Source organism: Pelophylax lessonae (assembly GCF_965119305.1).
Source record: "Pelophylax lessonae genome assembly, chromosome: 3".
NCBI lineage: Eukaryota > Metazoa > Chordata > Amphibia > Anura > Ranidae > Pelophylax > Pelophylax lessonae.
The window spans coordinates 668883612-668955700 of NC_138770.1; positions in this window are offsets into that span (position 1 = coordinate 668883612).

Sequence of the window (72089 nt, forward strand, 5' to 3'; positions counted from 1 at the left end):
TTCAAGAGCAGATGCAGGTAACAGGGAACAGGACAATCACAGAATGCTGTAGCCGAGACAGCACTGATCCTGGGTACTGATCCAGCTTAAATAGCCTATTTGCACCCTCATCTGTCACGGGATGATTAATTTGCATTCCGGCGCATATTGGTTCGCCAATGCGTGCGCATGTTAGCACGCGCTAACGCGCCTCTTCTTCAGGAGGTTCAGGGAAGAGGGACTTGCCTACAGGAATTAACCTGTCTTCTGACGGAGCCTTCCTGACATCCACAGGTGCAAAGAAATACCAAACATAATATGCAAAACCTAAGTGAGAGATTCCCTTTAATGTGCTGTAGGATGATTTATTCGTGTGGAGGAGTCATTGAAGCATAGGTGTCCAAGATCTTCCGCTAGCTATCAATGACCCCAATGATATTGCTGTGCATTGGCAACTAGCAAAGGTGAGTAAAATAAGCAAGATGTTTCCCAATGAATGGCCTTTGGTGGAGAAAAGGGTAGGGTAAAGGTGTTTGCATGCAGTATCTCTGAGTGCAATGTCATGGGTGGGCTTCTGCCCACTCACCAATCCTGGAGATACCAAGACTCCTGAAGAAAGGCTATCCAGGGCAGGCTCTTGAAGGACCTGCAGTCAGATGAAAGATGCCCGACTTGAAACCTGACGACCCAGGGATTCAGAGGCGCCTGCATGGGCGTAGGTAAAAGAGACCCTGGATAGCCACTCTACCGATGGGAGGCCAGAGGCTGTGGAACTGCCTCCAGGGATAAGGCTTACTTTAGGCCACTGTGCCCAATCTCACCGACCAGGGGTATCCTACCCTTTCTCTCCTGCAGCTGTAGGTCCCGTGTCCCAAGAGAGCAAACCCCTTTCTAGACTATTCTATTTATCTGCTCACCCAGAATTATCTCTCTCTCCAGCCAGCTGGAACTTGTAGTTTGCAGCAGCATTAGATCCTTTGAAATTGCAGCCTTCGGGACTATATGTCCCATGATCCCCTGCTGTAGGAGACGCCATTATTACACCGCTACTACAGTGAATTCCACTTGCTTTCTGGTCCTCTGCCGAGCAGCAAATTGAGTGGACTACAGTTTGGAGCCTAGGAGCCAGAGCTGCGACCTGCTTCACATCTGCATGGTGCCGTAAAATAAAAGGCCTGCTTGCTGCATCTTTGATGTGGTTCCCATGTTGAATAGCGTTTCAAATGTAACACTTCTAAAACACACATAAAGTGAATGTAAAAGCACAGTTTGCATGCAATGCAATACTCATATGTGAATGGCACCACCTTACTACATAGCTTGAAAAAATTCCATCTAGTCCAACCAATTAAAAATAAATACATTAAAGAATTTCAGGTATGGATATTGTATACATAGTTACACTGGTCCAGCTTTAAACAATGTAACTATGCATATATTATACCTTTGGAATCCCTCTAGAACAGGGGTCTCCAAATTGTGGCCCATGAGCCAAATGTGGCCCTTTGCTTGCCTGTACTCTGCCTTTGGGGCACTAATCCTCCCATTGACACCAACAAGGGGGCACCATTCCTTCCACTGACGCCAACAGTGGACCAACACCAGCAGATGACATGGCTCCCCAAATCGTCACGGACTGTGGAAAATTTTGCATTTCATTTGGAAATCAAGGTCCCAGACTCTGGAGGAAGAGTGGAGAGGCACAGAATCCAAGTTGCATGAGGTCCAGTGTGAAGTTTCAACAGTCAGTGATGATTTGGGGAGCCATGTCATCTGCTGGTGTTGGTCCACTGTGTTTTATCAAGTCCAAAGTCAACGCAACCCTCTACCAGGAAATTTTAGAGCACTTCACGCTTCTCTCTGCTGACCGGCTTTATGGAAATGCTGATTTCATTTTCCAGCAGGATTTGGGACCTGCCCACATTGCCAAAACGACCAATACTGTACCTGGTTTAATGATCATGGTATAACTGTGCTTGATTGGCCAGCAAACTCGCCTGACCTAAACCCCATAGAGAATCTGTGAGGTATTGTCAAGAGGAAGATATAAGACACCACACCCAACAATGCAAATGAGCTGAAGGTCTCTATCAAAGCAACCTGGGCTTCCATAACACCTCAGCAGCGCCACAGGCTGATCGCCTCCATGCCGTGCCGCATTGATGCAGTAATTCATGCAAAAGGAGCCCCGACCAAGTACTGAGTGCATCCTATACTGTACATGGACAGACTTTTCACTAAGCCAAAATTTCTGTATTAAAAATCATTTTTTCTTTTTTTTATATTGGTCTTATGTAATATTCTAATTTTCTGAGATACCGAATTTTGGGTTGTCACTCGCTGTAAGCCATAATCATCAAAATTAAATGAAAGAAATGCCTAAAATATATCACTCTGCGCGTAATGTATCTCTATAAAATATACAAGTTTCACTTTTTGAATTGAATTACTGAAATAAATTAACTTTTTGTTGATATTCTAATTTTATGAGATGCACCTGTAAGTGTATTTTTAGAAGTGTTACAGTTGAAACTCTATGTAACATGGGAACCACTTTAACCACTTGGCGACCGTCGCCCGACTACATACAGCGGCGGTCAGCCCCTCCCAGGCAAAGTGACGTATATATACGTCACTGGCTTGGGAGCCAACAGGGGGTGAGCGCGCGCCGCCGGAGGCGCGCTCCTGCCCCTGCTCGTTCACTGGGAAGCTGGCGCGTGTGACCGGCGGACCCGATGTCCGCCGGTCACTCATGATCGTCGGGTGGAGAGGGAGAAAGGCAGGCGGCTAATGTAAACAAAGCCGCCTGTCAGTCTTCCCTCTGTAGAAACAGTGATCATACGGTTCTACTATGTAGGACCGTTGATCTGTGCTGTTACACACACAGCCACATCCCTGCACAGTTAGAATCACGCCCCTAGGGACACACTTAACCCCTCCCTCTCCAATAAAGTTAACCCCTTCCCTGCCAGTGTCATTTTTACAGTAACAGTGCATATGTATAGCACTGATTACTGTAGTAATGTCACTGGTACCCCCAAAAGTGTTAAAAATGTCAGTCAAGGGTCCAATCTGTCCGCTGCAATGTCGCAGTCCCGCAAAAAAAAAAATCACAGATCGCTGCCATTGCTCGTTAAAAAAAAAAACAACAAAAATGACAAAAATCTTTCCCTTAGTTAGTAAATGCAATAACTTTTGCGCAAACCAATCAAAATACGCTTATTGTGATTTTTTTTACCAAACATATGTAGCAGAAAACAAATTGGCCAAAAATTTAAAAAAATTTTGATTTTTACATTTTTTTTTGGGAATTTCATATAAAAAAAATGTGAAAAATATTGTTATTTTTGCAAAATTGGCGCTTTTTTTTGATTATAGCGCATGATCAAAAAATCGCACAGGTGATCAAATACCACCAAAAGAAAGCTCTGTTTGTGGGAAAAAAAGGACGTCAAATTAGTTTAGGTACAGCGTCGCACGACCGCGCAATTGTCTGTTAAAGTCACGCAGTGCCGAATCACAAAATACCTCCTGGTCAGGAAGGGGGTAAAATCTTCCGGGGCTTAAGTGGTTAAAGATGCAGCAAGCAGGTCTTTGTATGGCACCATGCAGATGTGCATGCACCCGCTGTGGGCTGCCAGGAGTAGTGATGTCACACATTGCTGAAGGTCAGCGTGGCAGAATGGTGGCACTGTGCTTATTCCTCCTCTACCTTTTTTCTGCCATGAAGTGTTTGGTTTAAGGGTAAAAAGTGGTACTGCTATGCCCTTCAGCCCTTCATAGGGGTAATTAGAGAAGGTGGAGGGAGATTGCCACAACTGCCAGTGAATTGTCACAGTAGCCCATATATTGCCACCAGAGGGGTCTTGACCCTGCTAAAGTGGGTCAAGTCTGAGAGCACAAGTTAGAGAAGACCATCTGCAGTATTACTGAATGTTCAGCGCACTGTATGCACTGCATGGGGTTTATGTCCAGACTGAGCGACATTCTATTAATTATGTGGACCTGAATGACTATTCTCAGAGATCAAAGGGATCGGAGGGATTAGTATATCTCACCTAATTGCTGTTGTTATGTTACTGGTGGTATGACCACCTTCATTTCTCTCCTCCCTCATTCCGCAAATGCCCTAAACAAGAATGTTCATGTGACCAGACCATCTGATTTTAGGGCCGACCCTGGCAGAAACAGACATCATGAGATTTTTTTTGGTATTGCTGAGGGAGTTAAATATTACCAGCAGTAGCTACACTATATTGCCAAAAGTATTGGGACGCCTGCCTTTACACGCACATGAAGTTTAATGGCATCCCAGTCTTAGTCCATAGGGTTCAATATTGAGTTGGCCCACCCTTTGCAGCTATAAGAGCTTCAACTCTTCTGGGAAGGCCGTCCACAAGGTTTAGGAGTGTCTATGGGAATGTTTGACCGTACTGTATTTGTGAGGTCAGGCACTGATATTGGACGAGAAGGCCTGGCTCGAATTAATCCCAAAGGTGTCCTATGGGGTTGAGGTCAGGACCAGTGGCGGCTGGTGCTCAAAATTTTTTTTTGGGGGGGGGGGGGGGGGCGCAAACAGAAAATTGTAATAGGCATTGCTTTGCGGCAAAAAACGCTGTAAAAAATTGCGTGACTTTGAGGTCACAAAAGTGTGAAAGGGGCCTTCAGTAATTAAGGCATAGCGTGCCCCCTTTCAATGCAGAGAGACCAGTGTGCCCCCTTTCAATGCACAGGGACCAGCATGCCCCCTTTCAATGCACAGGGACCTGCGTGCCCCCTTTCAATACAGAGATGCCAGCGTGCTCCATTCAATGCAGAGATACCAGCGTGCCCCCTTTCAATGCAGAGATACCAGCGTGCTCCATTCAATGCAGAGATACCAGCGTGCCCCCTTTCAATGCAGAGATACCAGCGTGCCCCCTTTCAATGCAGAGATACCAGCGTGCCCCCTTTCAATGCAGAGAGGCCAGCGTGCCCCCTTTCAATGCAGAGATACCAGCGTGCCCCCTTTCAATGCAGAGATGCCAGCGTGCCCCCTTTCAATGCAGAGATGCCAGTGTGCCCCTTTCAATGCAGAGATGCCATTGTGCCCCCTTTCAATGCAGAGATGCCAGCGTGCCCCCTTTCAATGCAGAGATGCCATCGTGCCCCCTTTCAATGCATAGATGCCACGTGCCCCCTTTCAATGCAGAGATGCCAGCGTGCCCCCTTTCAATGCAGAGATCCAATCGGATCCGATCCAATGTATCGGATCCGCTTCCTGATTGGCCAGGAGGAGGATCCGTGTGACAATAGCGAATTTTCATTCGCTATTGTCACACAATGGGTGGGCTCGGAGGTTGGGCCCGGGTCCACCCTTTGCTGACACTAATCAGGTGACAAAAAAAAAGCCCCATTGAACTCCACGCGTCCAGTGCCCCGCGCCCCACATGTAGATTAGGGGGCTGGACGCATGGATAGGTGGGGGCGGCGCCCCTGCGCCTTTAACGCACTGGCCGCCACTGGTCAGGACTCTGTGCAGGCCAATCAAGTTCCTCCACCCCAAACTCGCTCATCTGTATCTTTATGGACCTTGCTTTGTGCACTGGTCCAAATCATTTGGTGGAGGGGGGGGGGGGGTGGGGTGGGGGTTATGGTGTGGGGTTGTTTTTCAGGGGTTGGGCTTGGCCCCTTAGTTCCAGTGAAGGTAACTAAGGCGTCAGCGTACCAAGATGTTTTGGACAATCTCACGCTCCCAACTTTGTGGGAACTGTTTGTGGATGGCCCCTTCCTATTCCAACATAACTGCGCACCAGTGCACAAAGCAAGGTCCATAAATACATGGAATTTAGGGTGGAGGAACTTGACTGGTCTGCACAGAGTCCTGACCTCAACACGATAGAACACCTTTGGGATGAATTAGAGTGGAGACTGCGAGCCAGGCCTTCTCGTCCAACATGAGGACAGTGCCTGACCTCACAAATGCGCTTCTGGAAGAATGGTCCAACATTCCCATAGACACACTCCTAAACCTTGTGGACAGCCTTCCCAGAAGAGTTGAAGCTGTTATAGCTGCAAAGGGTGGGCCAACACAACATTGAACCCTACGGACTAAGACTGGGATGCCATTAAAATTCATGTGTGTGTAAAGGCAAGCGTCCCAATACTTTCGGTAATATGGTGTATATTTGATAGGCTGGACATGCAGAGAAATGGGGGAGGCCAGGATATAGGATATTGTTGGAGGGTGCTATATTGGAAGGTTAGTAGTATACTGCTATTGGGCCATACCGGTAAATGAAAAGGTGGATTAGGCAACCAGTTATAGGGGGTTGAAATGTGGGTCACTCCCAATACAACGTAAAACCAGGCTAAACCGCTGACAATTTAGGACAATGACCTCCTGAACAATGGCCTGAGTAAGGATCAGATTCAGGTAATCCAGGAATATCTAGGAGGGTCTCCTTCCTTCGGTCACCAACAAAGAGCCATTGTCTCAATAAGACCGTTACCACTAGACATGTGCGAGTCATTATGTTACGAATCGAAATGCAGACAAAATTTTCCTTATTCGGAGATTTGGATGTATACAAATTTCCAAATCACAATAGTAACAAATTTCAACTAATCTAAAATAAATTATAACGAAAAAAATCATCCGAATTTGAAAAAGAATTTAAATTTGAAAATAAATTTGAATTCGAAAATGAAACACATTGCAATATAATTAGTTAGGTATAAAAGTGAAATAAGATGATGATTCCTACTTAGGCTGCTTTAAAGAATAGAAAAGAATAGAAAATAAAGGAATAGAAAAAACAAAAGGAATAGAATAGAGCAAAAATAGAATAGGAAATAAAATAATAGAACAGAATAGAAAATAAAAGAAAATAATGGAATAAAACAGAATAGAATAGAATAGAAAATAAAGGCATAGAATAGAAAGGAATATAATTAAACAGAATAGAACAGAATATAAAATAACAGAATATAAAAGAAAATAAAAAGAATAGAATAGGAAATAAAATAACAGAATAGAATAGAATATAATAGAAAACAAAAGAATAGAAAGGATAAAAAATAATGGAATAGAATAGAGCAAAAAAGAATAGTAAAAAAAAATAGAACAGACTAGAAAATGAAAGAAAATAATGGAATAAAATATAATAGAATAGAATAGAAAATAAAGGCATAGAATAGAAAGGAATATAATTAAACAGAATAAAACAGAATATAAAATAACAGAATATAAAAGAAAATAAAAAGAATAGAATAGGAAATAAAATAACAAAATAGAATAGGATATAATAGAAAACAAAATAATAGAAAGGATAAAAATAATGGAATAGAATAGAGCAAAAAAGAATAGTAAAAAAAATAGAACAGACTAGAAAATGAAAGAAAATAATGGAATAAAACAGAATAGAATAGAATAGAAAATAAAGGCATAGAATAGAAAGGAATATAATTAAACAGAATAAAACAGAATATAAAATAACAGAATATAAAAGAAAATAAAAAGAATAGAATAGGAAATAAAATAACAGAATAGAATATAATAGAAAACAAAAGAATAGAAAGGATAAAAATAATGGAATAGAATAGAGCAAAAAAGAATAGTAAAAAAAATAGAACAGACTAGAAAATGAAAGAAAATAATGGAATAAAACAGAATAGAATAGAATAGAAAATAAAGGCATAGAATAGAAAGGAATATAATTAAACAGAATAAAACAGAATATAAAATAACAGAATATAAAAGAAAATAAAAAGAATAGAATAGGAAATAAAATAACAGAATAGAATATAATAGAAAACAAAAGAATAGAAAGGATAAAAATAATGGAATAGAATAGAGCAAAAAAGAATAGTAAAAAAATAGAACAGACTAGAAAATGAAAGAAAATAATGGAATAAAATATAATAGAATAGAATAGAATAGAATAGAATAGAATAGAAAATAAAGGAATAGAATAGAAAAGAATATGACTAAACAGAATAGCACAGAATATAAAATAATAGAATATGAAAGAAAAATGTAAAGAATAGAATAGGAAATAAAATAATAGAATTCAACAGAATAGAATAGAATAGAGAATAAAAGTATAGAAATTATTAAAGATAAAGGAATAGAGTAGAGCAAAATAGAATAGGAAATAAAATAATAGAATAGAACAGAATAGAAAATGGAAGAAAAGAATGGAGTAAAACCGAATAGAATAGAAAATAAAGGAATAGAATAGAAAATAATATCACTAAACAGAATAGAGCAGAATATAAAAGAACAGAATATAAAATAAAATAAAAAGAATAGAATAGGAAATATAATAATAGAAAAGAGCAGAATATAAAATAAAATAAAATAAATTAATGGAATAAAACAGAATAGAATAGAATAGAAAATAAAGGCATAGAATAGAAAGGAATATAATTAAACAGAATAGAACAGAATATAAAATAACAGAATATAAAAGAAAATAAAAAGAATAGAATAGGAAATAAAATAACAGAATAGAATAGAATATAATAGAAAACAAAAGAATAGAAAGGATAAAATATAATGGAATAGAATAGAGCAAAAAAGAATAGATAAAAAAAAATAGAACAGACTAGAAAATGAAAGAAAATAATGGAATAAAATATAATAGAATAGAATAGAAAATAAAGGAATAGCATAGAAAAGAATATGACTAAACAGAATAGCACAGCATATAAAATAATATAATATGAAAGAAACATTTAAAGAATAGAATAGGAAATAAAATAATAGAATTCAACAGAATAGAATAGAATAGAGAATAAAAGTATAGAAATTATTAAAGATAAAGGAATAGAGTAGAGCAAAATAGAATAGGAAATAAAATAATAGAATAGAATAGAACAGAATAGAAAATGAAAGAAAAGAATGGAATAAAACAGAATAGAATAGAAAATAAAGGAATAGAATAGAAAATAATATCACTAAACAGAATAGAACAGAATATAAAAGAACAGAATATAAAATAAAATAAAAAGAATAGAATAGGAAATATAATAATAGAAAAGAGCAGAATATAAAAGAAAATAAAAGAAAATAATGGAATAAAACAGAATAGAATAGAATAGAAAATAAAGGCATAGAATAGAAAGGAATATAATTAAACAGAATAGAACAGAATATAAAATAACAGAATATAAAAGAAAATAAAAAGAATAGAATAGGAAATAAAATAACAGAATAGAATAGAATATAATATAAAACAAAAGAATAGAAAGGATAAAAAATAATGGAATAGAATAGAGCAAAAAAGAATAGGAAAAAAAATAGAACAGACTAGAAAATGAAAGAAAATAATGGAATAAAATATAATAGAATAGAATAGAAAAATAAAGGAATAGCATAGAAAAGAATATGACTAAACAGAATAGCACAGAATATAAAGTAATAGAATATGAAAGAAACATTTAAAGAATAGAATAGTAAATAAAATAATAGAATTCAACAGAATAGAATAGAATAGAGAATAAAAGTATAGAAATTATTAAAGATAAAGGAATAGAGTAGAGCAAAATAGAATAGGAAATAAAATAATAGAAAAGAACAGAATAGAAAATGAAAGAAAAGAATGGAATAAAACAGAATAGAATAGAAAATAAAGGAATAGAATAGAAAATAATATCACTAAACAGAATAGAACAGAATATAAAAGAACAGAATATAAAATAAAATAAAAAGAATAGAATAGGAAATATAACAATAGAAAAGAGCAGAATTTAAAAGAAAATAAAAGAATAGAATAAAACAGAATAGAAGAGAAAAGAATAGAATAGAAAACAATATAATAAAGCAGAATAGAATGAAAAATAAAGGCATTGAATAGAATAAAACAGAATAGAATAGAAAAGAAATTAATGTAATAGAGAAAAATAGAATAAAACAGAATAAAATAAAACAGAATAAAACAAAATATAAAATAAAAGATTAGACTAGAAAAGAATAGAATAGAATAGAAAAAATAGAATAGAACAGAAAAGACTAGAATAGAAAAAAAAATTAAAATACTGTAGAATAAAATAGAATGAATATAGCCGTCTTTTGAAATTTGAATTTGGAATCATTCTAACATAAAGAATACGATGAAATAAAATTCAAACAAATCCGAAACTAAACAAAACAAATGTTTCCGTTGTGCACATCTCTAGATACCACCTTGGGGACATTACAGATCTCCTCCAGGGGTGTTAGAGGGGACATAAAAAGAGTGCCCCCTTCAGGCAGGCAGGTCTGGTGTTATCATGGACACAGAGGTCCTGGTGGTCCCCACCAACCTCACTCATAGTCACTCAATGGCAGGGCACCTCAGTCACTGATACAGGTGACCTGCAGGGATGGGGACATCGCTCAGGGAAGTGGGGAAGATGTCATAGATAAGTTTGATGAAGGGATGTGTATGATATTGATCTATAGATAGTGACCCAGACACAGGATCCCCCCTAGCCAGTAAGGTGAGAATTGGGTGACAATGATGGAACCAGGATGTGACTTGCACAGCAGCGACAGTCCTGATGAATGGATAATATATTGTGTGTGAGACTCCTGAGTCACCTATGAGTCAGTCCAGGACACACACAGGACCGGTGGCAGGTGTGAGCAGGACGTGACAGCTGCAGATTGTGGGGCAATGCCGGTGATCAGGCAGGTGGAGGACCTTATCTGTCTCCTCATATCATAGAAGGAAGTGAGAACATAGAACAGCCTATACGAGGACAATGACAAGGTGACATAACATAAAGGTGAGCAGCTGACCGGTCCCTATGAAGCTAGCTATAGACACTAGATAGATATAGAGAATATGCAAACTCCAGGCAGGCAGTGCCGTGGTTGGGATTTGAACAGGGGTGTACCTAGGGCATTTGGCACCCGGGACAGATCCTATATCTGGAACCCCCCGGTGACGTCATGTGTAGCGCCCCTGGGCACTGCAGTCAGGAACCTGGAATAATCCTCCTCCCTCTGCTCCCCTGGGCAGCCAGGCTCTTCCTCTTCCTCTGCAAAAACAATGCTGACCGACCCGAGGATTGTCATTGGATGGCCAGCGCCAGACAGAAATACATGTAACTGGCAGTGGCACACTTACTATGTGGTACTTCCAGTGGCGTCACTAGGGTTGGTGCCATCTGGTGCAGTGAAACATGGTGTCACCCCCCCCCCCCCTTAAAAAGAAAAACAAAACATATTTTAATGTGCCCCACAGATGCAGCATGCGGGACTTTTGATGCGCTTTTCAGAAAATGCGGAAAAAACGTGCAAGGTAATAGAAATCTATAGGACTACAGGTCTAACTGCGGGTAAAATGTACGAAGACCCCCTTTACATTACACAGCCTTCGTACCTCTGGACCCCTTTACATTACACAGCACCCATACCTCTGGACCCCTTTACATTACACAGCCCCCATACCTCTCGACCCCTTTACATTACACACCCCCCATACCTCTGGACCCCTTTACATTACACAGCCCCCATACCTCTCGACCCCTTTACATTACACAACCCCCGCACCTCTGGACCCCTTTACATTACAAAGCCCCCACACCTCTGGACCCCTATACATTACACAGCCCCCACACCTCTGGACCCCTTTACATTACAAAGCCCCCACACCTCTGGACCCCTTTACATTACAAAGCCCCCACACCTCTAGACCCCTTTACATTACACAGCTCCACTTCTCTGGACCCCTTTACATTACACAGCCCCCATACCTCTGGACCCCTTTACTTTACACAGCCCCCGCACTTCTGGACCCCTTCACATTACACAGCCCCCATACCTCTGGACCCCTTTACTTTACACAGCCCCTGCACTTCTGGACCCCTTTACATTACACAGCCCCACTTCTATAGACCCTTTTACATTATACAGCCCCCACACCTCTGGACCCTTTTACATTATACAGCCCCCGCACCTCTGGACCCCTTTACATTACACAGCCCCCACACCTCTGTACCTCTTTACATTATACAGCCCCCACACCCCTGGACTCCTTTACATTACCCAGCTCCGCACCTCTGGACCATTTTACATTACACAGCCCCCACACCTTTGGACCCCTTCACATTACATAGCCCCCACACCTCGTGACCCCTTTACATTACACCGCCCCCACGCCTCTGGCCCCTTTTACATTACACAGCCCCCCCCCCACACCTCCTAGCAACCAATTACCTGCTGGTTAACTTAGAAAGTTAACTCTGGCAGCTCTTGATGTCTATTCAGTGCTGCTGTCTATCTCCCATTCTGCCTCCTGCTCCTCTCTCCTGTGTTGGTGAGCGGCGGAAGCAATCCAGCGGCTGGCCCTGGGTGTTACCCCTATAGCGGGTGTCACCCCCCCATGTCTGGCATCCACGGCAGACTGACTTCAACCAACAACCCTAGTGCTGCCAGGCCAGGGCTGCTGATAAGGCTGTACTGTGCTGCCAACTCCTATGGCTCCCCCTGCAGCGGCTTCCGGCTTCTCCTTTTTCTCCCTCTGCAGGGGGATCAGTATGTGTGTCCCCCGCCCTCCTGCTGTCCAGCCCCCTGTGTGCCCACTCCCTGGCAGTGATTCCAGTTTCCCTCCTCTCCTCTCCTCTCCCGCTGGCAGCTGCTGCAGGCACACAGGGGGGTTGCCTCAGGATGGAGAGCAGGGGGGCCGGTAAATATTTTAAAGGGCACTTGCAGAGCAGTGCTATTCACCTGAATGGGTCATGTTTGAGGGGGGTATCATTTCTGCCATAGCTGTGAAGCATAGCATCGTGGCCGTGGCATTTTAGTGAAAATATAATTCGATTTTTTTGAGGAGGGGCCAGTGGCGGCCCGTCCATTGGGGGAGCAGGGGCACCGCCCCCCCCATCCATTCATCCGGCCCCCAAATCTACATGCAGGGTGCCGGACGCATGGATTCCAATGGGTTTTTTTTTTTTTTTTTTGAAGCACGTGATTAGAGCCAGAGTCTTTAATAGGCTTCAAAAAAGGGTGGGCTTGGGGCGCAGAGCACTGTGCCCTGAGCCCTCCCAGTTGTGTGACAATAGCGAATGAATATTCATTATTATCAACTGATTCTCCTCCCAGCCAATCAGGAAGCGGGTCCTGAGACCCATTTCCAGATTGGGCGAAAGGAGAAGCCATGCTATTGGTCAAGGAGGAGGAAGAGGGAGGGGATGCAGAGAAAGCCACGGCCGCCACCGCTGCCGGGGGAAGCTGCCGTTGCCTGCCCTCCACGTCAGTCCAGGGTGAGTGCGCAAGCGACGGGGGGGGGGGGGTGGTCTGGAGCTGGTGTGGTCTGGAGCTGGTGTGGTCCGGGGGGGTATGGTGGGGTCAGTCCGCCGCCCCCCCCCCCGCCCATGGAACACCATCCGCCACTGAGGGGCGGGGCCCTATCTGGTAGGATGTATGGGGGCCCATGATTTCTAACAGCAGCCCTATGCCAGGCAGAGGTGCTAAGCACTTAGGCACTGTGCTCCCCATAACTCTTGTTGAAGAGTTAAGCTGCCTGTGGAAGTCAGCACTGGACCATACTGTCTGGACTGACCAGGTGCAAGGAGGTATGTCAATGCATAAATACCTGTAAGTGTTACACATATGAAGTGGCATGTTGCTCTGTGAAATAATATATTAGATGCTAGGTCTACTTTAATGTCTCCAGAATATGCAGCTTTAGTGCATCGACCAGCACCTGCTAGAGGTGCTGGTCGATGATTCAGTTTGAAGATTCAGTTGAACATTGTAACATCTGATAAAAAAAATCAAACCTTCCGACAATTACTGGGAATGTATTCAGTGCATTTTATAACCATATAGCAAAAAAAACCAGAACAATCCCTTTGGTATAATATTTAATTGCGGTTTAATCTCTTTGGCCGGCGCGCTCGGCTGCAGAGTCACTGAAGGGAGAAACTTCTCACACCTGATTGATAATATATAGAGTCCTTCTATGTTCCTCTTCACGCCCCATTTCCAATCGAGCCGTCTTTATACACCTGAATATCAGTGCACACAATAGAGGCGTGCCTGGTATGCCGCGTCTTTCCGATAGAGCTGTCTAATGGCTGTGACTAAAGCTTAATACATAGGATATATTTCTTGATGAACATCCTTGCTTCAATCTATCACAAGTGTAGAAGAATTCCCAGCCATTGTGCTGGATGTGGGTCTGCCTGGGTTACCGCTAACAACAACAGCACATTTAAGCATGTTCTCCAAGTCTGAGCACAATGACCAGTCCAGTATCTTTGGGTTTTTATATTTATTGAGAACTTGGATGGGAGAAGGGATGAGAGGGATACTCCTTTGGCTCAACTATGCACAATTTGCTAGGGACAGCTGAAAAATGCTTGTTGGCGCTCAGTGCTTTAAGTTGTCCAAAAGAGGTGCCGGTACTCTATTATAGCCTATAAATTTTGTCGCCCCCCCCCCCAACCCCACATCAGGGTCACCACAGAGCACCCCCCCTGGCCTGGGCTGGGACTCCGGAGCAGGGGGACTCACTGGTGGGGACTGGTCTGGCTCTGGAGTGGGAAATATTCTTGGGGGGGCAATTGAGGGCGCAGATGTCCAAAATGAGCGTACTGGTGCGCTAAGGCGCACGGAGAGGTGGCGGTATGCTCAAGAGCCATATTTGGAAGTGGCGGTACTGAGTACCAGTGCATACCGGCCCACTTAAAGCACTGTTGGCGCTGACCTGATGCTGGCTTGATGCCGGTCAACGCCAGTTAACGCTGGTTAACGCTGGCCTGCTGCCTGTTAACACTGAACTGACTTCCAATCACCTCCTTGTGACTCAAAGTCCTTGTTGAAGCTCCCTTTAGCACTCCTTGCTGAGGTAGCTACTTTATTACTGCTGCACTGCTGAACACTTATACGCTTCAGGGCCCGCACCGGCACCCTCTCTCACACACTTATCTTCAGGGCTTAGACACTGGCACTCCCTTTTCTAAGCCCTCTCTACTGGTTAACTGGCTCCTTCTGGAGTGGTCCCCTATCCTAGGCAGACCCCTGGGCAGTTTACAATACTCACGACACTGCTTCCCTGGAAACCTCTGCCCAGCAGCTCCACTCGGTCCACAGCACTCTGGATCCCTCTCTGCAGCTCAGCTCAACCTTCCATCCTCTAGGCCGACTGCCAAGGACCTTTCCTCACGCTGACAAGAGGAGAGACAGCCATCACCCCACTCCTGGGACTCTGCTTCCCACCAAAGACGCCCTGTCACGTGCTCCCCTCAGACTTATACCCCATCCCAGGATGCATTGCGGCAGAATCTGCCCTCTGGGATAGATACAAGCCCTGGTGTGCTATTGGTCAGGTTTCCTTTACTGTCCAATAAGAGCCCTCATTGGACATAGCGGGGAGACTCCCCAAGCTCAACAGGCACACCTGGAAAACACATGACAGCCTAGCTGAACAATAAGCCCCCCCCCCCCCCCCCCATAAGCAGACAGGGCCTCCCCTATGGTTTTCCTAGCACCTACCTAGGAGGGTGCTACACAAGAAAAAGAGTGATTTCCGTGAGTTGCTGATTCAGAATCCTGGCCACCACATCTCATACGTTTGTTTGTAAATTAAGTTGCGCTAACATATGATCAATGGAGAAATAAAGTCCATAAAGTCCAAACAATGAATGGAGAAGTAATCCAAGAACAGATCCCCTTAAGGGTGTATGCTTACCAAATGAAGGTAAGATATAGGCAAAGCTCTCTATGCAAGTCTTGTCACCTTGATAGTAGATCCAGGCTCACATGAATGATAGGCTCAATAGTCATTGGATCATGGAAGTAAAATAAAGAACGCAATAGCGTAAAACCCAACAAACTAAATGTATTAAACACCACAGTGTTCCATAACATATGGGTTGAGTGTAAAGATATAAACCTCCACCAATGAATTAATCACTAATATCAGTGAATATTAAGAGGTAAAACCATGCATGAAAAAAGGAAAATTAAAGTAATAGGTACCCCTTACCAATATAAGGTAAGGGTTAACACCAAAATATATTTGGGTCGTGTTCTGGCTAGAGTCGCCTCTTACCGGACATCGATAAAACAGTGACCAAAGTGAAGAAAGCAGTGGTGAAAATTGAGTGCTGAACCGCCACCAGCTAGATTAGCCTCTTACCATGTGAGGATAAAAGTATAACAAAATGTGCAGATCACAATCCAGCGTATCACACGGAGCCAATATCAAGACACACCAGTAGGGGTCGCCTCTTACCAGATGGAGAAAACACTCAAGCCTGTATGGTGTTCAAACATCCAGGGGCCAACACTTGGCTGAAAGTACGGCTTCTCAGATGTCTCCAAAATTGTACCAGTATTCACCTGATTCCACCGGTCACCTCATACGTGTCTGTCTGAGGAGGCCTTGCTCAACCTCTTTGCCCCAAAAGGACCCCTAAAATAGTTTTCTGGTTACAGAAGTATCACAAGAGTATCTCCAACTTCATGCACACCCAGGGAGATCAGCCTCAACATCTCAGGTTCCTTTAGCCCCTAAAAGCATAAAATGTATTCATCAGACCAGGAATTCTCAATCAGAGTTCTGTTGAACCCCAGGGTTCCTCCAGAGATTGCTAGGGGCTCCTTGAGCTGTGGCTGATTGACCTCCCAGTTGAAACATGTGCATCCGAGCCACTACCTCCTATGCAATGTCTGGTGAGCTTCAAACACACAGCACCCAGCCTGTGAGGCCTCTGTAAACCTCCATGTAATCCATACAAAGAAGGAGAAAGGCTGGTGCTATGAACATCTGCTAAATAAACAATGTTTTAGCCGACGTCCATAGGACTAACTTTTCTCCTTTTTCCCAGTTGACAGTGCCTGCATAGCTCCAGAACCACCACCAATTGGCAAAGCCAGCAGCATGAAACCTGTTGACCTTTAGCTGTCTGTAATGGTGGCATTCTGCCCACCTCTCTAAGGGTTCCATTCTTCCAATTGGCCACCAATACAATGCATTAATACCCATGACTCCCATTTAATTGATTTTGATAAAGGTTGCCCATACATTGTCAAGAGAGAGCTGGAGTCTGATAACTTTCCTTTAAAATGCTTTATTTAGTAAAAGATAATTGATCTGGGACATCCAAACAAAGAATGCTAACATATTTTAACTAAGGCCTTAGTCATAGCTGATGAGCTATGACTAAGGCTTTGGCTAAAACATATTGGTTCTGCTGGGTTCTTTGGATGTCCCAGATCGCTTATCATTTACCAAATAAAACATTAGAGGATTGTTATCAGCAGGGCTTTTTTTCTCAGAGAATAGGTGCAGGTACTCCCCGCTTCTGAGTCACCCCTTGTCTCCACCCCCTACCCACCTCCGCTGAGTGCTGTCCTTTGGTTCCACCCTCTACCACCCACCAGTACCCCCCTTTTAGAGAATACAGAACCAAGTATCATGTCGTGGTTCTAGGTAATTTCTATGGAATTTGTAAATGATAACTATATAAGCAGTAAAATTGATCCCCTGGAATCAGCAACAATAGACCCCCCTCCCCCAACAATAGATCCCCTCAGCAACAATAAATCTTCCTCTGCAACAATTGCCCCCCCCCCCCTCATAAATCTTCCCCTGCAACAATAGACCCTCCCCAACGACAATAGTCCCCCAACAACAATAGTTCCCCCAAGCAACAAAAAATCCTCCACTGCAACAATAGCCCCACCCACAACAAAATGCCCTCCAGCAACAATAGATTCACCCCAACAACAATAGATCCCCAGCAGCCAGCATCAATAGGCCCTTCAGCTCACCCCGCTGACCCCAGCACCCCTTTCCCATTGCATACATTTAGACTGGAGGTGCAGGAACTGCGTTCCCCCACGTTCCAGCTGAAAAAAAGCCCTGGTTATCAGACTCCAGCTTTCGCTTCACATTTTATGGGCAACCTTTACCAAAATCAATTAAATGGGAGTCATGGGTATTAATGCATTGAACCTTTACCAAAACCAAGTCAATGGGGGCAAATGGCATTAATGCATTACATTGGTGGCCAGTAGGAAGAATCCAACCCTTAGAGTGGTAGTCAGAATGCCCCCATTACAGACAGATAAAGGTCAGTTGGTGTGAAATGCTGCTGGCTTTGCCAACTGGCATTGGCTCTTGAGCTATACAAGCACTGTCAACTCGGAGGTCAATCAGCCACAGCGCAAGGAACTCCTAGCAACCTCTGGAGGAACCCTGGCTGAAATTGCATGGTCTGAGCAATACACTTCACATCTTCTGATATCAGAAAATTCTCATTGTCGGGTGTAGAAGGAAAGGGTAGAGAGGAAGGCTGAGAGACAGAAAAGTGTGTACAATGATAACTGGAACATTGAGGATGATTTCTGTTTGAGTAATAAGAAATTAACAGGTAAAGGAGAACTACAAAGGACCAAATTCTCCACTTTTCATATTCCTTTCTCAACCTTATTACCCCAAAGGGACCATTAAAATAATGTTAAAGTTATGGGAAACCCAGGGCTGTCTTTAATATTGATTGGATCCTGGGCAAACATTTTCCTGGCTCCTCCTCTAATAACACAGGACCCCTCCCTCATACAATCCCAATCATTACACAAGAACCCCTCCCCAAACTACCCCCCATTATTACACAGGACCTCTCCCCCAAACTACCCCCATCATTACACATTACCCCCTTGTCAGGGATACCACATGCAGGCATCCAGCAAGGGTGATCAGATCAGTTGGCTGCACCAAGGAATCAGGACCAAGATGGATAAAGATGTAAATAAGTTTATTAAGCAAAATGACACACTCCAATACCAACACCAGTGACCATAAACAAGTAAACAAAATATAAATGATAACAGTACAAAACCCCAATAGAACCTAACAAACTATATACAAAAGGATGGAGCAAACAATAGCAGGACAGGACAGGGACAGGAGACAAGGAAAGCAGGGAGCCAGGTACAGGAAGCAGGGTACAGGGAACAGGATCAGAATACAGCATTCAGGATACAGGTTTCAGGATCAGACAGGGACACGGCTAGCAGAGAAAATACTGAAGCACTGAGCCTCAGTGAAGGGCGGGCTTATATTCCCTCAGCAGTCCTCAGGTGCAGCTTAATTAAAAGAACAGTCCAGCTGCTGGGAGACACCCGCTGGTGGGCCCTGGAACTGCGCCCCTCAGTTCCAGAAACAGTGCCACCAGCAGGTGACCCACGTAATGACACTGATCCTGACAGTTCCCCCCCTTTAAGGAGCGGCCTCCGGACGCTCCATTGTGCTTCTACCCCGAAAATCCAAAAAGGTCTCCCCTCCATGTCTGTGGGTCTTCTAGCACTCTCTAGGCCAAAGGCCTTTAACTTGCCGGAAGGCGTGCCACCAGAGTCCAGCAATTGATCATGCGCCCCACCACCAGGGTCTGGAAGCCGTCTAGGCACCCCACAGGTCAAGTTCCTGAAGAGGCGTAACATTAGGGATACACCTGCCCTCATTGCAACACATGTCCCAACACTGGGACTGAAGGCAAGCTGGACATAAAGCAGGGGAGCGCCAGCGGCATGCAGGATGTCCGGCAGTGGCACACCAGGCTGGGCAACAGACAGTGGCACATCAAACAGGGCGGCAGACCGTGGCTCAGCGGGCACTGGATCAGCAAGCACTGGGTCAGCGGGCACTGAAACAGCAAGCACTGGGTCAGCAGGCACGGTAGTGGTCACCGGAACAGCAGGCACGGGATCAGCTGGCACCGGATTAGTGGGCTGAGTAAGAGACACCGGATCAGCAGGCACCGGAACAGCAGGCACTGGGTCAGCGGGCACTGGGACAGCAAGCACTGGGTCAGCAGACTGGGTAGTGGTCACCAGAACAGCGGGCACGGGATCAGCTGGCACTGGATTAGCGGGCTGAGTAAGAGACACCGGATCTGCAGGCACCAGAACAGCGGGCACTGGACCAGCAGGCTCAGTAGGAGGCACCAGATCAGCCGTCATGGGAACAGCAGGCATCAGAACAGCAGGCACTGGATCAGCAGGCTCAGTTGGAGGCACCAGATCAGTGGGCACTGGATCAGCAGGCTTAGTAGGAGGCACCAGATCAGCGGGCACTGGATCAGCAGGCTCAGTAGGAGGCACCCGATCAGTGGGCACTGGATCAGCAGGCACTGGAACAACAGGCATCAGAACAGCGGGCACTGGATCAGCAGGCTCAGTAGAAGGCACCGGATCAGTGGGCACTGGATCAGCAGGCTCAGTAGGAGGCACTGGATCAGCGGGCACCGGAACAGCAGGCATCAGAACAGTGGGCACTGGATCAGCAGGCTCAGTAGGAGGCACCGGATCAGTGGGCACTGGATCAGCAGGCTGGGTAACAGGTATAATTGTATGTGTTGGGAAAAATCTCCTTTTCTTTTTAGGTTTAGATACAGGAATCTTGCTAGTGGTTGCAGGGCTATGAATAGATTGTGAAGTAGATGGAAGTGAAATGGCAGTATTGGGAGATGGTGGAAAAGGAGAGACAGTTACAGAGGAGAATTTCTGAGAGGTTGCTATGGGCAACAGGGTAGTAGAGGAAGTTTTCACAGGGTTAAATGCAGGAAAAGTGCAACTCGTTAAGCCAGGATATGAACAAGCAGTGGAAAGCAAACCATACCTAACTGCAGCTGTGGTTGCTACGGGTAATGGAGAGGAGAAACTTTGAGAAAACTGGTGTCCAGAGGCAGAAGTGGATTGGTGTGAGTTAGCTGATGCTAAATTGGAAAGATCTGACCAGGTTTGCAGTAAGGCCTGAACAAAACTCAATTTACAACCCCCTTGTCTGATTAGAGAATATACAGCAGTCATGCAATCCAACAGGGCCTCTGGAGAATACACTGAATAATGTTCAATAAAATAGGGTTTATCATCTTCCAAGAGCCACACAAGAGATACCACCTGAGAGACACTAAAAGGAGGAGAATAATCATCACCACCCTTAGGGGTATTAGATAAAGCCAATTCTGCACAGAGCTGAATAAGTGGCTGAATCTCTTTGAACAAAACTCTGCCTTTGTCAACAAACGAGTGGGCCAGACGGATGCATTCCAACAACTGCTCGCTAGTGTAAGTTTTCAAAATTTGGCGACAATATTCCCTGTCTTCTGTTACAAGCAAAGAAAAATAAAAGACCTCCTCTGACTGCATCTTGCAACAACCAGAAAATTCCTAATTCCCAGGTGCAACCGATCTGATCGTTAGTGGCTTCAGTATTCTGTCAGGGATACCACATGCAGGCATCCAGCAAGGGTGATCAGATCAGTTGGCTGCACCAAGGAATCAGGACCAAGATGGATAAAGATGTAAATAAGTTTATTAAGCAAAATGACACACTCCAATACCAACACCAGTGACCATAAACAAGTAAACAAAATATAAATGATAACAGTACAAAACCCCAATAGAACCTAACAAACTATATACAAAAGGATGGAGCAAACAATAGCAGGACAGGACAGGGACAGGAGACAAGGAAAGCAGGGAGCCAGGTACAGGAAGCAGGGTACAGGGAACAGGATCAGAATACAGCATTCAGGATACAGGTTTCAGGATCAGACAGGGACACGGCTAGCAGAGAAAATACTGAAGCACTGAGCCTCAGTGAAGGGCGGGTTTATATTCCCTCAGCAGTCCTCAGGTGCAGCTTAATTAAAAGAACAGTCCAGCTGCTGGGAGACACCCGCTGGTGGGCCCTGGAACTGCGCCCCTCAGTTCCAGAAACAGTGCCACCAGCAGGTGACCCACGTAATGACACTGATCCTGACACCCCTCTCTTCCCTCCACAGACCCCTGCATGACTCCAACCTTCCCCTCCCCGCCAGCAGTCTGACCTTGATAGTATCCAGGGGATAACAGATGAACACCATGCACACCCCGCCAAATCCTCAGGGGAAGAAGTTCTTCAGTGGGCCGATGATCTGTGGCTTGTCAGACATACTGAGGGAGAGGGATTGATGTGACTGTTCCTGGGACTGACAGGCGCGCTCCCCGGACAAGGTTTACTTTACCAAGCTGGCCAATCACCGCACAAGCTGCAGACATAACACCCAGCCAATCACCAGCACCTCCGACATTCAATTCCACTCTCATATCCTGAGTGATAGCCAAATCCACCTATCAAATATTTGCAGGCAGCGTGGGCTAAAGGGGCCCCACAATGACTGGGCAGCTGCCTCCTTTGCCCCATGTGAAAGATGGCCCTGGGGAAACCCTTACCAAAACAAATTTATTAGGAATCAATGGCATTAATGTATTACATTGGTGGTCAGTAGAAAGAATGAAATTACATAAATAAATCGGCGCAACCCCAAAATACACTATATAAACACAATGGCAGCTTACATATAGTGTTTTCCACTAAACACAAAAAAGCCAAATAAATATCATAAAATGCAGCGCCAATAACAAATAAAAAATGAGTGCATAATAAATAATAATCAATAATAGCGAATCAATATAATCTTGTGCATTGAAGTACACCAAGTTCATTAACCACTTTACCACCGGAGGATTTTGCTGTCTTACGTCCAGGCCACTTTTTGCGATTCGTCGCTGTGTGACTTTAACTGACAATTGCACGGTCGTGCGACGCCGTAGCCAAACAAAATTTACGTCCTTTTTTTCCCACAAACAGAGCTTTTTTTTTGGTGGTATTTGATCACCTGTGCGCTTTTTACTTTTTGCGCTATAAACAAAAAAAGAGCGTTTATTTTGAAAAAATAACAATATTTTTAACATTTTTTTATATGAAATTCCCCCCCCAAAAAAATGTAAAAATCAAATTTTTTTTAAATTTTTGGCCAATTTGTTTTCTGCTACATATGTTGGGTAAAAAAAATCACGATAAGCGTATTTTGATTGGTTTGCGCAAAAGTTATTGCGTTTACTAACTACGGGAAAGATTTCTGTCATTTTTGGTGTTTTTTTTTTAACGCGTAATGGCGGCGATCTGCGATTTTTTTTGCGGGACTGCGACATTGCGGCGGACAGATCGGACCCTTGACTGACATTTTTGACACTTTTGGGGGTACCAGTGACATTACTGCAGTAATCAGTGCTATAAATATGCACTGTTACTGTAAAAATGACACTGGCAGGGAAGGGGTTAATTTTATTGGAGAGGGAGGGGTTAATGTATGCCTGGTGCTTACTGATGTGTGGGGGGGGGGGAGGTGACTGAGTGACACAGGGACAGATCGCAGGTTCAGCTATGCTGAATCCTGCAATCTTACCCTGTCTGTCACTTAGGAGATCCACCCGCTCTGTTTACACAAGCAGGCGGATCTCCACACTAGATTCCCCGACGATCGGGGAAGAGCGGCGGCGATCGCCGCTGCTCCTCCCCTGGCCCGACTCCCGCTGTAACTGAAAACAGCGGGAGTGCGCCTCCGGTGGCGCGCGAGCGCCGCCTACAGGGGGAGGAGTCCAGCGACGTAGACCTACGTCGCTGGACGGGAACGAGCCACATTGCTGCAGTAGCAGCAATGTGACTGGAGGTAAAGTGGTTAATAGGTAACCTCACAATTGTAAATATCTATACAAGTGAAAATCAAAGTAATCATGTGCATAATAAATTTATCAAAAAATAAAGTCCATAAAAAGGTGCCAAAGAACATAAATCTTTAACGAGATTCCACCATGCTGTGCCAATAAGCAATAAATGTGCTGGTGGTGGCATCAATCCACTTGAAAAGGTGACAGAGTAGACTCCAATCTGTGCTCACACACAGCTCACCTTACTGTTTGACTCACATATTCCAATGAGTCAAACACACTTTACACCTAGAGGTGTTAGATAGGTCAATCACCACTCCTCTCCTTCCTCCTCTTTGCTCCGGAATATACCGCTCTACGGTATTTGCGCGAATATGAAAAAAAGGGGGCGATACATACAAGGCACTTCAGCAGTGCAGGCTTAGAAAGGCTCCTCTCTTGGGCTTCCGTAAGGCTGATTAGGATGTGACATACGTGCGCAGGCTCCGCCCCCGTACACGTTACGTCAACCAACAACTTCTTCAGCAGTCATTTGCACTTTGTTGGATGAACTCATAGTTGAAATGGAAAGGTTAATTTTCATTACCTTACATTGCAACATGACTTTTAAGCCACTTATATATGTTACAGTATCTCACAAAAAGTGAGTACACCCCTCACATTTTGTAAATATTTTATTATATCTTTTCATGTGACAACACTGAAGAAATGACACTTTGCTACAATGTAAAGTAGTGAGTGTACAGCTTGTATAACAGTGTACATTTGCTGTCCCCTCAAAATAACTCAACACACAGCCATTAATTTCTAAACCACTGGCAACAAAAGTGAGTACACCCGTATGTTAAAATGTCCAAATTGGGCCCAAATTGTTAATATTTTGTTGGGCCACCATTATTTTCCAGCACCTCCTTAACCCTCTTGGGCATGGAGTTCTCCAGAGCTTCACAGGTTGCCACTAGAGCCCTCTTTCACTCCTTCATGACCACATCATGGAGCTGGTGGAGGTTTGAGACTTTGCTCTCCTCCACCTTCCATTTGAGGATACCCCACAAATGCTCAATAGGGTTTAGGTCTGGAGACATGCTTGGCCAGTCCATCACTTTTACCCTCAGCTTCTTTAGCAAGGCAGTGGTCGTCTTGGAGGTGTTTGGGGTCGTTATCATGTTGGAATACTGCTCTGCGGCCCAGTTTCCGAAGGGAGGGGATCATGCTCTGCTTCAGTATGTCACAGTACATGTTGGCATTCATGATTCCCTCAATGAACTGTAGCTCCACAGTGCTGGCAGAACTCATGCAGCCCCAAACATGACACTCCCACCGCCATGCTTGACTGTAGGAAGACACATTTGTCTTTTTACTCCTCATTAGTGTTGAGCGAACACGGACTGTATTATTCGTGTTCGTACCGAATAATTGGATTTTTTTTACCCGAACACGGACACGGACACTTTACTGTATGTTCGGGTAAAAATCCGTGTTCGGTCGTTTTATTTCCGGGTTTTGCATGCTTTGGCGCTCTTTTTATGGCGGGCTTTCAACAGCCAATCAACAATCGTTTAACTGGTGTGCCTTAAGCCATCCCAGCCATGCCTGCAAATGTCTTAGTAGCTGTGATTGGCCGTCTGAAGCATGTGACCAAGTCTTTATAAGTTCGAGGCAGCCGCCGCAGCAGCGTCATTCTGCTGCTTAGCTAAGGGACAGAGCACACATCAATGTGCTGGCTGCTGATTAGGGAAAGATAGGCAGGAAAAAACCATTTGTGTCCGGATAGAATTGAGGGACAGGTCGGAGTGTTTAGGCAGGGCGAGTTGTAGGCATTTTAGGGATAGAGTCTGCTGAATTATAGGGTCAGTGTCTTCTACAAACTACAATCGATATTGCTGTGTGGGGGGTGGGGTGAATCTGCACTCAATCCTGATCTACGATCTCTTCTCAATCCTGTTAGGGACAGAGTCTGCTGAATTTTAGGGAAACTGTGTTCTACAAACTACAATCGATATTGCTGTGTGGTGTGGGATTGGAGATAGGCAGGTGTCAGTGATCCACATCCATTTTTCTGTGTGTGAGCTGCAGTGAACACAATCTTTTTGGGCTGCAGTGAACACAATCTTTTTGGGCTGCAGTGAACACAATCTTTTTGGGCTGCAGTGAACACAATCTTTTTGGGCTGCAGTGAACACAATCTTTTTGGGGTGCAGTGAACACAATCTTTTTGGGCTGCAGTGAACACAATCTTTTTGGGGTGCAGTGAACAAAATCTTTTTGGGGTGCAGTGAACACAATCCTTTTTGGTGTGCAGTGAACACAATCTTTGTGGGGTGCAGTGAACAAAATCCTTTGTGGGGTGCAGTGAACACAATCTTTTTGGGGTGCAGTGAACAAAATCCTTTTTGGGGTGCAGTGAACAACATCCTTTTTGGGGTGCAGTGAACACAATCTTTTTGGGGTGCAGTGAACAAAATCCTTTGTGGGGTGCAGTGAACACAATCTTTTTGGGGTGCAGTGAACACAATCTTTTTGGGGTGGAGTGAACAACATCCTTTTTGGGGTGCAGTGAACAAAATCCTTTTTGGGGTGCAGTGAACAAAATCATTTTTGGGGTGCAGTGAACACAATCTTTTTGGGGTGCAGTGAACACAATCTTTGTGGGGTGCAGTGAACACAATCTTTTTGGGGTGGAGTGAACAACATCCTTTTTGGGGTGCAGTGAACAACATCCTTTTTGGGGTGCAGTGAACACAATCTTTTTGGGGTGCAGTGAACACAATCTTTGTGGGGTACAGTGAACAGAATCTTTGTGGGGTGCAGTGAACACAATCTTTGGGGGGTACAGTGAACACAATCTTTTTGGGGTGCAGTGAACACAATCTTTGTGGGGTGCAGTGAACACAATCTTTTTGGGGTGGAGTGAACAAAATCATTTTTGGGGTGCAGTGAACAACATCCTTTTTGGGGTGCAGTGATCAAAATCCTTTTTGGGGTGCAGTGAACACAATCTTTTTGGGGTGCAGTGAACAAAATCCTTTGTGGGGTGCAGTGAACAGAATCTTTGTGGGGTGCAGTGAACACAATCTTTGGGGGGGTACAGTGAACACAATCTTTTTGGGGTGCAGTGAACACAATCTTTGTGGGGTACAGTGAACAGAATCTTTGTGGGGTGCAGTGAACACAATCTTTGGGGGGTACAGTGAACACAATCTTTTTGGGGTGCAGTGAACACAATCTTTGGGGGGTACAGTGAACACAATCTTTTTGGGGTGCAGTGAACACAATCTTTGTGGGGTGCAGTGAACACAATCTTTGGGGGGGTACAGTGAACACAATCTTTTTGGGGTGCAGTGAACAACATCCTTTTAGGGTGCAGTGAACACAATCTTTGTGGGGTGCAGTGAACAACATCCTTTTAGGGTGCAGTGAACACAATCTTTGTGGGGTACAGTGAACAGAATCTTTGTGGGGTGCAGTGAACACAATCTTTGGGGGGTACAGTGAACACAATCTTTGTGAGGTGCAGTGAACACAATCTTTGTGGGGTGCAGTGAACACAATCATTGTGGGGTGCAGTGAACTCAATCTTTGTGGGGTACAGTGAACACAATCTCATACTTCTGAAGATTTGAGGGTGCTGCCTGTTCCATACTCCCCCTACTCCTCATCTAGCCTTTTAGGGGTACAAACAATAGTAATTGGGGCCTAGTGTGGTTGTGTACGTGTGATATACATACACTTTTTTTGGATCATATTTTCTATTCCGCTATTTAATCAAAAACCTTTGGGGATCAGTTAAATTGGGGGATAGTCTGTGTTGGTACGTGTGAGAGAGATCCACCTTTCCAAGTTGTTGGGGTTCATCTCATACTTCTGAAGGTTTGAGGGTGCTGCCTGTTCCATACCCCCCCTACTCCTCATCTAGCCTTTTAGGGGTACAAACAATAGTAATTGGGGCCTAGTGTGGTTGTGTACGTGTGATATACATACACTTTTTTTGGATCATATTTTCTATTCCGCTATTTAATCAAAAACCTTTGGGGATCAGTTAAATTGGGGGATAGTCTGTGTTGGTACGTGTGAGAGAGATCCACCTTTCCAAGTTGTTGGGGTTCATCTCATACTTCTGAAGGTTTGAGGGTGCTGCCTGTTCCATACTCCCCCTACTCCTCATCTAGCCTTTTAGGGGTACAAACAATAGTAATTGGGGCCTAGTGTGGTTGTGTACGTGTGATATACATACACTTTTTTTGGATCATATTTTCTATTCCGCTATTTAATCAAAAACCTTTGGGGATCAGTTAAATTGGGGGATAGTCTGTGTTGGTACGTGTGAGAGAGATCCACCTTTCCAAGTTGTTGGGGTTCATCTCATACTTCTGAAGGTTTGAGGGTGCTGCCTGTTCCATACCCCCCCTACTCCTCATCTAGCCTTTTAGGGGTACAAACAATAGTAATTGGGGCCTAGTGTGGTTGTGTACGTGTGATATACATACACTTTTTTTGGATCATATTTTCTATTCCGCTATTTAATCAAAAACCTTTGGGGATCAGTTAAATTGGGGGATAGTCTGTGTTGGTACGTGTGAGAGAGATCCACCTTTCCAAGTTTTTGGGGTTCATCTCATACTTCTGAAGATTTGAGGGTGCTGCATGTTCCATACTCCTCTTCCTCATCCTCCCTTTAGGGTAGGAAAAAATTTAATCGGGCCTAGTCTGTGTTTGTACGTGTGAGATACACAGTTTTTTATCCTATTCCGCTATTCAATACACACCCTTTTGGTGTAAAAAACATTAAATTGCGGCATAGTTTGCATATTTGACATTTGCATATATTGTGCCTTGTTGCGCTGTTTTGGGTACTCCACCAACATGGCCAGTGGCAATGACGCCATTCTCAGCTTAACTATCCCACTTCTATGCCTCCTTGAAAAAACAATTTGGGCGATGATGGAAGAGGATGTGGCACAGGATGAGGAGGAGGAGGAGGAGGATGAAGAGGTAACATTTCAAAGGCTTTCAGGGCAGTCATTCGCAAGGGGCTCCGAGGGTGGGTTCCTGCACACACAAACGCCAGGGACACAATTGTCCAGCAGGGGCACAGTTCTGGAGGATGAGGAGGATGAGGAGGAGGAGGAGCTGGAGGAGGAGATGGAACCATGTTCACAGCAGGGTGGCACCCAGGCCAGCTCATGGCCATCACTGGTGCGTGGCTGGGGGGATACAGAGGACACGGACGATACACCTCCCACAGAGGACAGCCTTTCGTCGCCTCTGGGCAGCCTGGCACACATGAGCGATTACATGCTGCAGTGTCTCCACAACGACCGCCGAGTTGCCCACATTCTAACTTGTGCTGATTACTGGGTGGCCACGCTGCTGGATCCCCGTTACAAGGACAACGTACCGTCCTTAATTCACTCACTGGAGCGCGATCGCAAGATGCGCGAGTACAAGCGCACGCTGGTAGACGCCATGCTGCTGGCATTCCCATCTGACAACGGGGCCACAGTGGAAGCACAAGGCAGAGGAGGAGGAGGAGGAGGTCGCCAACGCAACCAGGGCACCGCCAGCACCTCAGAAGGCAGGGTTAGCATGGCCGAAATGTGGAAAAGCTTTGTCAGCACGCCACAACAAACAGCAGCACCAGCAGCTCAGATGGAACGTGAACGTCTTAGCAGGAGGCAGCATTTTACCAACATGGTGGAGCAGTATGTGTGCACACGCCTACATGTAGTGAATGACGGGTCTGCCCCCTTCAACTTCTGGGTCTCCAAATTGGGCACATGGCCTGAGCTTGCCCTTTACGCCTTGGAGGTGCTGGCGTGCCCTGCAGCCAGTGTATTATCTGAACGGGTATTTAGCACGGCTGGGGGCGTTATAACAGACAAGCGCAGCCGCCTGTCCAGAGACAATGTGGACAAGCTCACGTTCATTAAAATGAACCAGGCATGGATCCCACGGGACTTTTCCGTACCTTATGCAGAATAGCAATGGATACCGACCTTACCCACCCATTGTTCCATTTTTGCTCTTTCTCACTCTTTTGGGGTGTACCCTCATTTAAAATTTTTGAAAAGAAGCAGTGTTGGCTACCTCGTCCTCCTCCTCAGGGCCAGATTAATGTAGGGGCTATTGGAGCTGCAGCTCCAGGCCCCTACCTTTTATATAGGCCCCGGGTTGGCCATATTCACTGTTACCGCTCTTCTGTCACTTGTAAACACAGAAGTCTGGCTTCTATGCTCGCTTCCCCAGGCAGCACCCTCAGAACCTCCCCACACAGCGTGAAGGCCGGACAAGGAGGGACAGTTGGCGATGCATGGATGTGTTTATGGGCTTCAGAGACAGCATCCCATGTTGAATTAGGCATGCATGGCTGCACCCTTCCTCCTCTGGGTGCATGGCAAGGCACGGCCCTTAAGGCCCTTCAAAATCCTCAGCACCAAGCCCATGATGCTGTTAATCCGGCCCTGGTCCTCCTCCACCGCCGCTTCCACCTACACCGCCCATAGGTGTGCGCAGCCTATTGCATTAAGGTGTGCACCCCAAAGTTGAAATACACATGCATGTGTTTGCCAGCAGGGAGAGTAATGTATCGGGGCCATGTACCTGTAGGCAAGGAGAAATAGAGCAGAGCAGGTCCCAGGGAGATCTTTCCCATCTCCTCACTGGCAATGCTATGTGCCCTAGGTGATTAGGGTGTGCCCAGGCACACCCAGCACACCCTGTGCGCACGCCTATGTCACCGCCACATCCACCACCACCTCAACCTCCCTCCTACTCCATATGGGCCTCGTCCTTCAGAGATGAAGAAGAACATTGTTTTATTTTTCTGTTTTTTTTTGTTGTTTTAAGTTATTTCCCTATCCACATTTGTTTGCAGAGCACTTGCCATGCTCTTAATTACGTTTTGCTGCCATTTGCAGCACTCTAGCCCTTTCCTTTGGTGTTTTAGAGCCATTTTAGTGCCTTAAAGTTCGGGTCCCCATTGACTTCAATGGGGTTCGGTGTCCGGGAAAAGTTCGGTAAAAGTCCGGGACACGGACCCGGACTTTTTTTTAAAGTTCGGCCGAACCCGTCGAACACGGACATCTAGGTGTCCGCTCAACCCTACTCCTCATCTGGTTGCCGCAACACACGCTTGACACCATCTGAACAAAATAAGTTTATCTTGGTCTCATCAGACCACAGGACATGGTTCCAGTAATCCATGTCCTTAGTCTGCTTGTCTTCAGCAAACAGTTTGCGGGCTTTCTTGTGCATCATCTTTAGAAGAGGCTTCCTTCTGGGACGATAGCCATGCAGACCAATTTGATGCAGTGTGCGGCGTATGGTCTGAGCACTGACAGGCTGACCCCCCCTCCCCACCCCCACCCCTTCAACCTCTGCAGCAATGCTGGCAGAACTCATACATCTATTTCCCAAAGACAACCTCTGGATATGGCGCTGAGCACGTGCACTTAAGTTCTTTGGTCGACCATGGCGAGGTCTGTTCTGAGTGGAACCTGTCCTGCTGTATGGTCTTGGCCACCGTGCTGCAGCTCAGTTTCAGGGTCTTGGCAAACTTCTTATAGCCTAGGCCATCTTTATGTAGAGCAACAATTATTTTTTCTCTGATTTTTTCTCTGATCCTCAGAGAGTTATTTGCCATAAGGTACCATGTTGAGCTTCCAGTGACCAGTATGAGAGAGTGAGAGCAATAACACCAAATTTACCACACCTGCTCCCCATTCACACCTGAGACCTTGTAACTAACGAGTCACATGACACCGGAGAGGGAAAATGGGAAATTGGGCCCAATTTGGACATTTTAATTTAGGAGTGTACTCACTTTTGTTGCCAGTGGTTTAGACATTAATGGCTGTGTTTTGAGTAATTTTGAGGGGACAGCAAATTTACACTGTTATACAAGCTGTACACTCACTACTTTACATTGTAGCAAAGTGTCATTTCTTCAGTGTTGTCACATGAAAAGATATAATAAAATATTTACAAAAATGTGAGGGGTGTACTCACTTTTGTGAGATACTGTATATCCATTTTTTTTAGTGTTCCACCAGTGCTTTGCCTAGTCCTCCAGGTCCCGTTGTGTATATATTGCACAGTGTACACACCTTGTTAGCTCTAAACCTGGTTGATGTATTTTGGTCTGATACATATCCAAAATGTGATAACTCTGCCTTTTTTGTTTCTAATATTATAATTTCCTAATGGAATATTGGCTAGCCAGCCACGGCAAAAGTACTTATCGCCGAGAAAGTCAGGACAGATTTTTTGTTTCTGCTCAGAATACATTCCAAAATACCCTCTCTTAAATTCCCCCCTCAACTGCCATGTTGGAAATTTCTTGGTACTCCTGTGTTGTGTTTCTACAAATGGATGATGGCATGTTAAGGATATTCTTGCTAAGGGTGGGTGTCATACTGTACCTATAATCTCTCTAAAGACTGTAGTGAGGAATTGGTATTGAGTCCATGATGACTCAGGGGTTAATACTCACCTGGGACATTCAACGGGCAGTATTTGGCTTTCTCCAGCTGGCATCACAAAGGATGGGCATGGGTGGGTGCCGCAGTGAGTTGATACTTGCACAGATCAATGGGTGTTTGGTTTAGGATTTTGCTGCAGGCAATTTGGCAAAGATGCAGAAATCTGCGATAGCGTTTTATATCACCTCTGATAAAAGTCATTACAGGGAATGTAAAGCGGTTTGATGAATATACTCTTTATTTATTTGGTATGGTCAACATGTGAAGCCCAAAAAAAAAAAAAAGATCACATGTAAAAAATCCACACTGTAACCACAACCAAAAAGGGAAGAGCCAAGCACCAACTTGTATGAACCCAAAACTATACGGTGTCTGTAAGAGCGAGATTAGACTCTACATCCACTAACAGGACTGTGCAGAAAAGATGGAGCGGAGCAACTCATGTTAGTCTCTGCACCAGAGGAGCTTACACTTTAATGTCCCACCACAGTCACACACTATTGTATTATACATTTACTGTATATAGCTCTGACATATACCACAGTGCTGTAGAGTACATTGAGCCAGTCACATCAGTCTTTGCACCAGGAGCTTATACTCCCATGTCCACCTATTGTCACACACTATTATTATTATTATACATTTACAGTATCTCATAAAAGTGAGTACACCCCTCACATTTTTATAAATAGTTTATATCTTTTCATGTGACAACACTGAGGAAATAACACTTTGCTACAATGTAAAGTAGTGAGTGTACAGCTTGTATAACAGTGTAAATTTGCTTTCCCCCCAAAATAACTCAACACACAGCCATTAATGTCTAATCCGCTGGCAACAAAAGTAAGTACACACCTAAGTTATAATGTCCAAATTGGGCCCAAAGTGTCAATATTTTGTGTGGCCGCCATTATTTCCGAGCACTGCCTTAACCCTCTTGAGCATGGGGTTCACCAGAGCTTCACAGGTTGCCACTGGAGTCCTCTTCCACTCCTCCATGACGACATCATGGAGCTGGTGGATGTTAGAGACCTTGCGCTCCTTAACCTTTCATTTGAGGATGCCCCACAGATGCTCAATAGGGTTTAGGTCTGGAGACATGCTTGGCCAGTCCATAACCTTTACCCTCAGCTTCTATAGCAAGGCAGTGGTAGTCTTGAAGGTGTATTTGGGGTGTGTTTGGGGTGCGTTTGGGTCGTTATCATGTTGGAATACTGCCCTGCAGCCCAGGGGATCATACTCTGCTTCAGTATGTAAAAGTACATGTTGGTTTTCATGGTTCCCTCAATGAACTGTAGCTCCCCAGTGCCCGCAGCACTCATGCAGCCCCAGACCATGAAACTCCCATCAACATGCTTGACTGTAGGCAAGACACACTTGTCTTTGTACTCCGCACATACTTGACACCATCTGAACCAAATAGGTTTATCTTGGTCTCATCAGACCACAGGACATGGTTCCAGTAATCCATGTCCTTAGTCTGCTTGTCTTAAGAAAACTGTTTGCGGGCTTTCTTGTGCATCATCTTTAGAAGTGGCTTCCTTCTGGAACGACGCCATGCAGACCAATTTGATGCAGTGTGCGGCGTATGGTCTGAGCACTGACAGGCTGACCCTCCACCACTTCAACCTCTGCAGCAATGCTGGCAGAACTCATACATCTATTTCCCAAAGACAACCTCTGAATATGACGCTGAGCACGTGCACTCAACTTCTTTGGTCGACCATGGCGAGGCCTGTTCTGAGTGGAACCTGTCCTGTTAAACCGCTGTATGGTCTTGGCCACCATGCTGCAGCTCAGCTTCAGGGTCTTGGCAATCTGCTTATAACCTTGGCCATCCTTATGTAGAGCAGCAATTTTTTTATTCAGATCCTCAGAGAGTTCTTTGCCATGAGGTGCCATGGTGAATTTCCAGTGACCAGCATGAGAAAGTGAGAGCGATAACACCAAATTCAACACACCTGCTGCCCATTCACACCTGAGACCTTGTAACACTAACGATTCACATGACATCGGGGAGGGAAAATAGCTAATTCACTTAGGGGCGTACTCACTTTGGTTGCCAGCGCTTTTGAACATTAATGGTTGTGTGTTGAGTTATTTTGAGGGAACAGCAAATTTACACTGTTATACAAGCTGTACACTCACTACTTTACATTGTAGCAAAGTGTCATTTCTTCAGTGTTGTCACATGAAAAGATAGAATAAAATATTACCAAAAATGTGAGGGGTGTACTTACTTTTGTGAGATACTGTAGCTCTTGCATATACCGCAGAGTTGTACAGGGAACACTGAACCAGACACACTAGTCCCTGTATCAAAGAAGCTTACACTGCAATGTCCCCCCTACAGTCACACACTTTTATTATTATTATACATCTATATAGCTCTAACATTTACTGAAGTTCTGTACACCAAACACTGTGCGAGTCACATCAGTCTCTGCACCAGAGGAGCTAACAATCTAAAGTCCCATCACAGGCGCACAATATTATTATACATTTTTTGCTCCAGAGGAGCTTACACTCATGTCTCATGATTAAGGTTCACCTGTGTGATGAACCAAGGGCACACTGAGCCAGTCACATCAGTCTCTGTACCAGAGAGGTTGCGTGTGCTGCAGCTCTCCCTCTCCAGACACCGGGGGGTGAGGTGAGTTACCTGGCCCCAGTGAGGATGGGAGATTCTGGGGATGACACAAACGATGGTCCCCCTGAGGGACCTGATCTGCGATTCCCAAACCAACTCTTTAAGCTGGTGAGTCTGAAAGCTGACTACAGGAAAAAGAAAGCCGTGCATTATAAAGCATGGAGCAAGAAGAGACAGAGTCTGAAACCAGAGGTTAAAGTTTTGGAGGATGCCATAAAGCGCCAGCAGAATCTGGTCAAAGTATTAAAGGAAAAGAGCTGAGCTTTCAAAAATAATTCCAGAATAAGGAAAGGTTCCGAAGGATGAGGGATGATGCCAGCCACAGAAAATCATCGGCGGAGGCAGTATGGGTGGAGAGTGAGGAGGGTGGTCTTGCATTCTGCCCCTGGAATCCCATCCAAATCAGGATCTGTCTTACCAGAAGAAATGGTGGCCTCTTCCTCTCCCCAGCAAGCTGGAGGAACAGCTCAGGAGGTAGAGGAAAATGGCGGAGGGCTGCTGAACTTTATTCAGGAAATGGGGGTCTCCCTTAAAGCGGAGTTCCGGCCACAAAATCGACATAGTCGATTTTGGGCCATCCGCTTGCTTTAGGTCACCTGAAACAGAAATGGGTAGTTAGGATTTTTTTTTTTTACTTACCTTGTAATTGAAGAAAGAAAATACTCACCTCTCTTCCACTTCCTCCCTCGGCCGCACGGCCCGCGCCTCACTTCCTGCTTTGCAATGATTCCTGGGAGCTGAACGTCATCACTCCCAGGAATCAATGCGACAGCACCGGCCCTGCTCGTCACTTCCGGTGCGACTCCGCATTCCCTGCTAAACAGCTTCTGGGCATGCCCAGAAGCTGTGGAGGAATGCGGCGCCGCACCGGAAGTGACGAGAGGGGTCGGTGCAGGTACATTCTGGGAGAAGGAGACACGGAAGAGGACGCAGAAGAGGATCGCGCCGGCTTCAGCTGCCCACAACAGAGATGGCAACGCTGGAGAAGAAATTTTAAAAGTGAGTATTTCTTCTTGTAGGTAAGTGCGAACCGGGACAGATCAGAGGCTATCCATTGTGGAATGTACTAGCCCTGACTGTCCCGGGGGTATGTTCATTGAATTTTTTTTTCTGTGGCCGGAACTCCGCTTTAAGTGGAAGAACCTTTCGATTTTCAGCAGATTCTGCGGATGAGAATGATGGTGAGGACTCTGTACCCGGTCCCATGAAGGTTAAACCTACTGAGAAGCCTTGCTTTGTAAAAACTGTCAAACTGCCAGTATGCAGAGCAGCATGGACAGCAATGTGCAGAGCAGCATGGAGAGCAGTGTTTTGGAGGGAAAATCTCCTGTGTCTGCACAAGGCTCTGCAGTAAAGATGGCTGCTGTTCCTGCAGGACTGGACTTTGCTGCTATGAATTCTATGTCTCTATGGACGATGACAGTGAGAAAACTATGACTGTGAACTCTGCTGGGGGGAAGGTGATCTGCCTTTGTTTCTGAACAATCCCCACTGGTTGCTGCAGGTATAGCAGATAATGATAGGAAAGGAAATGGCAGCTGCACTGTGAAAGGTGTTGCTAAAATCCCAGGAAGTGACAAGGAGTGGAAGGCTTTTACCTAAGAAAGTATACTGAGGAAGGAGAAGGTGAAGACAACAGCATCTAGTGTGAGTGGGTCTGCTGAGAGCCACGGATGGGAAAATAAATGTGAATGATTAAGCTGCTTGTAATGCTAGAAAGGGCAATGCATGTGTGTTGGTGGATGGAGTTAAAGCTGCTGCTGCTGCCTCTGGTGGGGATTTGCAGAGAGGGGGATTCTGATGCTCCTGCAACCAATGGTGCAGCTTTAACATCTGGAGCTTCTAATCCTGCAAGTTAAACCTATGCTGGGTCTGTGGCTGGGATGAGGGGGGTCACATCAGGCAGGCAGCTCATGGAAAAGGTCTGCTGCAGGTCTGCCATTTGCACCCCCTGTCTTTCACACAGAGGAATGTAGTGCTGCTCAGGTGGGAGGGTGGTGGTGGACAAGATTTTGGCGATGGGATTCAAGGCTGATGACATCTTTGCTCTGATCAGTCCAGTAGGCTCATATGATTATCATCTCTCCTTTGTTTGCCTCAAGTCTCTCGATATGTTTTGGGAGAAGTATGAGCATGTGTGCAGGGGTCTGCCGGAGTGGGAGAGAATCATCCCAAAATTTGTCTCATGCCAACCTCTTGTGAAGAATGTCACCACTTCATTCCTTTTTCTGACCTGTCTGTCTGGCTGAGGAGATTTGTGGAGCTTCTGACCCCATTGAAGAAGATTGTGGATGAGAGGGGCATATGGACAGGTGGGTGGTCGATGCAGATGAGGTTGCATGTGTGTGGGAATGTAGTCCAGCATCTTCAGCCTTCATTGAGAAGGATAGAATTGTTGTGTTTACCCTGGGCAGCCCAAGCTCCATAATAAGTGCAGTTCTGGGGGTAATTTCACCTCCTCATATCCAGAGATGAAGTGCTCTATGTGTCAGGGCCTGGGGCATCTGGCCAAGGATTGCAATAATATCAAATGCAATCTTTGTGATGAGTTTGGGCATGTGTACAGAGGCCTTACATAATCAGTCTGCTTTAGTGGAAAAGTTTTTTCTCCTGGACATGGAGGAGGCAGAGGGTGCCAGGGGTCCCCAATGTCTCTGTCACTGTTGTCTCAGTGCAATCAGTGTCTGATGGTCCATCCAATGTTGTGTCATCCCCTTGTGTCATGCCCCCTGAGTCGGTGTCCATGAATTTTGTGTCTGATCCTCCTGTGTCAGTCTCCCCAAAGGTAGTAGAGGCTGTGGAAGGAGTTGGACTGGTGTGCAAGGTTGCACCGACCCCCACTTCCCCTGCGTCTGGGGGTTGGAGGGCACGAGGCGCCGGGGGATGGAGTGAATGATGGTGGGGGTGCTGGGGTGAAGAGGGGGGATTGTTGTGGTGAGTGGAGTGGATGATGTTGTGGGTGATGGTGGAATGGAAGGGGAGGGGGCTTTGCGATCAGAATTGTCCCATGAAAATATGGTGTTGTTGGAGGCAAAAGGAAAGCCTGGCAAGAAGAAGAAGAAGGATGTGCCTATACCTGAACCTGGGAGGGAGGAGATGTCCGGGTGATGAGTCTGTGTTTTCCATGGAAGAGGAATCATAGGAAACATTAAAGCGTGTAGGGTCTCCGAGTAGGGAGGGGGATAAGTAGGCTAAGAAACGTGTACCTCAATCATCCTGCTGGAGGCTCCCACTCCACTGAAGGTGGCGACCAATACCGTCGCCAGCATACAATCAGTAAGTGCTCCTAACATGGCCTTATTTTTGCTTAGCAGGTTTGATGCTGATATTTTTTTTTTGCAAGAGACCTAGTTGTCTAGTTTGGCTGATATTCATTGGGAGAAGAGGGAGTGGAGGCGTGGGCCCTCCTTCAGGTCTCTTGCGGCCGAGCCATACACTGGAGTTGCAATACTTTTTTCCTGCATGGCATCCTGTCGACCGATTATTGAGGTAGAAATGGGGTGATGCATGGTCTTAGACATCTCCATGGCGGGCAGGACCTGCGCCTGATTAACATCTATGGGCCCCAGACAAAATGGGATAGGAAATGCCTCTTCATAAAGATCAAGCCTTTTCTTTTTCCAGCCCAGCAAGTTGTCTTCGGTGGTGATTTCAACACCGTCACTAGGACTAAGGACAGGAAAAGTGCCGGAGCCTGGCTAGACTGTGATGTTTTTTTTTTTTTACAAAATAGCTAGAGAGGCAGGTCTGGTTGTTGTGCACATTCATTGTGCCCAGACAACGCGGGATTCACTTTTCAGCGAGGTAGTAGTCAGAGTAGAATAGATATGTTTTTTTAAAAGGGGAACTCTGCCTTCTCAGCACCAGTGTGTCAGGCGGTGGAGTTTTCCAATCACTGTATTCTGTCTGTGACTCTGAATAGTCCAGATACACCACCTAGGGGAAGGGGTACCTGGAAGCTGAATTTGGCACTCCCTGAACGATGAGAACATTAGTCAATCCTTTGAGGATTTTTTTCAGGCACAGGTATCGGTCATGGACTTTTGCAAAAGTAAGTCAGAGTGGTGGCTTACAAAACGAAAGATCGTTGGATTTTCCAAGGCCATAGGAAGAAATAAACAACTTGATAAGTATGTCACCTACCAGCGTTAGCGGAGGAAGCTTGATAGGCTTGCTTGTCTTGAATAATGGAGATCTGGAGAGGGCCTCTGAAGTTAAACTCTTGCTCAGGGAGTGTCAATATGACAGGCATGCCTCTTTGGTTCTGGAAAGGGATTATGGGAAATATCACTCGCCCGACCCTTACCAGAATTGCAAACAAGGTAGAGCAGTTAAGTCAGTTGTAGGCCTGGTTGACAGTACGGGTTCCTTGGCCAAATCCAAGCTAGGGATCCTGTTATGCTGACCTCCTGGGCAGGAGGGACCTTGATCGGGCAGGCATATCAGGTTTTCTGGATTCTATTACAGGATTGGGAAATGGCAGTTCTCTGGGTAGTTTGGCAGAGGCCATCAATGCAGATGAGGTGATTATGGCTATTGATAAGCTTGCCATTAAGAAATCGCCTGGTCCAGATGGATTGACAGCCAACACCTTCCCAGAGCCCCAGCAGGAAATTAACCACTTCAATACAGGGCACTTTCACCCCCTTCCTGCCCAGGCCAATTTTCAGCTTTTAGTGCTGCTGCATTTTGAATGACAATTGCTTGGTCATGCAACACTGTACCTAAACCAAATTTATGTAATTTCTTTTCCCACGTATAGAACTTTCTTTTGGTGGTATTTGATCACTGCAAGGTTTTTTCTTTTTTGCTATACAAAAAAAAAATTTTTTTTTGTTTTATGTCATAAAATTTTGTAAATAGATACGTTTTTTTTCCTGCACTGATGAGGAGGAACTGATGAGGAGGCACTGATGGGGTGGCACTGATGATGAGGCACTAATATGCGGCACTGATGGGCACTGATAGGCGGCACTGATGGGCATGGGTGTGCGCAGCCTATTGCATTAGGGTGTGCACCCCAAATGTATTAAAACATGGATGTGTTAGTAGGGCAGTGGATGGTGTCAGCAGTGGACTTGTCAGTAGGGCAGAGGTTGGCATCAGTAGGGCAGTGGACTTGTCAGTAGGGCAGAGGTTGGTGTCAGTAGGGCAGTGGACAGTGTTAGTAGTTTTTTATTTTTGTACAATTTTTTTAGAAGCCCCGTTATTAATTTTCAGTCTCCCAGAGTCAGAAAACAGTCCAGCGCTTTGTTTTGTTAATTTATTGAGGGATTAAAACGTGGATGGGGAGTAGGGGTATTATAGGATGCCCACTTAACTTGATCAACTTCAGGGACAACTTCTCCTATATACAGTGGGTCATATGAACGATTAGTGACTGTGATATGGCATTGTTCTAAATGGACCCATTGGACACATGGCATATCACAGTCACTAATTGTTCATATGACCCACTGTTGTAAGCCGTGACCTTTCTATTTTAATAATTTCACGTTGTTTTGAGATGTTTCGTTTCTGTACACATTTTATACTGTATGTACAATAATATTTCTTTTATATCGAACTTGATTTGAACACATTTTTTGAATGCTTGGTCGCCCGCATAGTCCCACTCCCTAGGGGGTATTTTTTTTCTCTCTACTTGGTTTCGGGACGATGGCCACCTACATCTAGGTATTGCATGATGTAGTAAACACTGTTCCTCTCCTATATACAGGTTATATACACTCCTCTGCTTCCTCCAGCACACTGTTGAGCAATAGCCAGTTATAGGCAGGAACCCGAGGCCCCTTTAGGTGAGTAGCAAAAAAAACAGTGTCCAGCTTACATCCCTGTGGCTACTGGTCCCAGCACCACTTCTTCAGGCACTGCCAGCCCACCTGGAGGCAGCTGCCTCTTTTTCACTAGCCCTCTTGGCTAACTTCTCCTCAGTCCTCCCAGGCTGGCACCACAGTCCTCCCAGACTGCTCACTCACCAGTCCACCCAGCTGACTCCTCTGGAGAACTCCTAGACATGTACCTCCCGGAAGATCTTCCTCCGTGTGTTGTAGAGGGTCCCTCCATTCCCCGAGCCCCAGGCCCAAGGTCATCCCCTCCCCAGATTAGGGGGCACCCTTATGGGCCACAGGCAGCCTCCTCAGCAATCCTTCTCAATCATTCTGCCCCCTGCCAGCCAATTGGGGATTGGCTGGGGCGCTAATCAATACTCCAAGCAGCTCCTCCTAGACTCCACCCTGTAGTTCTGGAAGCTTCTCCAAGGTTCCAGAGAGCAGGGGGGAGTTATCAGAGATGCTTCTTGCTGAGTCATCCAGCCTCCCTGAATCATTCACAACAAAGAAAATGGCCTCTGCCCCCACCTATTACTGGCCTTCATAGCAAAGAACACATGGAAGGGCAACGCACATGAAACAAACAAAAGTAAAATTCCCAGTTCAATTTGCTAGCCAGTTTGCTTACCAACCAGATTAACCTGTCTAACAGTTTGCGTCAAAACAGGGGTTTAGTTAGCACACATTTGCAAACGCATGTGAAAGCTGCAGGGCCACCTTACGGCTCCCTGTATACCTGCAGTCCTAACTCTAATGAATTTATAAGAGTCTTCACAGTGGAAGCACATGCAAGCTAATGGATAGATAGGGGGCAGGTGAGCCTGGAGGTGGCCCATCCCTCCTAAAGGTTGGTAAGCAAACTGGCTAGCAAATTGAACTGGGAATTTTACTTTTGTTTGTCTCATGTGCGTTGCCCTTCCATGTGTTCTTTGCTATGAAGGCCAGTAATAGGTGGGGGCAGAGGCCATTTTCTTTGTTGTTAATGTGTACTGGTGAGTGGACATACTGGATGCCTTTGCTGTAATACCATCTGCTGGCCATCCATTATGCCCCCAATTACCTTTAGGAGGGATGGGCCACCTCCAGGCTCACCTGCCCCCTATCTGAGGGGGACCTGAGCCTGATTATCATCTATTGGCCCCAGGCAAAGTGGGACAGGAAAGGCCTCTTCATGAAGATCAAGCCTTTTCTTTTTACAGCCCAGCAAGTTGCCTTTTGTGGTGATTTCAAAACCGTCACTAGGACTAAGGACAAGAAAGATACAGGAGCCAGGCTGGACTGTGACGGCCTTTCTTTTAATTAAATAGCTAGACAGGCAGGTCTGGTTGATATGCACATTCATTGCTGTCCAGACGGCATGGGATTCACTTTTTAGCGAGGTAGTAGTCAGAGTAGATAGTTTTTTTTTTTTTTTAAAGGGGAAAGGGGAAGATACTGGCAAAAATATTTTTTTTTCGTTTATGGTCTATAGCAGGCATTTTACTTTCTCGCCACCAGCACTGTTCGGTTTAGGGTTGAAGCAATTTTTCAGCCATGCTAGCTGTCCAGGAGGCCCTGGAACGATGCAGGGCTGCAAGCTGGAGAAAGTACCTTCTGGCATTGGATCAGGCTAAAGCTTTTGATCAGGTCAATCATGAGTACCTGGGGCTGCTTCTTGCCAAGTATGGCCTGAAGGGGGTTTTTATCGATTGGCTGAAGACCTTGTACGGAGGGGCTGAAAGCTTCATGCTTGTGAATGGTTGGCTCAGGTGTGCGTCAGGGGTGTCCTTTGAGTCCTCTACTATACCCGTTCGCAATCGATCCTTTCATCAGGAGGTTAGAGGGCAGGCAGTTGTGCGGGGTGGCTTTGGCCATTCCTGGTGAGCCGCCTATGCTGGTGACCCGCCTGAGGGTTGTGGCACATGCTGATGACATGTCTGTTTTCATCTCTGTGACAGAGGAGGTGGAGGAGGTGGTCTTAGTGATGAAGCAGTATGCTGAGGCATCTGACTCAAAGATCAATCAGGATAAGAGTGAGGTTTTCTGTATGGGAGAGGAAGGCGATGGCTTTGAGCTATCATACGCCTTCCCAGGACCGCGGCAGGAATTTCAAGTTTTAGGCATCAAATTTGGTCCCGGTGATTGTGGCCTTGTAAATTTTGGTAAGCAGACTACAAAATGCTGATTACAAGATTGCCAGCTGGAAGAATTGGGATCAGGGAAAGAATTGACGTGATCAAAACTTACCTGATCCCAGTATTTCTGTATTTGAGCTTTCCCTGATGAATCCCTGAGAAAGTCACGTGATCGTGGCGATACGCGTGGGAGGAGTCAGTTGACAGTTTGTGGAACATATGAGAGCATACGGGAGCTGGCATTGGATGATTTTTTAAAGCGCACTGTCTCAAGTTTTAATGTAAGTGTATATTATGCAATAAATGTGAATTCTCTATATACTACACAATGGGAGTGTACCTTTTATACAGAGGGGTCGTGGAGGAAAGGAAGTCCAGACAAAACCAGCTCAGTGAGGAGAGAGGAGAGTGTAAAGAGATTCAACAGCTGAGGAGCCTGGAATTAACCCCAGCAGGGGAAGGAGATTTTAGACCTGGAAACAGGTCTAAACTGGGGGTGAGTGCAGTGGGGAAAGGTGGTGGCAGTCAACGCAAAATTGTATTAACTGAAATCCACAAGGGTGAAGGTGGAAAAACTGTTGAATATGAGAAGCACATTTAAAGGGAAAAATATATGAAAGAAGAAAAGCACTACTAATTGAATTATAGTCATCTGGGACTGTGACATTTTTTTTTTATTTATTTTTTTTTTTGTACACGAGAAAGTTTGTCACTGAATAATGATAGCAGTTTTGTGGTTTGAAAGTAATTAATCATTAATTGGATTGCACACGGATAGGCGCAGCCAACATTTTTGATTGTATTTCAGCTTTGTCTGTGTTCTGCCAGTTTCTCTCTATGCGAGAATCTACAGCTGTTTCTTCCAGCTGTTATGGGGAAACAGACTAAACCCCATTAAGAGGTCTGTAACCTATCTTCCCAGGTGGATGATAGGCCTAGGTATGGTCAACCCGGTAGTATTCTTTTCTCTGATGTTTTTGAAACATCATTTTGGTAATATGCTTGCAAAGAAACCACCTGGGCGGGTTGGTATTTTTCAGTCCTGGTTTAGGCCTTTTCTGCGAAGCTGGGAGAATGGTGGGCCAGTGAAAAGCCTGAAGGTCCGAATTGGTAAGCTCTCGTCTTATATTGCCCCATGCTTGAAAATGCTTTGGCAGTGGCGAGTGACAGTGGAGGAAATTAAGTATCTTCCTAGGAAGGCCCTGGAGAGGAGGATTGTTGAATCTGCCTTCAGTGAGCCACTGGCCTTGAGGGATTGCCCAGGTCCTGTTATGAGGGAGGGTATGTGCTTGATTAATCTCAAAAGTAACCCTTTAAGGTTTCAAGATTGGGCCTGGCACTCGTTAGATGGCAAACTCTATGCGAAGGGCAACCTGAAGCATCGCTCTGTGAAGAACCGTGGTTGTCCAAGAGTGAAGTGTGGCGGTGTGGAGGAGAAGATGGACCATGTTTTGCTTCAATGCCCCTTCATTATAGAAGTCTACAAGCGGGTGGGTAGAGCTCTGAGTATCCCTTTCCTTTCCAGCTTGAGTTATGTAGAGTGGTCATATGGAGCTTTTCAAACTCACTGGGATTTTGATTTCAAGACACTTTTTCTAGTTATAAAAATAGTAATCAAGGTAGAGTGATTACCTATAGCGCTTGCTAAAGTGTATAAACCAAGTGTTATGAATATAAATATAGCAATATAAAACACTCTGAGTATTAAAATTGCTAATTAAATGGCAAATAATATAAATATTGTGCTAATTTCATAAGGTGATTAAAAATATAGTAATAAGTTAATAGCTGAAATGTATGTGCATAAACATATAATAAATTATAAACATTCCATATTATGGTAATATCCACCAAAAAAATTCCTAAATGAGAAAAAACAGTCCAAAAAATTGTGTAGATAAAAGATAAAGTGCAGGTGCTCCTTTTTCCTCTTCCCAGGTGTCCCTTCACCGTAGAAAATAATTGAAATTCAAACTCACCAGAAAATGTGGGTCCTATATGCCTTACGGCATTAAGACCAACCGTGCTTAGGAGACACTCTCCAGGTCCGGGTGCGTCCCTCCTGGCGGATAAGATATCCCTCTGCAGTACTACTTCCACTGCTAGCTGTCTCCAAAATGGTTATCTCTCCACAAAAACTCAAAGATACCTTCTTGTGTGCAATAATCCTCCTGTTGGATCACCTCCAGCCGTGGGGGTATGTTAAAAGGAATAAAAAAAACGGATAGTGTAGTACTGTTTCAAATGGTTTTAATATTGCACACAACCCCGGTCACTCCAAACAAATACAGTCCCAAAGGTGATAAGAACAGGTGTAAAAATTTTCAAAAGCATCAGTAAAAACAGATAATATCAAACGGTGAGGCAAAACGTGGGTAAAATCCATAAAAAACGAGCAAAACGCTGTCATACACATGGGCTGCAAGTGGAGAGCGGTAGTTCCGGCTTGCGTTCCACTAAGCCCGTATGACGTCACGATGTGCGTTCCACCTAACACGTTTCGTCGTTGGCTAGACGTCTTCAGAGGTGGAGTCACACGTCTGGCCCAGATCTTTTATACTGGAGTTCCCCGCCACGAGCCCTGAATACCTTTTTCTAGTTAGCTTAGTAGTCCGTTACTTCATGTGGAATGCACGGTGTCAGGTTTCCACTTGGAAAAAGTTCTTCCTATTGAGGTGGTGGTGCACAACATTCTAGGTGAGGTTGGGAAGATTTTGGGTCTTGAGAAGGACAGATGGCGGCCCAGAGCCTGGGCAAAAGCGTGGAGGAATGTCAGGTCCCCGTAGCTGCTGTCTGTCAGTCTCTGGGTGTGTGGCTTTCTTTCTGTCCTTTCATGTCCCCTAGATTTTTTATAAGATTGGATTTTTGGAAAAAAGCTGCATGCATGGGAAAACTGTGTAATTGTTTCTTAGCCTGAGGGTGTGTTTTGGTGGAGGTTAAGGCTTTGTTGAGTTTAATCATGATAATATTAATAATATTAAAATGTGTCTTGGTTGGTATATATATTTAGTTTTCTTTATGTTTTCTTTTCTGGCAAAAAAAGCAATTTTCTGTTTCTATACTGATGTAAGCAATTTTTGTTTATAAATATTTTTTATTTATTTTGTATATATGTAAATATGTTTTTATTATGTTTGTAATATTTTTAATAAACAAAAATTTAAACTCCACCACAGTGAGATGCTAATATTATTATACATTTATATAGGACTGACATTTTGGGGTTGATTTACTAAAACTGGAGAGTGCAAAATCTGGTGAAGCTCTGCATAGAAACCAATCAGCTTCCAGGTTTAATTGTCAAAGCTTAACCACTTAAGCCGGAGGATTTGGCTGCTCAAAGACCACTTTGGCTGCGATTCGGCACTGCGTAACTTTAACAAACAATTGCGCGGTTGTACGACGCTGTACCCAAATGAAATTGACGTCCTTTTTTTCCCACAAGCAGAGCTTTCTTTTGGTGCTATTTGATCACCTGTGTGATGTTTACTTTTTGCGCTATAAACAAAAAAAGAGCGAAAATCTTGAAAAAATAACAATATTTTTCACATTTTTTATATGAATCGCCCAAAAAAATGTAAAAATCAAAATTTTTTAACATTTTAGGCTAATTTGTTTTCTGCTACATATTTTTGGTAAATAAAATCGCAATAAGCGTATTGCGTAATAAGCGTATTTGCGCAAAAGTTATTGCGTTTACTAACTAAGGAAAAGATTTATGTCATTTTTATTGTTTTTTTTTTTTAACAAGTAATGGCGGCGATCTGCGATTTTTTTTGCGGGACTGTGACATTGCGGCGGACAGATTGGACCCTTGACTGACATTTTTGACACTTTTGGGGGTACCAGTGACATTACTACAGTAATCAGTGCTATACATATATGTTACATTATGTATACAGTATGCTATACATAAATGACACTGGCAGGGAAGGGGTTAACTTTATTAGAGATGCAGGGGTTAAATGTGTCCCTAGGGGCGTGCTTCTAACTGTAAAGGGGTGTGGCTTTTCATGTAACCACAGAGACATACGATCCTACATAGCAGGATTGTATAGTCTCTGCTTTTACACCAGGGAGAATGACAGACGGCTTTGTTTACATCAGCCGCCTGCCTTTCTCCCTCTCCGCAGGGAGATCGCGAGTGACCGGCGGACATCGGACCCGCCGGTCACATGCGCGGGGATGCAGGGGAACGAGCGGGGGCGGGAGCGCGCCCCCGGCGGCGCGCGCTCGCCCCCTACAGGCTCCTAGGCTAGCGACGTAGTACTACGTCACTTTGCCCAGGAGGGGGTGACTGCCGCAGTAAATATACTGTGGGCGGTCGGCTAATGGTTAATTGAACAAGCTGAAGTCAGAAGCTGATTGGCTACCATGCACAGCTGCACAAGATTTTGAAAATCAATTCCAATTATTCTGTAGCGATGTACAGAGAACTCTCTGTAACGTGTATAGGAGTCTACAGATATGTCTTCTGTTATATTACAATATCCATTTCAGATTTTGTTTTTCCGATGTTCGGCACATATCAGCTTCGATTCATTTTCCATATTCATCTGCGGTGGTGAGTTGTCTTTTTTCAGTCCAGAAAACTGCGCACATGGCGACCCAGCTGTGACCTCTTATCTTTACTCGATCAGTTTATCGCTTGTTAGAGATTCATCAGCCCCGACTCATTAAATAAATACCACGCAGATCTCTGTCACCTGTTAGATTTCCTCGTTGTGTCATCTGGTGACGTTCCTGGCATGAAATCTTCCCCAACTGTCTGATCCTGAGCGTAATCCAGATCAATGACCAGCCTACTGAATGTGATGATTGTTTCTGGAATGGATATGAAAGTGCGGAGAATCCCCTCTCTTCGCTTCGATCGCAGGCTGTCACCGCGCATCACCGAAATATTTTTATCCTTTTCACTTCATCATATTTCAGGAATTTGCAGAAAAACCCACAGATGAAGGAACCATCTGGAGCCCTCTATAGGGGGACCCATGATAGACTTAAAGGGAATCTGTAAAGTAGATCAACTTTATTTCAGATACTGTAAAATGGTATTTTTTACAGAGGAGCGTGAGTGGAGTGTTGAAAGTAATCATATGCTACTATTACACTTCAAGAGCCATCATCCTCAAAACATTAATTCTGTATCCAAGCACAAATAGCTGGGACTTTAAATATGCCTCCAATAGTGAACAAGTTACAATCCACAATAGGCACATGTAATAAGGCACAACCTTAAAGTGATATTAAAAGCAATTAAAAAAACCCAAAAACTCAAGCATGCCATTCTTACCTGTTCTGTGCAGTGTGAAGAACATCCTCAATCCTCCTCTTCTCTGGTCTCCTGCCAGCATTATAGGCCCCTCCCTCCTGCCGATGGCCCTCAGAGCAAGCAATTTGCTATAGGGGCACCAGAACAGTCTTGCTTGTGAGCCGCTTCTTTGCGTGTTCATTCACACACAAAGCTGTGGCTCGCAATGCCCCGCCCCCTCTCTCTCCTCATTTGTTCACTGGTTGTGATTAATGGCTCCCGCTGCTGTCTCAGCCAATGAGGAGGAAGTGTCTCCGTAGACCAGGGGCTCTCGTGCAAAGGGAAAGGGCTCAGGTAAATTAAAGGGAATGGGGTAGGGGGGGGGGGGGCTGCTGCACACAGAAGCTTTTTACTAGGGATAAACCGATTATCGGTAAGGCCGATATATCGGGGGCCGATATGCACATTCCCCAATATTTCGGTATTGGCCCGGGAATTGGCCGATATTGCCAATATTTTTGTGACGTCATTCTGCCTTCTTAAGCCGCCTCCCTCGCCTTGGACAGCCTCATCTGGAGTCGGGACTAGTCTCGCTGGAGTGTATCACAGCCATACACCCACCCACAGCAGCCCAGTGCCAGCCAGCCACCCACATCCACATGCCCTGTACCAGCCAGCCACATCCACATGCCCTGTACCAGCCAGCCACATCCACAGGCCCTGTACCAGCCAGCCAAATGCCCTGTACCAGCCAGCCAGGCACCCACAGGCCCTGTACCAGCCAGCCAGCCACCCACATGCCCTGTGCCAGTCAGCCACCCACAGCCCCTGTGCCAGCCACTCACCCACCACAGGGTGCCAGCCAGCCAGCCACCCACCACAGGGTGCCGACAGCCAGCCACCCACCACAGGGTACTAGACAGCCAGCCATCCACAGACAGGGTGCCAGACAGTCAGCCAGCCACAGGCCCTGTACCAGCCAGCCACAGGCACTGTACCAGCCAGCCGCCCACAGGCCCTGTATCAGTCAGCCACCACCAGCCCCTGTGCCAGCCAGCCACCCACCTACCTCAGGGTGTCAGCCATCCAGGCACCCACCACAGGGTGCTAGTCAGCCAACCACCAAAGGGTGCCACACAGCCAGCCACCCACCACAGGGTGCCAGCCAGCCACCCACCACAGGGTGCCAGCTAGCCATCCACCACAGGGTGCCAGCCACCCACCACAGGGTGCCAGCCAGCCAACCACCCACCACAGGATGCCAGCCACCCACCAAAGGGTGCCAGCAAGCAAGCTATTAAGCATTAAACAAAAATGAACATGTTCAGTGCCAGATTTGTGTTAAAAGTTGTCTTTATTTTTCAAAACTTTAAATGTACAAAATATCGTCCTATATTGGTCGATACCGATACGTTGTGACCAAAATATCGGTATCGGCCCTGAAAAAAACATATCGGTCTATCCCTACCTTTTACCTTTATACAAGAATGCTTGCAAAGAAGAGGCTCATTACTAGAGGAGGTGATAAAGTCACTGTAGGCAACAGTGAGGACTGACCAAGGGTCAGGGAAGTTACAAAAGCACAAGCTGAGTCCAGTGCCCAAAGGACACATTTCAGGCCGGAAATACAATTTTTGATGTCTTGACTGAAGAAAAAATATGTTGATTAAAAAAAAAGCAAGCTAGTAAAAAGGGGGTACATTTCTCAGAAAAGCCACCAATCTTCTTGGGACACTAGCAAAAAATGAATGCATGCTGTCAGTGGCTCTGATGAAGAGGTGTAGCCTCGAAATGCGTTAGCCGCTAACTATTATGACTGTGGACTCTGATGGACTGTCATTTGAATCTGATATGCTGGCTTACAACTTATGTTTTTGAGTAGATATATTTTTATTTGATAATAATAAAGCTCTATTGAGGATAATGCGCTAGGCCGGTGCGCCCTTTGTTTGTAGCTAGTGGGAGGGGTTATACCTGGCTGGCCAAATGATTATTTATTAGCCAGTGCCCAATTTCTCCTGTAGACGGCAGTATATCCCAATTGTCTCAGATTTATAGAATCCTGAGTCCCTTAATAAATGATAAATAAATATAAATATTCAAAAAATAATTTCTGTACATTACTGTACAGAGAACACTGAGCCAGTCACATCAGTCTCTGTACCAGAGGAGCTTACACTCTAATGTGCTGCCACGGTCACACACTAATATTAACCAGTTCTGGAGTGGAAGGATTTGCCCCCTTAATGACCAGGCCATTTTTTGCAATTCGGCACTGTGTTATCTTAACGGAAAATTGCGAGGTCGTGCGACGCTGTACCGAAATAAAATTGATGTCCTTTTTTTCCCACAAATAGAGATTTCTTTTGGTGGCATTTGATTGTGATTTTTTATTGTTTGCACTATAAACAAAAAAAGAGCAACAATTCTGAAAAAAATCCCCAATATTTTTCACATTCTGCTATATAACATCCCCCCCCCCCCCAAAAAAAAATGTAAAAATCAAAATATTTCATTCTTTTTCATCCAATTTGTATTCTGCTACATATTTTTAGTAAAAAAAAATCACAATAAGCGTATTTTGATTGGTTTGCGCAAAAGTTTTCGTGTCTACAAACTAAAGGAAAGATTTATGTCATTTTTATTTATTTCTTTTTTTTACTAGTAATGGCGGTGATCTGCGATTTTTAGCGGGACTGCGACATTGCGGCAGACAGATCGGACACCTAACTGACATTTTTGACACTTTTGGGGGGACCAGTGACATTACTACAGTAATCAGTGCTAAAAATATGCACTGTTACTGGGCAGGGAAGGGGTTAACCTAGGGGTGATCAAAAGGTTAATTGTGAGCTTAGGGGAGTGTTTATTAACTGTGGGGGTAGGAACTTGTGGAATGATCATAGAGGCCTGTGATCCTATATAGAAGGATCACAGGCGCTCTGTGATCATTTCAGAGAGAACAACAGTCAGCTTTGTTTACAACAGCTGACCGTTCTTCTCTCTCAGAGGGGAGCGATCGCGGGTGCCTGGCGGCAATCGCGGCCGTCGCTCCCGTGGATCGGCATCCCCGCTGCCTAGGGGGGGCTCCAGCGACTGACGTACCCCTACGTCGTTTCACCCAGCCGGTCGGCAAGTGGTTAATACACATGTATATAGCTCTGACATATACCGCAGTGCCGTACAAAGAATATTGAGTCAATCACATTTGTCTGCACCAGAGGAGCTTGCACTCTAATGCCCCACCACAGTCACACACTGTTATTATATATTTATATAGCTCTGACATATACCGCAGTGCTCTACAGAGAACACTGAGCCAGTCACATTAGTCTCTGAACCAGAAGAGCTTACACTCTGATGTCCCTCCTTTACCCTCTCTGTCACTATAGCATGCAGATGGGGTTGTAAATCAGGAACGTATTTGTGGGGAGAATTTCTTATTGGAAATGAATGCAGAACAGGAGAATGAAGGAGATGAGATGAATACTCTCAGTGTGCCATGGATGTGTGCAATCTCCCCCAAATGTTGCATCATTCCCGGCTGCCATAAACAATGCAGTGTAAGGATGGGGTGGATTTAGCACAGTTATCAGCCCGGGACTCTGTGAATATTAATCAGCTGCAAGGAAATAATGCTGCACCTTCATCTCGCCAACAATTTTATTTTGTAAAGTGCCATGCAACCTGTTAATGCTATGTACTGTAAATCATAAATAATAATTTAATTAAAATAAGAATTCCCAAAATCCACCCTTGGGGCTCATTCACACTGGAGAGCGGTGCAGGAGACCCACATTCCATGCACGTTTCCCACACCGTGTTCCAAACGCACTAAGTGTGCGATCTGCTGTGGGCGTCAATGTACTTGTAAATCTAGAGATTCTAAATGAACCCTCTGCACACTGCTATATACCCATTCTAGAAAACTGTACAATAAAAAAACATAGATTTTTAGTTCACACACATTGCTATACATGTTTAACCACTTCCCGCGTACTGACGTACTTGTACGAAGGCTTGAAGAAGTGGTTGTACTGGGATGATATGCAGCTGCAGGCATCAACCCGATACCATTTCTTAGAGCCGGCGGTTGGCTTTCAGGAGGTAACAACCGATGCGGCTCAGCAGCTGCTCGGCCGTTATCCCAACGTTATCCCTCCCGTCGCCTTCCCCAACTCTGCCCGGGTCTCCCGTCCCACTGGAAGACCCGAGCAACCAGCTGGCAATTCCGCTGGAGTCCCAAACAAAGCTGGATTCGGCTTTGATCGGGTCTCCAATCATGTAACCTGGAAGCAACATCACAACGTCACTTCTGGTTTACTCGGCTGCCAATGGCGCCGATTTAAAAAAAAAAAAAAATGTCAGTATTCAAAAATGCAGATTTTAGCATTTTTAATACTTTGAAGTGCAGAGGAGGGCCTGGGGTCTTTTAGAGCCCTGATCCCTCCATAAAGAGTACCTGTCACTGCATATTACTGTCACAGGGGATATTTACATTCCTTGTGACAGCAATAAAAGTGATTTTTTTTTTTTTTTTAAACAGTGTTAAAAATAAAAAATTTAATAAAATAAATAGGAATTTTTTTTTTTTAAGCACCCCTGTCCCCTGAGCTCCCGCATAAAAGAAAATGCACACGTAAGTCATGCCCGCAAATGAAAACAGTGTTCAAATCACACATGTGAGGTATCGCCACAATCGCCACAGTGAGAGCAATAATTCTAGATAAAGACGTCCTCTGTAGCTCTAAACTGGTAACTGTTAACATTTTTTAAAGCATCACCTATGGAGATTTTTAAGTACCGTAGTTTGTCGCCATTCCACGAGTGTGCACAATTTTTTAACCGCAAGATTTTAGGTATCTATTTACTTGGCGTGACATCATCTTTCACAATATACAAAAAAAATTGGGCTAACTTTACTGTTTAGTTTTTTTTTTTTTAAATGTAGTGAAATGTATTTTTCCCCAAAAATTGCTTTTGAAAGACTGCTGCCCGAATATCGCATGTAACGACGGCCATTTTATTCTCCAGAGTCTTTGCTTAAAAAATATATATAATGTTTGGGGTTAGGTAATTTTCTAGCAAAAAATACTGATTATTAACTTGTAAACAACATGTGTCCGAAATAGGCTTGGTCCTTAAGTGATTTTAATCTGGCCAACTGCATCAAATTAATCCCTCTCTGGCCATTCCCAACTCTGCTCTGCAAAATGCTAATGATTCAGTGGATATAGTGCCAGCATTGGGTAAACTGGCACAAGCTGAAGGAGAGCTACAAGGTTTAGGTCTGGCCACTGACCTGCAATGCAATAGAAATAATATATACTTGTGCTCAAATAGTATCTACGTGTATATATAATCCATCAGTGTAATATTAATATTAATGTTAATATTATTTTAATATTGGAAATTCTGGCTGATCTCTCTACACACTGCTATATACCCTTTCTAGTAAACTTTGCAATAAAAAAAAGGATGCTTAATTCACATATATTGCAATACATGTTTATGCTGGCCAACCTCTATGACAGCCTTTCTCAACGGGAGTGCCACGGCACACTGAGGTTCCGCCTGAGGTCCTTAGGGGTGTCGCGGCATTCTGGTTGAGAAAAACGTTCAGATCCAAGAGAAAAACCTGGAAACACCACCAAAAGGTTGATGTTCCAAACAAAGCGGGGGAAGGGGGATGTTGTGATGCTAGAGTAAAGGAAATGTGAAGCAAAAGATACGGATGTGTAGATAAAAATATCAAAATGTATTAATAACTGTCAGATCCAAATGAGCTCCTGCTTTGCCAAATGTACATCGGCATAGCAGGACCTTGTTTGGGACAGTGCAGAGAAGAGCAGTGGAAGGGGGAGGTGCCTTCCTGGCTCCTGAGCTCTCCGTCTACCCTACAGGGCAGTACCTGGTATGAGTGTGGGAAGGGGGAGCAGAGGGGGTTACATATCTCATTCTATTAAGTGCCCCAGGTTTCAACTCTTCAAGTGGCCGCTGATGCAGAGCTACACCCTGCATCCAGCTGTATGTCACTTGTTATTTGCCTGGCCACACTTGCTGCATTTGGCCAGCACCGCCCCCAGCCTTGTAGACCGTAGGGGAAGAATGGTCATGCTCTGGGCTTTGATGAAATAAAAAAGCAGGGCACAGAGAGGATCAAAATGAAGGGGTGTGGGCTTTAGCAGAGAGAGTGGGGCATGAAGGTGTGCCAACAGAGGGGGGGGTTGACATGTGGAGTTGAGCAGAGAGTAAGGTTTTGGGGTATGAGGGTGAGTATAGGGGGTTTGGGGTACAGAAGTGAGCAGGGAGTGGGGTTTGGGGTACAAAGGTGAGCATATGGGGGATTTGGGGTACAGAGGTGAGCATATGGGGGATTTGGGGTATGCAGATAATCAGAGGAGGGTGTGGAGGTCAGCAGAGTGGGGATTTGGCGTACAGGAGTTGAGCAGAATGGGGTGTTTGGGGTATCTTCTAGATTGTAAGCTCTAACGAGCAGGGCCCTCTAGTTCCTCCTGTTTTGAATTGTATTGTAACTGTATTGTCTTCCCTCATATTGTAAAGCGCTGCGCAAACTGTTGGCGCTATATAAATCCTGTATAATAATATAATAATAATAATGGAGGTGAGCAGAGAGGAGGGTGTGGAGGTGAGCAGAGAGGGGGTTCAGGGTACAGAGGTGAGCAGAGAGAGGGGGTTTGGGGTGCAGAGGTGAGCATCCAAAAGTGGAGGTTCACATGTATGTAGGGCAGTCCATACATTTCATTGGGCTTCCCTACCTGCAGAAATACACAGAGAAAGAAGTTCCAGACCATATTTGTAGCAGCGCAGCAAAAATGCACTGCATTTGCCAGTATGTTGGGGTACCATTAGGAACTAATGACACCCCTAAGCTTCTGCTAAAGAGTAGTGAATTTGTCTGCATGTCAGTAATGCGCACAATTTTAAACTGGGGTGCTTTAAGACTGAAAATAATTTTCAAGGGTTCCCTGACTGGAAAAAGTTTGAGAAACACTGCTCTATGGCCAGTCCCTAACTTGCTCTGCAAAATGCTTATGCTATAAAGGATATGCAAATATAAGCTATTGGTATTTAAGCACAGGTATATCTAATTTATATTGCATTGCAGGTCAGTGACCAGACATGAACCTTGTAGCTCTCCTCCAACTTGTGTCTATTTCCCATATATTGGCATTATATCCACTGTAGCATCTTCAAGTTCCAGAAGATGCAAGAGGCTCTGAAAAGGCAATGAGAGCTAGAATGCTGGAGGTCTTGGGAGGAGTTAAGGGGATGGTTTGGTTACCCATAATTGAAAGTTTCCTCTCCAATGAAAATTTGTTGATGGTGAAATTGGTAATTTCACTGAGAGGTCAATTCCGCTGAATTCACTCATCCCTATTGTTGAGTATAATAAGGTAGGCAGGTAAAGAGAAGATTGTGAGTGTTTTGTATCTTCTAGAAGGGGCTATGTTGCGGGATCTGGAGATGTTTTTACTTCTTTTGCAGCATTTCTAAAACTGAAAACCCAAAAGGGAGAATGGGAGCCCCTTGTAAGCCTTGAAACTTCATCACAGTGGCCCCATCACCAGACTCCCCGAGACATATACAGTACATAAAGCTGAAATACCACTTTTGGGTGGATTGATTCTTTGCAGAAACAGCTGCCCACGCAGTAGATGTATACATAGCACTTTACATTCTTTCCTTATATGCAACCATGGAGAAACATAAAAACGTGTGGTTTCCAGGATTTCATCTGACCTCCGAAATATGTTAGTGTGTTGGAATAAATATTACACAGCTATTAAACATAAATTTCAAAGGATCCATCAAATACAAACAGTTCTGGTTAAATTCCATCCATGAGGTCCAACTGAAATTCAAATTTTGGGACTGGCTCCTTTTTCAATAGGTGGCAGTAGTGCGCTGTGCCTTTCACCTTTAGTCTCTATGGGAGACATTGGATATCCTAATGGCCTTGTGTCTGCCTTGTAAGTTCTGTATGTTGGCTGGAGGACTAAAGATAATAGATAAACTGTTAACATGTTTTTTTTTTTTTTTTTAATCGAATGCTAATGAACGATGTAACATTGTGTTGTCAATGTCAATAATCCTACTGGTATCACAAATTCAATAAATGTCAAGGTCCTTGGAACTCTAGCACAATGGTCTCACCCGTAGACTTTCTGAGAGATATACAGTACATACATTTAAAAAACATTTTTGTAACAATTGGTCCTTTGCAGAACCAGCTGTCCACATAGAGAATTTATACATGGCACTTTACATTCTTTCCATGTACAAAGTCATAGAGGAACGTCAGCGAGTTTAGCTTCCAGGGCTTCTTCTGACCTCCGAAATATGTTGGTGTGTTGGAATAAATATGTCATAGCTATTAAACACAAATCTCAAAGGATTCACTAAATACAAACAGTTCTAAATAAATTCCATCCATGAGGTTTTACTGAAATTCAAATTTTGGGACTGGCCCTTATTTCAATAGGTGGCAGTAGCGCGCTTTACATTTCACCTTTAGAATCTATGGGAGACATTGGATATCCTGATGGCCCTGTGAGTTCTAGATGTTGTCTGTAGGACTAAAGATTTTACAGCCCATTCAGACTGGCGCGATTCGACTTTGTGGGGCGACCTGTGAAGTCGCGGTGCACGCTGTGCACCGCGACTTCGGCACGACTTGCATGGACTTCATATAATTGAAGTCAATGCAAGTCTCCTCCAGGTCGCCCCAAAGTAGTACAGGACCCTTTTTCTAAATCGGAGCGTCTTGTGTCGCTCCTATTAGAACGGGTCCTGTGCTAATCAATGGCGAGCGACCGAGCGCGACTTGTCAGGCTGACAAGTCGCCTGACAAGTCGCGCTAGTCTGAATGGACCCTAATAAACTACTCTTTTTTTTATCTAATGTGTTGAACAATGTAACGTTGTATTGTCAATGTCAACAATCCTACTGGTATTACAAATGAGATCAATGTCAAAGTCCTTGGAACTCCATTACAATGGTCTCACCAGTAGATTTTCTGAGAGTTATACAGTACATACAGTAAAACAAACCAGTTTTGTATGGATTGGTCCTTTGCAGAACCAATTGCCCACACATTAAATGTATACATAGCACTTCACATTCTTTCTACATACAAAGTCATGGAGGAACGTCAGAGAGTTTGGCTTCCAGGTTTTCCTCTGACCTATGAAATATGTTAGTATGCTGGAATACATATGAAACAGTTATTAACCACTTGTCGAACGCCGCAAGCTGATATACTGCGGCGGTCAGCCCCGGCCCGGCAGAGTGACGTATATATACGTCACTAGCCTGTGACCAGCTTGTGAGCCAATAGCGGGCGAGCGCGCGCCCGCTGAGGCGCGCAACGCCCCGGCTCGTTCACTGAGGAGTCCGCGCGTGTGACCGGTGGACCCGATGTCCGCCGGTCACACTGCGATCATCGGTAGAGAGGGAGAAAGGCAGGCGGCTTATGTAAACAAGCCGCCTGTCATTCTCCCCTGTGTAAAAATGGAGATCAGACGGTTCTACTATGTAGGACCGTTGATCTCTGTTTTTACAGTAGTAGCCATGTCCCCCCACAGTTAGAAGCATGCCCCTAGGACACACTTAACCCCTCCCTCTCCAATACAGTTAACCCCTTCCCTGCCAGTGTCATTTTTACAGTAACAGTGCAGATGTATAGCACTGATTACTGCAGTAATGTCACTGGTAACCCCAAAAGTGTCAGAAATGTCAGTCAAGGGTCCGATCTGTCCGCCCCAATGTCGCAGTCCCGCAAAAAAAAAAAAATGACAGATCGCCGCCATTACTCGTTAAAAAAAAAAACACCAAAAATGACAAAAATCTTTCCCTTTTGATTTTTAAATTTTTGGGGGGGAATTTCATATAAAAAAATTTGAAAAATATTATTTTTGCAAAATTTACGCTCTTTTTTTGTTTATAGCGCATGATCAAAAAATCGCACAGGTGATCAAATACCACCAAAAGAAAGCTCTGTTTGTGGGAAAAAAAGGACGTCAAATTTGTTTAGGTACAGCTTCGCACGACCGCGCAATTGTCCGTTAAAGTCACGCAGTGCCGAATCACAAAATAGGCCCTGGTCAGGAAGGGGGTAAAATCTTCTGGGGCTTAAGTGGTTAAAACATTTTTTTTTTTTTTGATGGATTGGTCCTTTTCAGAGCCAGCTGCCCACACAGTAAATGTATACATAGCACTTTACATTCTTTCTATGTACAAAATCATAGAGTAACGTCAAAGAGTTTGGCTTCCAAGGCTTTCTCTGACACCTGAAATAAGTTGGTGTCTTGAAATAAAAACTGCACAGCTATTAAGCGCAAATCTCAAAGTATTCACTAAATACAAACAGTTTTGGAAGGATTTCATCCACGAGGTTTGACTGAAATTCAGATTTTGGGACTGGCCCCTCTTTCAATAGGTGGCAGTAGCATGCTTTGCCTTTCACTTTTCGTCTCTTTGGGAGCTTGGATATTCTGACGGCCCTGTATCTGAGTTCTTGATGTTGGCTGGAGGAATAAAGGTAATAGATAAACTACTAAGATATTTGATATCAGAGGCGTAACTGGAACCTTTCCGGAGCCCCGGTGCAAGAAACCATGAAGGGCCCCCCGGACCCCTACCTGGGGCTCTTCCCTTCAAGCCTGGGGCTCTTCCCACTGATCCTGGGGCCCTCTACTCTCCTTGCGGGGCTATTTAATACAGGCCCTTGCTGCCATCTTGGGCCTCCCCACGGTGGTGGAATGCCAGGGTTCGGTCGCAAGTGTGACCTTTGCAATCCTGGAATTTCACCCACTGGTGTCAGTAATTTATTTTTTTTTGGTATTTTAATTGTATTATTTTTTTTATCATTTTATTTTATTTTTTTACAATGTCACTGACTATGACTCTGTCCATTCAGAAAAGGAAGGAGCTGGTAAAGGACATATTTACCGACCCCTTCCTGGTTCTCTATTGTGACACATCCCCTGCAGCAGCCGGCAGGAGAGGGGAGGGAGGAAGCCAGCACCACAGTGGGGGGGGGGGGGGGACCAGAGGAGCACACAGGGGCCCAGAGACAGCAGAACACAAGTGAACTGGATAGGAGGTGCGGCGGGGGCAGCATACAGAGGAACCGATCTCCTCCATTTTCCTCCTGCAGCTACAGGAGGAAAAAGGAGGACAGTGATTTCTCTACATGCTGCCCCCGCCACCCCTCCTATCCAGGTGTAAAGGGGAGCCACACAGGCCCCCTGGAGCATGGGGCCCGGTTGCAATTGCAACCCCTGTAGTTACGCCACTGTTTTATATCTAATATGCTACTGAACAATGTAACATTGTGTTGTCAATGTCAACAATCCTACTCGTATCACACATGAGATGAACTTCAAGGCCCTTGGAACTCCATCACAGTGGTCTCACCAGTAGACTTTCTGAGAGATATACATAAAAAAAACAATTCTGTATGGACTGGTCCTTTGCAGCACCAGCTGCCCACACAGTAAATGTATACATATCACTTTAGATTCTTTCCACATACAAAGTCATGAAGGAACGTCAGAGAGTTTGGCTTCCAAGTCTCTGTTTGACTTTTAAAGTATGTAGTTGTGTTGGAATAACTATGACACAGCTAATAAACATAAATCTCAAAGTATTCATCAAATACAAACAACTTTGGATAAATTCCATTCACAAGTTCGACTGAAATTCAAAATTTGGGACTGGCCCTTTCGTTCAGTAGGTGGCAGTAGCGCACTTTGCAATTCACCTTTATCTTCTATGGGAGACATTGGATATTCTGATGGCCCTGTATCTGCCTTGTGAGTTCTGGATGTCTAAAGATAACAGATAATCTACTAAAGATTTAAGACTTTATCTAATGCTACTGAACAATGCAAGGTTGAGTTGTCAGTGACCCTACTGGGATCAGACTGACAAAATATTCTGCAAATGAGATGAAGGTCAAGGTCAAAGCCAACCCACACTTATTGAAGTCTCAGCATTTGTAGATGACACCATAATGTTCGTCTGCCACTTCATTCCCCCGTTGGATTCCCCGAAAATTCCAGACTTTTAGAAAGTGGAGAACTTTATTAGGACTAAGCAAGCTCCCCCACCCCCAGGTGACCATGCAAAGGTTTGTTCGTTAGATGCTCACACCAATCTCTGAGTTATGGGAGGCTGGTAGGACATCATGTATGCACCTTTGCTAGATGTACTGAACTCTGACAGGGGCGTTGGGGGAACCATGATGTCTAATATAAATGCTAAAGGTTACTGAAATAAACATGTGTAAATGCAGCATAGTGTTAACCCCTTCTACATTGAAATCAATGTAGCACTAAAGGTCATAGACAACACAAATTAAGTGGCTGGGCAGTGGAATCACCCAATAACCTAAACTGCATTCAGCAACTGGGCATAGAGGTAAGTGTCAAGGTACTGGGGTCAGTGTCAGTGTATCAAGGTCAGAGTGAGGACACCATAGCCAATCTTAGGGTACTGGAGTCATAGTCAGGGCTTGAGGGTCAGTGTCAGGCCACCATGGTCAGTGTCAAGGTACTGCGGTCAGTGTCAAGGTACTGGGGTCAGTGTCAGTGTATCAAGGTCAGAGTGAGGGCACCAGAGCCAATCTTAGGGTACTGGAGTCATAGTCAGGGCTTGAGGGTCAGTGTCAGGCCACCATGGTCAGTGTCAAGGTACTGGGGTCAGTGTCAGTGTATCAAGGTCAGAGTGAGGGCACCAGATCCAATCTTGGGGTACTGGAGTCAGAGTCAGGGCTTGAGGGTCAGTGTCAGGTCGCCATGGTCAGTGTCAAGGTACGGGGATCAGTGTATTAGATCATGATATCTAATATAAATGCTAAAGCTTACTGAAATAACCATGTGTAAATGCAGCATAGTGTTAACCCCTTCTACAGTGAAATCAGTGTAGCACTAAAGGTCATAGACAACACAAATTAAGTGGCTGAGCAACAGGTCACAGAGGTAAGTGTCAGGGAACTGGGATCAGTGTCAGTGTATCAAGGTCAGAGTGAGGGCACCAGAGCCAATCTTAGGGTACTAGAGTCAGAGTCAGGGCATGAAGGTCAGTGTCAGGCCACCATTGTCAGTGTCAAGGTACTGGGGTCAGTGTCAGTGTATCAAGGTCAGAGTGAGGGCACCAGAGCCAATCTTAGGGTACTGGAGTGAGAGTAAGGGCATGAGGGTCAGTGTCAGGTCACCATGGTCAGTGTCAAGGCACTGGGGTCAGTGTCATCGATCTGGTGCCAGTGTCAGGGCACCAGAGCCAGTCTCAGGGCGCCAGGTCGGTGTTAGGGCACCAGAGCCAGGCTCAGAGCAATTGGTCAGTTTTAGGGCATCAGGGTCAGTGTCAAAACCCCAAAGTCAATATCAGGGCACCAGAGCCAGTTCTCAGTGTATTGGGTATGCAATGCAATTTTACAGCGATTTTGCCACGATTTCGCGGCGCGATTTTGCCGCGATTTTGACGCGATTTTGAAAGCAATGGCAAGGCTATATGCCTCAAAACGCATTAAAATCTTGGCAAAGTAGTGCAGGAACTACTTTGAAATCGGTGCGACTTCAAAACGCACTGGTATGAATGGGGCTCATTGAAAATAATGGAAAACGACTTGTCATGCGATTTTGTGGTCCAAAATCGCGGGACAAGTCGCACTAGTGTGAATGGGGCCTCAAAGTCAAGGAACTGAGGTCAGTGCCAGGGCACCAGGGTCAGTGTCATGGCTAAAGTTAGTGTCAGGACACTGGGGCCAATGTCAAGGAACTGAGGTCAGTGTCAGGACCAGTCTCATGGCACCAGAGGAGCTTACACTATAAAGTCTCATCGTAGTCACACACTTTTAATCAAAATTATACATTTATATACCTCTGACATATTTGCTAGTGCTCTATAAAGAACTGAGACATTCATGTCAGTCTTTGCACCAGAAGAGCTTACACTCTAATGTCCCCACCAAAGTCACACTTATTATTGTATCTTTGCTCCCAGCTAGGGCCAGTCACAGACTAGGTCTCCATCATCCTCTCTGACACTATAAATTAGGTGGCCCCTGAACACACAGACTGCCATTGTGTAGATGGGGGTGTAAATCAGGAAAGAATTGAAGTAGAGAATTTCTTATTGGAAATGAATGCAGAAAAGGAGAATAAAGGAGATTAATTCTCGCAGTGTGCCATGGGCGTGTGCAATCTCCCCCAAATGTTGCATCATTCCCGGCTGCTGTGAACAATGCAGAGTGAGGATGGGGTGGATTTCGCACATTTAGCAACCCGGGACTCTGTGAATATTAATCAGCTGCAGAGAAATTATGCTGAACCTTCATCATGCAGCACCATCACCATGTCAGGGCACTGAGGTTAGTGTCATTAAGGAGATAACCTCTGCATTGACTCAATCTGGTGCAAAAAGTCATAGACCACAAAAAGTTAAAAGGCTGAACAGCATCACCAATAGTAGAATCAAACCAACTGCCCAAACTGCAATGGGCATGTACTGTAGCTACTTGTCAGTGCAAAGGGGTCAGTTAGGGCTATAATTTTTTTTGTCTCGTGGAGGGGATTCAGCTTTTGGCACCTAGACATGACTTGAAACTTGGGCTTACTCACTGTAATGTATGGCACAGTTCCCATACCTAAAAAGTATTCTGTATTACTGTGCCACAAAGAACAGTCAACCAGGGTTTAGGAGAGTGAAACACACAGAGTGCAGGGGGGTAAGGAGTAGGTAACACACAGAGTGCAGGGATAAGGAGTAGGTAACACACAGAGTGCAGGGGTAAGGAGTAGGTAACACACAGAGTGCAGGGGTAAGGAGTAGGCAACACACAGAGTGCAGGGGGGTAAGGAGTAGGTAACACACAGAGTGCAGGGATAAGGAGTAGGTAACACACAGAGTGCAGGGGTAAGGAGTAGGTAACACACAGAGTGCAGGGGTAAGGAGTAGGTAACACACAGAGTGCAGGGGTAAGGAGTAGGTAACACACAGAGTGCAGGGGTAAGGAGTAGGTAACACACAGAGTGCAGGGGTAAGGAGTAGGTAACACACAGAGTGCAGGGGTAAGGAGTAGGTAACACACAGAGTGCAGGGGTAAGGAGTACATAACACACAGAGTGCCGGGGTCAGGAGTAGGCAACACAAGGGTCAGTAGACAGACTACAACAAAAAATTGCCTCCCTCCCCAAGCCAAAATTCCCCTCCTGTACAGATCCTCCTTCCCACTAGTAAAAATCCCCTCCCTGCAGTACAGATCTCCCCCCCCCCCACACTAGTAAGGATCCCCACCCTCTAGAACAGATCCCCCCAGTACAGATCCCCCCCTTGTATGGATCTCCCTCCCAGTACAAATCTCCCACTCCAGTACAGATCTCCCCCGATTACAGATCCCCCACCAGTACAGACCTCTCTCCGACACTAGTAAAGATCCCCTACCTCCAGTACAGATCCTCCTCCCCGAGTACAGCTCCCCTGAGTACAGATTTCCCTCAGTACAGATCTCCCACCCTGGTCTTGCCCTCTTCACGAAACACACTAACAAGACCAGGCATTTTAGAATGAGCTCAGTCAGGGGAAGTCATCCCTCAGCTGCGTCATGTTACAAGAGCCAAGGAAGAGATAAAAAGAGCATTCTTCTCTCTGAATTGGTGCTGCCTACCTCCTCTGAAACCTGACAGGTGTCAGGAGCAGCTATTGCATTGCTTTGGGTAAAAACCCAGTTTAGGTGCCAACTGTGGTGCCTCGGATACTCTGGGAGGGTTTGGACCTCCCTTCTTCTTTTTATCTATACGCCTGGGTTCAGTGTCAGGGTACTAGTGTCAGAACAACAGGCTGTTTGAGAGGGTACTGAAATCAAGGTAAAGGCACTGGTGTCAATGTCAGGGGTGTCAGGTGTTGCAGGACTGAAGTCAGTGTCAAGGCTGTAGGGTCAATGTTAGGGCATCAGAGTCAACATCAGGGCACCAGGGTCAGTAACCGTGCACCTACAGTCAGGGCCGGCCCTACCACGTCTCCCATTGGGTCCATTGGACCCAGGCAGCACTTGGAGAGGGGCAGCAATTTGATGCCCAAGATTTTTTTTACCAGAAGTTTTGTGTGTCATCAGTTTGTGGCGCATTACGGGTGGCATTTCCCCATCTCATACTGCCGCCCATAGTGCAAACTGATGAGTATGAGGAGACGGAGGGTCTTCTCTGGGGAACATTCTATATTTGATTGTGGTGTGCGCAATGACGTCAGACATTCAGACAAACAAAATAATACCGGAGTTTGTGGTATGGAATTGAACATAATGGTATGTCATATAATTGGGCATGTAGACAAGGTGCTGTTGCATATAAATTTGACTTCCTGATAAATTTAATTTTAGTTTTAATTATCATGATATAAAATAAAATTGTGTGGGTCTTTTGGTGGGCGTGTTTTCTTTTTGGAGGGGCAGCATTTCATTTTTGGACCCAGGGAGAACAATGTCTTGGGCCAGTCCTGCCTACAGTACATTGCTAATTAGGTGATATATGGTGCTTATGGTCACTGGATCTAGTCTGGATTAAGTAGAAATAGTAGGCTGCTGGCTTCACCATGTAAAGATATCAGTATCCCAAAAGAAATATGAGCACTTTGCACCATCAGTAGATCATCACCCATGTCTAAAGGAATACTCTATACCACTGCAGTTTTTACATAGCTGGAATGTTTACTAAGGTTGCACTGATACTGGTGCTGATACTAAGCATTTGCAGGAGTATCGATAGTCGTGCAAATGCTCTAAATCCTGAAACTACTTTCAGGCTCGGTTCTTTCAGCTGTCAGTGGGATTTGAGAAAAAAAAAGGATGGCAATTATCGTTTGGTAAGGAGCGGGGCTACCGCCTCCCTAACAACTGATGGCTCATTCAGCTGTCAGTGGGGTTCCCCTGTTGACAGCAAAAGTGTAAATGAAGTCCCGGCCATTGGAGCTGTCAAAAAAAGCAAAAAAAAAAGCAGTCGGGCAATGTTTATCAACAACATCGCTCAGCCACTGAAAGAGAAAGATAAAAAGAAACATTGTTTATTTTTGGATCTTTCTGTGAATTCATCTACAGATCGAAGGGATGAACTTCATTCTGCAGATGAAGTCAGTTTAAAGCAACCGGTCAAGAAAAAAAAAAAAAAACATGATTTATTTATTTATTTTTATCAAATGTTTCTCTGTTTAACCCCTATTACCCTTTAATTTACTCTAATCAGCCTTAATTAACTCCTTATTCTCCGTCTCCAAATAATTATTATTTTCCTGCTTTTTTTTTTTCACTTCTATTTTATTTACGTATAATAATTAAAATTTTTTTTAATTTGCTTTGTTTCACATTGAAAATAAATAAATATTTTATTTCATTTGTAAATAACTTTTAAAAGCTTTGTACCATTGCTGACAGCTGAAGTGTAAGCAAAGCAGTTGCTGGTAGGTATCGGTGATTAGTATCGGCGAGTACTAAAAAATAGTATCAGTACTCTTTAACCACTTGTCGACCAGTCACGTTGACTGTACTGCGGCAAAGTGGTTAGTTATCGTCCAGCGACGTAGACCTACGTCGCTGGACTCCCCATCTTGTCCCCCCCCGATCGTCGGGGAATCGAGTGTGGATATCCGCCCACTTGTGTAAACAAAGCGGGCAGATCTCCTAAGTGACAGGCAGGGTCAGATTGCAGGATTCAGCATAGCTGAACCTGCGATCTGTCCCTGTGTCACTCAGTCACCTCCCCCCACACACGTCAGTAAGCACCAGGCATACATTAACCCCTTGATCACCTATAAAAATTAGCCCCTTCCCTGCCAGTGTCATTTTTACAGTAACAGTGCATATGTATAGCACTGATTACTGTAGTAATGTCACTGGTACCCCCAAAAGTGTCAAAAATGTCAGTCAAGGGTCCGATCTGTCCGCCGCAATGTCGCAGTCCCGCAAAAAAAAATCGCAGATCGCCGCCATTACTCGTTAGAAAAAACACCAAAAATGACAGAAATCTTTCCCTTAGTTAGTAAATGCAATAACTTTTGCGCACACCAATCAAAATACGCTTATTGGGATTTTTTTTACCAAACATAGGTAGCAGAAAACAAATTGGCCAAAATTTTAAAAATATTTTGATTTTTACATTTTTTTGGGGGGAATTTCATATAAAAAAATGTGAAAAATATTGTTATTTTTTCAAAATGTACGCTCTTTTTTTGTATTTGTTTATATCGCAAAAAGTAAAAATCGCACAGGTCAACAAATAACACCAAAAGAAACCTCTGTTTGTGGGAAAAAAAGGATGTACATTTCGTTTGGGTACGGCATCGCACGATTGCGCAATTGTCAGTTAAAGTCACACAGTGCCGAATCGCAAAAAGTGGCCTGGACGTAAGACAGCAAAATCCTCTGGTGGTTAAGCAAAAGTGACTTGGAGCTGAAGCAGAACGTTTAACAATGTGAAAAAATCTGAAAATTCTATGCAGGGTAAGTGTGAGGCTTATCATTGAATAGGAGAGCAATTGGAGCTGTCAGTTTATCCATACTGGTATCTATGCATTTAAGTCTAACCCTTCAGAAAATGAAACCCCTAATCTAACTGACCTTACATCACAACACCGCAGTCGCGCCAAAATATCTCTGACAACAGAAAATTATCTTGCACTTGGATACAAAATAACCAAGAATTTGTAAAAATGATGTGCATGCCTCTCTCCTAGGTGGCCACTTCCTGCATCCTTCTGCACTGACTCCTCCCTTCGAGCCACTTTGCACCAATCAGGAACAGTAAGTAAAGGAATCCTCCCTGACTTGACAAAATTAAAATGGCTGTAAACCTCTGAAATAAAAAATGAACAATGTATATCCCTCTAGAGTGTGTGCTTGCCACTCTCCAAAGCAGCTAGTGTGATTTCTGTCTCCCCTTTCATTCCTCTGTTATCTGCATGACAGTCTATGCTAATACCAGACATCCCAGGGAGACGCCCCTGTGCTCCCCCCCCCCCCATTTCTGGCAGACAGAATGTGATTGACAGCCTCAGCTGTACATGTTTCCCTATGAGACTGTACAGAAGGGGGTGTCCATTCCCTCCACTCAGGTCTCAGATTACACTCAGCTCCCTGCTCTATGCTGTGCAGTGTGCCCCCTGCCTTGTGGAACTTAAAATTCCTGTGTAAATTCTGCACTTAGAACATATGTAGAGAAGAGAAGACAGCAGATAAACAGGTACAACTTATGTAGGAGGATTTCCTTAATTTCTGTGTATCACCTGAGGCCAGTCACTTCACTGGGTATATGGAAGGATGCATTCTAGCCCTAAATACCCTCGGTGTGGAAGTCAAATAATTTTTTTCAGGGTTTTTTTTTCCTCAGATAATAGCTGCTGGAACTCCCCCTTTTTGAGTACATTATTTGCCCCGCCCCCTACCCATCTCCCAGCACCGTTTCTTGATTCCACCCCCCCCCCCCCCCACCCACCTCTCCGTACTGCCCCTTTTAGAGAATACAGAGCTAAGTATAATTTTGTAGTGCTAAGTAATTTGTATGGAATTTGGTAATGATAACAATAAAATCAGTAAAATAGATCCCCTGCAGCCAGCAGCAATAGGCCCTCCCAAGCAACCACAGATCTCCCAGCAGCCAGCATCAATAAACCCTTCCTTCAACAGCAGATCTTATCAAGCAACAATTGACCCCCAGCAAGATAAGCCCTCCTCCAGCAAACCAGAAACAATAGACCTCCTGTCTGTAACGTTCATGCGTTTTTGTTAGTGGATGGATTTACAGCTGCAGAATTATTACACTCAGTAGCCTTGTAGAGATTCTGTTGAACAAACATATCCAACTCTCAGGACTTCATCACAGTGCACAGCCTGTTATGCAATATACATATACTCAATCAGATGTTTAATGGAGGGATAGAATATATGAGAATGTATAGATGAGAGACAGGCTATTGTATGGTGAGCACTAGGAGTAGTATAGGAGAGTTGCAGGTGATGGTAAAGCAGATAGGTTCTGATGTCAAGTATAGTGCAGATGGTAAGAGGACACAGATGGAGTATACTTAGACAGAGTAACCTAGTGCAAGGATAATTGAAGGTAGTCCCAAGAGCTAACAGTCTATGCAGATGATAGGGAATAGATAGATACAGATAGTCCTGGTAATTGCAGTAGATGACAGTAGGAGATTGGTTAGTAAGGAATCCCCTGTGGGGTATTTATCACTTAGATAGGCTAGTAGTAACAGTGTCCATTAGAGAGAGGTGATCCCGTAGCGAGATACGGATCAGCAGCGAGGTTCCGGCTTCAGTTCAGCAAAGGGAAATGTCAGCAGCTCCGACTTCACAGGAGAAGGTGCGGTGAACATGTGGTTTGAAAGAGCAATGAGTGAGAGAAAGCCGGCGATTGAAATAGCCGCTCATAGCGGCGCTCAGTAATGATGTCATCCGGTCTTAAAGGTGTATGCGTCTCTTGGATAACAAGATAGGACGAAATTTAGTAAGAGAGAAATATGGAACAAGGGTACCAGAGGTACCAGAACATTACAGTACCCCCCCCTTAAGGCCGGCTCCGGAAGGCCTCTAGAACTGTTTTTTCTGGATATTTCGAGTGGAAATTGCGAATCAGTCTAGGGGCATGTATATCGGAGGTATCCAGCCAGGTGTCATCTTGGGGCCCATAGTTCTTCCATCGTACAAGATACTGGAGTCTTCTTCTATGGAAACGGGAATCCAAAATCTCTTTTATCTCAAATTCTTCTTCACCTTCCACTTGTACAGGAGGTGGAGGTGAGATAGTAGGCCTTATTCCTTGGTTAGGAACATGGGGCTTCAGTAGCGACACATGGAAGATGGGATGTATCTTGAGGTCTGTTGGTAATGTGAGTTGTACTGCAGCTTTTCCAATAAGCTTCTCTATTGGGAAAGGTCCCAGAAATAGAGGTCCAAGTTTTTTACTAGGGATTTTTAATCTCAGATTTTTTGTAGAAAGCCAAACAAGATCCCCAATGGCATATTGGGGAGAGGGTTTCCTACGGAGGTCTTAGTACCTCTTTTGTTGGCTATGAGCATGTGATATGGTATTGTTGAGTAATCCCAGAGAATCCTTTATCTGGGCAAGATAATCAGATGCCACTGGATTACTTGATGGCAAGATACGTGGTGGAAGGAGTGTGGGATGAAACCCGTAATTTAGGTAAAATGGACTTTGTTTAGTAGTGCTATGAGTCGCGTTGTTATAGGCGAATTCCGCCAGCGGGAGGAGATCTGCCCAATCGTCCTGTAGATACGAAGTATAGCAACGCAGATACTGTTCAATGCACTGGTTAACTCTCTCTGTCTGTCCGTTGGTCTGAGGGTGGTAGGGAGAAGTAAGTTTACGCTCTATTCGTAGTATCTGACATAGAGCTAACCAAAACTTTGAGATGAATTGTGAACCACGGTCAGACAGCAGTGTTTTTGGAATACCATGTAACTTAAAGACATGTTTCACAAGTAATTCCGCTGTTTGTTTGGATGAAGGTAGTTTTCGGATAGGAGTGAAATGTGCCATCTTGGTCAGATGGTCCACTGACACCAAGATGGTGTTGAATCCTTTGGAAGGTGGTAGTTCCACTATGAAGTCTAAGGATACCACTTCCCACGGAACCTGGGGTATCGGTAAACTACAAAGTAACCCTGATGGTTTCGTGTTGTCAATTTTAGACCTTGCACAGATATCACAAGATGAAACGAACTTTTTTACGGTTGTCTTCATGTCTGGCCACCAAAACTGCCTAGTAAGTAGATTGAAAGTTTTAGTCATACCCATATGTCCTGCCATAGGTACATAATGCGACAATTCTAAGATCTTGGTTCGCATAGTAGGGGGTATGTATAATTTATCGTTGTAGTAGAGGAAGCCTTCTGCGTCAGTAGTTAGTTGTGGTGGAGGTGAGTCCAGTCCTATGCTGTGCAAAATCTCTTCCATCAGGGAGCGAACGACACCGATAATACGTTCAAGTGGTATTATAGGAACTGAGGGAACCTCAGTACAATCTTTCTCGGCTAGTCGTGAAAGTGCATCCGCTTTTTTATTTTTGTCTGTGGGCGTGTAAGTCACTAAAAAAATTAAATCTCAGAAAGAATAAAGACCACCGTACCTGCCGGTGGGAAAGAGTTCTATTAGTCTGAAGGTATTGAAGGTTTTTGTGATCAGTATATATCAGGATTGGCAATTGAGTGCCCTCAAGTAGATGTCGCCAATTCTCTAACGCCAGTTTTATGGCTAGTAACTCCTTCTCACCTACTGGGTAGTTCACCTTGGGGCTGCTTAATGACTTTGAGAAGAAAGCAACTGGGTGAAGAGGTGAGGTGTTTGTTGGTCGTTGTGAGAGAACTGCTCCTACTGCCATATTTGACGCATCTACCTCCAAGATGTATTGAAGGGATGGGTCTGGATGGCATAGTATGGGGGCAGTAGTAAAGCTTGATTTCAGCAGACAGAATGCTCCATTTGCTTCTTTTGACCAATTAAATGGTTTCTTCGTGCTTGTGAGTTGTGTGAGAGGTTTCACAATCGCAGAGAAGTTCTTAATGAATTTCCTATAGTAGTTAGAGAATCCTAGGAACCTTTGTAATGCTTTGCGAGTGGTTGGCACAGGCCAATCCAGAATGCAGGATATTTTGCTCATGTCCATCTTGATTCCATTTTTAGATATAATATATCCTAGGAATAGTACTTCCTCTTTATGAAACAAACATTTTTTTGATTTAACATATAAGTTATGTGCAAGTAGTCTTGACAACACAAGTCTCACATGTTTTATGTGCTCAGGTAAGGAATGAGAATAGATAAGTATATCGTCCAAATATACTACAACACAAACATCAAGCAAGTCTCTGAATATCTCATTTATAAACCTTTGGAAGGCTGCGGGAGCATTACATAGCCCAAATGGCATTACAAGGTACTCAAACAGTCCGTATCTGGTTCTGAATGCCGTCTTCCATTCATCCCCTTTACGGATTCAAATTAAATTGTATGCCCCTGTTAGGTCCAATTTTGAAAAGAAAGAAGCTCCACGCACCTGTTCGATAAGTTCAGGAATAAGAGGTAAAGGATAACGATCCTTTATTGTAATGGCATTTAATTGTCTGAAATCAATGATAGGCCTAAGGCTAGAATCCTTATTGCGGACAAAGAAGAGTCCAGCAGCAGTGGAGGAAGTAGAAGGTCGGATGAATCCTTTTGCCAAGTTCTCATCCAGATACTCCTTAAGATGAGAGAGTTCATCCTGTGAGAGAGGATAAACATGTCAGAAAGGCAACTTGCTATTAGGGAGTAGATCGATACAACAATCATAGTCCCTATGGGGAGGTAGCATTTGAGCGTTTTTCTCAAGGAAAACCTCCGATAAATCCTGATAACACTTGGGTATAATGTCATCCGGCACTACAGACAGGATCCTATCATATGTGGGGAGATTACACGTCGTTTCACAATAGTGAGAAGAGAAGGCTAGCGTTCTTGTTTTCCAATCGATGATTGGTTGATGTATGTGTAACCAGGGAAGTCCCAAAATGATTGGAAAACGTGGTGAAGTTAATACATCAAAGGTGGTGGTCTCCACATGAGACTCGTCAGCAGTTACAAGGAGTGCCTGTGTCTGACTGGTGATAGGACCAGAGGATAAAGGGGTACCGTTAATAAAACTAACGGAGACAGGTTTGGGTTTTGAAACAATAGGTATTTTATTAAGGGAGACAAAACAAATGTCAATGTAGTTTCCACAAGATCCTGTGTCGATCATAGCCTTGGTGGTGATCCTAGTTTGGTCCCACTGCAATGTTAAATGAACAAAAAGATAAGGATTAGAAAAGGAAGTTGTGAGTCCCCCTAGCAAGACATTTGAACACTCACCCTCTTTTCTGCGGACAAGGGGACAGCCGCTTATCAAATGATTCGGGGATGCGCAGTACATGCAAAAATGTTCAGTTTTCCTCCTGGCACGTTCAGAAAGGGTCAGAGGTGGGCGTATCATTCCTACTTCCATAGGAGTAGGGTCAGCAGGCAACATCCGAGAAGGACTGGAAAATGGTGAGCCCATCTTCTCAGCCTTTCTTTCTCGTAGTCGTCTGTCAATATTGATACTGGTCTGTATCAGTCCCTCTAGAGTGCCAGGTAAATCCGCTCGGGCGAGCTCGTCTTTAACGGCCTCAGATAGGCCGAGTCTAAACTGCGTTCGCAAAGATGTGTCGTTCCACCCTGAATCAGGGAACCATCTTTTAAAATTTG